Genomic DNA, 72089 nt, shown 5'->3' on the forward strand with positions numbered 1-72089 from the left:
TTTCCCGCCTAATCTGCCCCACGAACACCGAAAGAAGCTGTGAAAGTGACTCTAGATCGGACTCGGATTGAATGGACTCCAATGCAGTCGACGGAAAACCTACGATGTGTTGAAGCTTTGATTGTCGGGCTGCGTAATCTATCAAGAGATAATCGTAAGGTGACGGAATATGCATTTAAGAAGAGGCCTTTTTTTTTTTTTTACGGAGGCCACCTGAGCTTAGACGAGTTCATGTGGTCCTGTCTGGTCTTCACGCGTGCCCTCAGTCACGTTAGCACAGACGGCGTTAGCATTTAGCCTCTCCTCCTCTATAGCTACGAAACAGGTGAAGATAGAAGCTAGAATAACACCAGGAGTACTTCGACATCTGCGCAGTAATAGATACAGACGGCATCTCGAAAAAATAGAATCTTTTGGGAAACACAATTTTTCACTCTTTTTAGCCATTTTCTGGTGGAATATGAACTTATTTATATAAAACTATTAAAAATGGTAATTAAATTCAATTTCCTTTTCCATTTGTATCATTTGTTTGGAGGTGAAACAACCAAGAAACTTACTTTAACTACAAAAGGGCAGAACTTTTTTCACAATTTCTTCCCCAATTTTTACATATTTTTTTTTCCAATTTTGCCCCAAATTTTTCCCTTGGTTTTTTTCCCCCAATTGTATTTCCCAATTTTTTTTAATTTGTTTTTTTTCAATTTTGCCCCAAATTTTCCCCCATTTTTTACTTTTTTTTTTTTTTTTTTTTTAATTTTGCCCCAAATTTTCCCTTTTTTTTCACATACAAATACAGTCCATTGTAAATCGGGCCCATCTGGATATTTTCTCACAGCAGATTGTTCTGTAGAAGTGAAAAAACGTCTGTTAGCTAACCGTTAGCATTAGCCCGATGCTAACATGTAGCATCAAGTTAGCATTCTCTGTTATTCATGTATTTTTGGGCTGTTGAACCACTTTGCTCCTCCCCATGTCTTTGTATCTTTATTTAGTAGAAAACTATATTCATAATTCAGCATTTGTTAAAGTAGTTTTTGAGTAATTAGAGAAAGTTTACATTTTCTCAAAATAGTTTTCCTCCTTAACTGTTTTCAAACATGACCATATATGGGCGATTCCAGAGATGCCGTCTGTATCTATCTTCACTTAACTGCGCGGCTGTGGAACTACTCCTGGTATTATTACGCCTTATAATATAGTTCCCCTTTTTATCCACTTAGAAAATCCACATTGTTTATTTTAGCTTCTATCTTCACCTGGTTTGGAGCTATAGTAATGAACTAGATCAGTATAAACATCTCAATTAGAGCACAATAATCCAAATCTTAGTTGTTTTGACTAGTTAAGAAGTTCTTGGGCATTTGTCCGAGATTATTTCACTTGTTCTGAGATGTTTCTGACTCGTTTCAATACACTTTGTCCTTATTTCAGGTAAATTTCTTTGCCAATGGTGTAAGAAAATTGATCTTATCTCATTGGCAGTTTTACTTTCTTATTTCAAGCGAGATTTACCCTAGAACTGGTCTGAAATGTCCTCAAACAAGCAACTTGGTCCGATCAGGAAAAGTGTCTAAATGAGTGAAAACCGCTCAAAACGAGATACATTTCCTCGATTCAAGTCATTTAAGCCGATGCTTAATAACGGCGTCTGTGCTGTGTTGACGTGACTGAGGTAAGAACATATCTCAGTATGGAAAAACGGTGGCCTGTTCCTTTAAGAAAGTTCAGTTTTAGTCATAATCATCCAAAAGTTAGTTCCGTTTCAGCTTAGTTTTTGGTGCCGAAACCCGTAACTAGGGCGTAACTTGATCTACGATACCTACACTCAAAGATTTGTCTAGAACAACAGAATAATGTCAACCTATTCCATAAAAGACTTATTCCTTTCACATTTGTGTCATTTATTTGAGTAGAACAAGCAGGTAACTTCCTTTAGTGATGTCACCGAACCCGACAGTTTGTTGTAACCCAGGTTCTGTGAGTGCAGAGATCTGTTTTTTTAAATCCTCGATAACAAAAGCCACGACGGTGTTGTAACAATAATAACTACGCCAACTTCAATAAATAACAGCAAAACGATTCAATTCGGGGCTTCATCTTCTGTACATGTAAACAGGGAAAACATGAGCAATAAATTGGGTAGAAAATGGTTTAAAAAAAATTAAAAAAAAGGCAAAAATCCGTGGAAAAAAATTGGGAAAATTAGGAAAAATTGGGGGGAAAATGAGAAAATATTTGAGTAAAAAAAATTAGGAAAAATGAGGGAGGAAAAAAACATTTCTTAGAACAACCAGGTGACTTACTTTAACGCCGACCCTGGACAAACAGCATCAAAACTTGGATCTAAAGGTATATTTTTTTTGTTTAGTACTTGCTTTTGATACCAGTAATGAATACACTTTTTTCCTGCCACCTTTAATCTACCCTCACTTTGTTTGTTTTCGTTTCCCGTGCATTGGAATCCATTCAAACGGGTCGATTTAACGATTTAACGGCGGCGACGGAGCGGAGCAGGAGGTGAAGAGGAGAAGCCACTGTTTACAGATGAAGTTTAGGTTATTTATTTTTTTCCGTCTTTTCCGTTTCTTCCTAGTATATTTGGTACAGTTTCTTCTTTTTCTTTTTCATTGTCGTTCTCAATGTAACCGTTTTAAGTGCTTCACCGCCGCGTCGTACGAACAGTTCTGATGACGGCGAGTCCTCGGAGGGTCTCGCGGCGGCGGGGGAGGGTTCGCGGCGGCGGATTGTGGATTTCAAACGTCTGGATGTTATGATTTCATGTCCAGATTATTTATTTTAAGTGCACTATATCGTGGTGACGCCATTTTGTCCGTGTTAAATGAAACTGGACTTATATTAATCCTCAAATACAAAACTATCTCGGTGTTTATTTACATCACTGATCGATTAATTGGTAACTTCACGATTATCCATTAACTGTTAACCATCGGTTTAATGTCAATACGATTGTAAACATGATTCTTTCTCCCAGTTATCGAGAAACATTGTTAAAAAGTTGAATTATTAACAAATATACAAGTAACAGCTTCAGCAGATGCTTTGATGAGACGAGGGCTGAGTATTCGACACCGATACCTAAACGATTTGTCAGATAAAACCATTAAAACCGTTAATAATGGTAAATAAATTCAATTTCCTTCCTTATAAATTACTTTGCATTTGTATCATTTGTTTGGAGGTGAAACAACTAAGAAACTTACTTCAACTACAAAAGGGCACAACTTTTTTTCACAATTTCTCCCCCAATTTGTATTTTTTTTTCTTCCAATTTTGCCCCAAATTTTCCCTTGGTTTTTTTCCCATTTTTATTTTTTTCAATTTTGCCCAAAATTTTCCCCAAAATTTTTTTTTTTTTTTTTCAATTTTGCCCCAAATTTCCCCCTATTTTCCCCCCCAAAATTTTACATTTTTTTTCTCCAATTTTGCCCCAAATTTTTCCCTTGTTTTTTTTACCCAATTTTTACATTTTATTCCAATTTTGCCCCACATTTTTCCCTTGTGTTTTTTCCCATTTTAATTTTTTATTTTTTTCAATTTTGCCCCAAATTTTCCCCCCAATATTTTTTTTTATTTTTTATTTTGCCCTAATTTTTTCCTTGTTTTCCCCCCCCAAATTTTACTTTTTTTTCCAATTTTTCCCCAAATTGTTCCCTTGTTTTTTTTTCTTTTTTACAATTTTTCCCCCAAATATTCCATACTTTCCCCCCCAAAAAAAGTTCCCCCAATTTTCCCTTCTTTTTCAACTAGTGTTATACTTCTCTTCTCCTTTTAAATTTTGACCAACAAGCATTAAAACTTGAATATAAAGAACTTACATCTATTTCAGTTCCTGCTTTCGATACTTTCATGTTTTCGACACCAGTGGAACCGCAACCTGTGACCAGACTCTTATCGTGTAACGGTACTCGGGGCTGCAACTAACGATTATTTTAACGATTAATCGATTAGCAGAACATCCCAAGCAGAAATCCATTATTACTGAAGTTTAACGAAGAGACTAGATGCAAGTTGGTCATTTTATACTCACTACTGCCACCTCAGGTCTTATGCGTAACTGCAGTCTCTGTATAAAGCTCATGCGTGACGGCACTTTGGACCCGAATTAACACCTTTTTGAGCGACGGTGCAGGATTTTAGAGGCAGTTGTGGCTCATTCTACACATCGGAACATGTAGGGTGAGGAAAATATGTAATTCTAACATTTTTAAACTCCGTATAGTCCCTTTAAAGTAGAATAGTAATCCCTCTCTGCTCAGCGTAGGTCATGTGACTGGACACCACGATACAGTGCACTGAATAGGGAACATAGTGGATATTCAGGGGCAAAAACATTCACAAACATCGTCAGTGTTGAGAATAAAAGCCAGACATTACAAACTCACAATCCACCGACGCCAATCCTCCGTCATGAACTCGCTTGGCGTCGTTCGGCTTCCGAAAAAGTCCCTAAAAACGTCCAGAAATGACCCTTTTTTGACCGTTTCTCCCCCCCCCCCCCCCTCTGCTAAGTTACGAGTTATACTGAGGCAGCGACACCAACTCCCCGTCCACCTCGAACTCCTCGGCGCCGTCCGGTGAGAACAGGTACGTGGGCGGCTTCCAGGGGGACTCCTCTAAGCAGGACGGGTACAGCTTCCCCACGGCGCAGCGGAAGTCCTTGCCCAGGTCCCAGAGCACGCGCTCGGACACCGGCTGCCACAGGAACCAGCGGTCCAGCTCGGCGTTGTACTGGTAGATGGCGTACTTGGCGCGCTCGTTCATGTGCGTCTCCCTCATGAAGATGCACAGCGAGTTCAGCAGCACCACGGCGCGCACGCACGGGTCGGAGTAGCGCTTGGCCGGGATGTTGGCCGCCGGGCGCCACTCGTTCTTGCCGATGTCGTAGATCTCCACGGTGACCGAGGAGCCGTCGATGGTGCTGGTGGGGAGGCGGATGCCCGAGTTGCTGACCACGTGCAGCCCGCCGATGTAGAAGATCAGGTCCCCGAACGCCGCCGCCGACGCGAAGCAGCGGCTGGTCTTGCGCATCGCCATCTCCACCCACTTGTCGGCGCGCGGGAAGTAGCAGTACATGAGGTCGTGGGTCATGACGTAGATGCAGCCGTTGGCCACGACCGAGGTGCTCCAGTTCCAGGCGAACGGCAGCGGGTTCACCATGGTCCAGTCCTCCTTCTCACAGTCGTACCTGCGCCAAACATTACATTGTGATCGGAACCAGGAGTGTGACAAGATATCGATTTTCCGAAATGACGAGACACAATACCGATAGATACTTTTGATGAAATCATGAATATTAATGAGGCAGCAGTGCTCCACTGTCAATAGTAGGGGCGGGAACCTCTGAGTATCTCACGATGCGATACGTGTCACACGGCTTACGATAGCGATTATCTCACGATACGCCGATACTGCGATAATCGATATATTGCACAAAAATAATCTGATACATCACGATAAAAAAAACATGCTACTTTTAACCTTTATTTTAACATACTACATAATCACATATTAGTGATTATATTATTATTATACTTTTATAAATGATCCCCGACTCATTCACTGAAAATTGACTAGTCAGTGACTTCATTTAAAATTAAATAAACAAGAAACCCCAGCCCTACCAAAAAGTAATAAATCAACTCCAAACTAATCATATTTAAAAATATAGAAACTATTAGTGATGCACCGATACCGATACCAGCATCGGGCCGATACCACATACTCGTACTCATTCATGAGGTCCCGATACCAGAAACCGATACCATTTGACGTGCGACCAGCGCACCTACGAGGCGCAGCTCTCAGCTGAGGAGAGAAGAAGCAACAGACTGCGCTCTCTAAACCAGAGTCTGAGCTGGATTTAACCAGAGCTTAATGTTGTTCGTGCTGCAGCGTCTGCAGTGTTTACAACATACAGGCTAACGATGCTAACTCGCGGCTAGCAGTTTTGGCCATTCTGACGCCGTTTTAAGCCCAGGGGTTTATTCATCTGAAAAACTAGCCCAACTAAAAAGTCCTCAGAAAATCCAAATTAAAGACATACAGCATGTTTATATTGAGCCAAAATGAGCTGCAGCAGAATAATGAAAACGCTGTAGCTACTCGCTACGTTACTACAAACACACGAGAAAATCTACAGGAGCTGAAGTAACGACGAAGAGAGACCATTTAAGTAACATCTCAATACTATTGTTAAATAAAAATACATAAATGAATAAAGCTCAGGCATTGGGAGCTTTAGGACATGGACTTTTCTGTCTATGATGGACAGAGCAATAAAAATAAAATATTATATTGAATGAAAATAAAATAAATAAATGGCATCAGCACAATTCTAATATAACTGCTCTTAAATGTGTCGCCTACTTTACTTAAGGAAATGTAAATGAGTAAATTAACTAATTACAAACCGATCTGCTGTGAAAAAAGTAAGAACGTTGAAGAAAATGCCTTGTACTCGTATCGGTATTCGGTATCGGCGAGTACTTAAATCCAAGTACTCGTATCGGTGCATCCCTAAAAACTATCATTAAAAGTAAATCATTTGTGTGACAGTGTTTGGTCCATGTGCTAAACACTGCAGTGCTGCTGTCCCGACTGACTTCTTGATCATCGTTGGCCTCTATTGACTGAAAACATTGGAGCGCTGCTGCCTCATTAATATGCATGACATCATTAAATCGATATCAGAAATAAAGATATCGGCATCGTCCCGCAAAATATCTCGATATATTGTCACACTCCTAGTCAATAGAGGCCAACGATGATCAAGAATTCAGTCAGGACAGCAGGAGGCAGCACTGCAGTGTTTACTACTTGGACCAAACAATGTCACACAAATCATTTACTTTTAATGATAGTTTATAATTTATAAATAAGATTGGGGTTGATTTATTCCTTTTAATGATAGGACTGTGGTGTCTTATTTATTTAAATGTAAATAAAGTCACTGACAGATATATGACCCATTTTCGGTGAGTAAGTCGGGGATCATTTATAGACACCGAAAAAAGTGGTACGAAGCACATGAAAAGAAATGTAACGATGGATAATATGTGGTATGTTAAAATTTAGGTTACAAGTAGCCTGTTTTTTATCATGATGTATCGTAGGTTATTTTTGTGCAATAAATCGATTATCGCAGTATCGCCGTATGGTGAGATTATCGTTAGCCAGATGATATCATTCAAGTATAAAGATATTTTAATAAAATTTGGATCGTCTACCATTTTGACGCTGGAAAAACCATCAAAATATGCAGTTGAACGAGCTTTGGGCCATACTTTTTATATTTTTCAACAACTTATGGCATAAAAAATCAATACATTTAGTGCCTGGAAGGTGTAAATCTAAACCTATTGAAAAAGTTGGACAGGTGAGGACAGGGTGGGGACAGGTGAGACAGGTGAGACAGGTTGGGGACATGTGGGACAGGTGAGACAGGTGAGGACAGGTGGCCGTACCTCTCCACGGTGCGCTTGTTCAGCTCTCCGCCCACGTTGTCGCCCCCGATGGCGTAGATGCAGCCGTCGCAGTAAACCAGCGACGGCTTTATCCGCGGGCACAGCATCGGCGTCTTGTCCACCCACTTGTTCTGCTGCGCGTCGAACCAGAAGAAGCTGTTGACCGAGTGGAAGATGGCCTGGAGCTTGCTGCCCTTGCCGTGGTTGGCGATGGAGATCTGGCCGCCGGCGATGAAGATGTCGTTGTCGGGCGTGACCACGGTGCCCACCTTCTGCAGGTCGCCCGGCGGGTTGCAGAGCTTGTAGACCTTCTCGGCCTGCGGGCTGTAGCACACCACCGTCGGGGAGAGGCACATCATGACCGTGGGCACGCTGGGCATCTCGGGCAAGGCCTCCATGAAGATCAGCATCTCCTCTTTGGTCATGCCCAGGCGCGGCTTGAAGAACTTGGGCATGGATTTGTACAGACCCTGCACCACCACCGACTTGTCGTTGGGAGGGAGACCTGCGGAAGCAATGTTTTTGGGTTTAAAGCTCGATAAACCAGGCAGGAACAAGACATTAAAAAAAAAAACTAGAGTCTGTGGAAGCTAGAGCCACACGGTTAACCTTTATGCCATCGAAATTGGGGTTTTAGTTTCGTTTTGTGTATTTGAGCAGCAGATGCAAACAGGTATAGTATACGTATAATTGACAGAAAGCATTAGTGCTGCTCAAAGGGAGAAGGAAGAAGTTAATCACTTATAAGACCCTTCCCCGCCTTTCACTAGACTTACACAACTTAACCCCTTAACTCCCGCCTGAACCGAGAGGATCTTTTTCCTCACGTTTTTTTTCCATCATTGTTTTGTTGGGTGTTCAACTCATTTTTGTCATTTTTTCGTACATTTTTTAAATCACATTTTGTCATATTTTTGTCAAATTTTGTCTTTTTTTTTTGTCACATTTCTGTCATTTTTTCGTCTTTTTTTGTCAATTTTTTGTCAATTTCTTGTGACATTTTTGCCACTTTTTCATCAATTTTTCTTCACTTTTTTGTCACATTTTGTCATTTGTCAAATTTTTTATCAAATTTTTGTCATTATTTTTGTCATTTTTTGTCAAATTTTTAATCAAATTTTTGTCATTATTTTTTGTCAAATTTTTATTATATTTTTGTAACATTTTGTCATATTTTTGTCATTTTTTGTCACATTTTTTCATCAATTTTTTAATCATTTTTGGTCATTTTTTTGTCTTTTTTGCCACTTTTTCATCAATGTTTTCGTCTCAGTTTTGTTGCTATTTTCACAGCTTTTTTCCAGAAGCTTTTGGTCTGGGGTAAAGCCAAACTGGAGAAAATGTGCTCGGTTCAGGTGGGAGTTAAGGGGTTAAACTACAGCTCATGGCAAAATCATTATCTAATGCAGATCATTTAGATAAAATATACATATTTTCATTAGCATATCATGTAATGCTTTATTGTAGCATGTATTTGCTATTTTACCAGAGTGCCATTATTTGTTCTTAGTTTGTTTTTTAAGAATTATGTAGGCTAATGTTCCTATTTCTCACAGTGTGACCCGGGTAGGGGGTCACGAACCCCTATACCAGTTATATGGGGGTCGCGGCTCCAAAAGGTTGAGAACCTCTGATCTAATGTATATTTAGGCTTTTAACATGAGATCTATGATAGCAAATAAAAACAAACTCCTCCTCTTAGCAATCCAAAAATAGTGACTTGGTTCATAACATTCTGGTGTGTGCACATGCTGAACATCACATAATTAGTCCAAATTCATTATATACTTTTCACAATCGGATCAGAGCTACAGCTTTTTAACATAAATATGGGCAGTGTTTTGCAGCCTGTGACTGAGAGAAAGCTTTTCTGTAGCTGAAAGAGTGAAGGCGTCGCGGTTATTTAAGAAAGATTAAAACTAAGGATGTTTCTTGTTGATCTGCATCTTGTAGCTGCATGAATTAAAGCAGTACCAAGTAACTCTTGTCCCTAGTGGCCATAAGCGCAACTGCAGGTGTCGTAGCACTTACTGTGAGAGTAAATACTACACTGACAGAAAAGACAAGGGGACAGAGGGATATTGTACATCCAATTACACAATGGAGATCATTTTTTTCACTCAAACTTGGCTGTAAATACTGTTTAAGTGGTGCTAGCCCGCAGTTAGCTTTGCCCGTTAGCCTGTTAGCTTCTTCTTCGTGATTCTATTAGTGTGTATTGGTGACTCCGGTCCGGGGCAGTCAAGTTGCAATGGTGGTTTTCTGGCCAGAGACACCAGGGGGAGATGAAAGACCCCCCAATCATCCCATTAACACTTGTATTATCCCCAGAGGGACTACGGAAAGAATTTATTACTTAGCACTGCTTTAAATAAATGAGTGCGATGACGACAATCTTGGAAGTGTATATGCAGCTCAATGCTCAGTAACATGAAAAATAAAACATAGGCGATATGTAAAATATTAAAACCGCAAATCAAATCGCAATATCAGAAAAATAACCATTAGATTTTTTGCAAATTCGTGCAGTGGGAGCTACTAAAGTGGAATTAGAACCTCATTTTGAGAAAACGAGCCTTAAGTTTTCTAACGTCTAAACATCCAGCAGGAGATGACAGTATTTGGATGATGTCGTCTTCTCTGTTGTTATTTGGATACCAAACATGTGTGATGGACGTGTGTAAAGACGAGGGAGCGCCGGGCTGTTCATCCAGCTCAAACGTAACAGACCTTGGAACCAGGCTCGCTGCGTCACTTCCGATAAGGCGTCGATCCGGATCTGACTGAGGACGGAGGACAGGTGCTGCGAGCGCGAGTCCATGTTGTACTCCAGCCACAGCATGGCGGCCTCGCGGACCGTCTCCTCCTTCTCCACGTTCAGGTTGTCGCTGCTGAGGATGTCGATGAGCAGTTCGTGGGACAGCTGGAGGAAGGCGTCCTGGCGGTAAACCAGGGGGAACTTGTATTCCACCATGCGCTTGGCGCTCTGTTTGAGTTCACTGCAGCTGAACAAGTCTCCGAAGCTCAGCATCCGCACGCAGTTCTCAGCATTGATCTTCTTCACCAGGTAGTCCCGACATCGCAGCAGCACGTCCTCCACCTGAGGCACAGACAGAGCAGAGGACCAGCTACAAACACATGTTTTCATCAACGGGGCTGCTGCTCTAGTGGATCAGGGGTGGGAGATATAGAGCTCCACAGTCCCGCCCCTTGCAGTCCTGTTGCTCCGGTCCGGAAGCAAAAAGTCTCTGTCTACACGACCGTCGATTTTCCCAAAATTCAAATGTTAAGAGTTTAATGTCACCGCAAAAGCTAATCAGCGATGTAGCAATTCGTGACCATAAAATGTTTCATTTCAATCCAAAAAGAAGACGACATGTTGAAGAAAAGGCAAAGGTACAAGGCTGTGACATCATTCACTTCCTGGCTATAGAAACTCCGTATCCCAAGAACCATTGCGACATCGCGCCCGCTGGTCAAGGCAACCAGGTTTTCAGCAAACACGGCCAGTTTCTGTTACTTTGCAGACAAAAGTTCTATATTATTTCACCATTAAACAATCTGAATCCTGCTAATTGGAATAAAAATGATGGTGATTAGTTTAATTGGATCATTGGGAACATTTTTTTGATCCATCTGACGTTTTTCTTACTCTCAGTGTTAGATATGGATAAAACGACAACTATCTGCCTGCATTATGTTTTAATACATTGTTTATAATATGTCGTCTACATTACAATAAATAAATATGTGTGGGAACGTGAAGCTCCACCAATCAAAAGCCTCGTAGTAGATCATGGGACTCCCGAGCATCCTGGGTAATGTAGTTCTAGGACGAAGGCTCGCAGTTAAACTAGATCGATCTCATACGTTCTTTTTTCACCTGCGTCTGACTTTGCGGTCGCTTTAGAACCACAGAGCTGGATTCAGCCCAAGAGTTAAAGACTTTATTCCAAATCAATACGGTCTCAAAGCAAAGGGGGGTTTTACTTCCGGACCGGAGAGGAGGCGGGACTGTGGAGCTCTATTGACAAAATTCAGACGATATTTTCCCTGTAATGCTGTATCTGTTACCTGTAGGAAGCAGGCGGTCTCGTACAGCGGCTCCACGGTGTTGTCGGTTATCGCCAGGTGTCCGGTGTAGGCGTAGGCGATGATGATCTGCAGCGTCACGGGGTCCACGTTCCTCAGACGGACGTGAGTCTGTTTGCTCTCGCTCAGGCCGCTCATGAACATCGCCCTGAGGGGAAAGGAAGCACACGAGACTCATCCTCCATGACCGTCATTTCCGGACCATAAGGAGCTACTGTTTACCCAGAGAAGTCACAGAAATGTCCCTCGCTCTGAAACGTGTTCAGTCTCAGTAAAGTGTGCAGGTCATTTACATAAAGAACATGTTGAAATATGTCGGACACGTGCTGTACCTCTGCATTATTGATGGAAACAGGAGGAGGCGCCGACTGACGAGGCTGAAACAGGACGACTTTGTAAATGAGGAAATCGCCGTCTTTAAAAACAATCTCCGACAGCGATAGCATCGAAGAAACAAGGCTCGCCATCAGGAGACTTTCAGTACGTGGAGCCAAAAGCCAGCACTGGCGACTAATTCTCTCACCGCTGAAATATTATGGAGGGACAAAGCGAAGCGTGGGGCCTAATTCATTAAAAGTCAGCCATGGACCCAGCCCGGCGTTGACACCAGGAACTCTCTGCAGACAAACCGAGGAGGGCGGCTCTAAACACGGCCGCACTCCTGAGGCAGCACTTTAGTCTGACTGAACAAAGCCATTTTTACTCAATAAATAAAAATAAATTATACCAGCACTGATCCCCTGCATAAGACATGACTAACGTTACCGGGAGTGGTGACGCCTCCAGCTCGTCTCCATGGAGATGTGAATAAAGTTGCAGAATTTAAGATTTAAAACAGGTTACAGGTGCTCATCCAAATCCATTCTTTGATTACCCACTGCAGTAATAGCATTTTCTGTGTTGAGCAGGTTTCAACAGCACTTTAACAGGTATTTTATGTCTTATTTGCACAATAATATTTCTCAAAATCATCTTGGGGGCCAGAGTTTGTGTGCAGGGGGGCCAGATTTGACCCCCGGGCCTGACGTTGCCTACGCCTGTCCTATACTGTACATGTCAAAAATATTTTTCTTTTAAAATTTAGTTGGTGCCGCTTATATTCAGGTGCACTCACATTAGGGTTGTGCCGATGGACGACATCATCGTTTATTGTGATGGACGATGATGTCGTCCATCACGATGGAGAGCCACCATCGTGATGCCACGCCCCCTCCTGTCAGAAACACGCACTGGTCTTCTGTAGGCCTTGTAAACCTACAAACTTTGCAGGGATATAAATCAGGGATATAACTAGTATGCGCGCTAGTTTCAGTCGCCTGCCAGAAGCCATGATGTGGCTCTCTCTCTCTCTGTAGCTACGACGCAAACGTGTACATATTGTCCTGTTTTTGTCCAATTGTCCTGTTTCTTAAACATTACGTTAAAACTGAGCAAATGCAAATAATAAGCTCCGATTTACATTTGTATTAGTGTGATAAGAGCCTTGGTATTGAGGAGGAGTTGACTCTGAATAAGTCGTTCTCCTCTCAGACTTTACGCACGAGTTTTGACACATTTCTTTTGCAAAAGTCGTGTTCCATGACTGTGTTCAAATCATGTTTAGTTTAGATCCATTTATCCTGCAATCTCACATTTTCCTAACATAAATAGTAATATGCAGCATATATATAGGCTATGTAAATGTCTTTAAAAAATGCTTATAATGAGAAATGGACGATATCATTGTCCATCACGATGGTTCACTGTAAACATCGTTAACGGCCAATTAAGGGAACGTCGCCCAACCCGAACTCACATAGACCGAAAATTACAATAGAAGAATGTTGTTATGATCGGCTGTGGAGGTGAAGACGAGGCTGTTGCTAAACGATCTCTCTGCATCTGAGGAGCAAAATACAGTTTGTGCAGCAGAGCCTAAAGATGCGGGACACGACTTCAATCGAGGTGATGTGAGATTTGAGTTGAAATGAGGATGCTTGACATCTCGTCTCCCTCGATCTCGTTCAGATAAAATAATATAGCATCACCTAATACTGTAATATGATGTTTTGTGATACATCGTGCAATAGTTACCGTGATATCCAAGACATTTTCTGATATCTTTGGTTACTCGCAGCCCTCGCGCTCACCTGAAGTAGGCGCTGCACGTGGCCAGCACCATCTTGTGACAGGGGAACTCCTTCTCCTCCACCAGCAGCACCACGTCCGTGAGGAGCTTCTGCTCGTAGAAGAACTTGAGCTGCTCCAGGAGCGAAACCGCGTAGTCCGAGTTGACCGGGCGCCGCTCTACCGCCTCCGACATGGTTGCATCCCACGAGTCGCGCCCCAGTTTTGACCCCGATTCGAGCCGAAAACCGGACTCAGAGCTTCGGGCGGGCTGCGGGAGGGAGGGAGGGGAGCGTGCGGCCCCTGCCCCGTGCGAGGCGGAGGCGCGGCGGCCGGAGAGGCGACGTCAGCGGGCGCTACAGCGGCGTAGCGAGGGGAGGGGAGGGCAGAGGGGCGGAGGTCGTCTGAGGTCATGCAGCGCAGAGGCACCGGGGAACGGGAGGTAGAGCGGTGAGGCCAGACATCAGCCACAGTCTGCAACACAGAGAAGCAGAGGTTAGAGAAGGACGACGACATAATAAACTTACTCAAGTACTGGACAAGTTTACGAGGAGCTGGACTTTACTGGAGCAGTGTTTGTGGTACTTTTACTACACTACATTTCTATAAAAAGGGTCGAAAGTAAAAAAGTAAATTCATCCATGTGTTTGGTTCATTTGAAAAGACTAATAATGCACACTCCAGAACAGTAGGTGGCGCTGTGGACATGTACCATCAATGCCACTGACTCACAACAAGGAAGAGGGTTTGTCCCCGTCGTGTTGCCGTAAAGAGTGAAATTGAAGCTCAGGTTTCACATTTGTAAAGCTGCTAAATTATTATCGATATTGCTTATTCAAATGGATGTGTACTTTTTTTAAAAGGGGCTATTTCTAAGCTCAAATTACATTGAATCGGCGGCGCCGCCCCGCACGTCCTGCAGCCCGGAGCTGCTGCAGACTCAGGACAGTACATTTACAGCAGCAGATACACGCTCTCCACAGCCGACTTTTGCACGGTTTTAGCTGAAAAATACGAGAGAAGAGAAACAGCTGTGCAGGCGCTCTCCGTGAAGGAAGAGTTTTTCGACTTTTTACATCGAAGTAACTTCAACATTAGCACCGCAACAAAATGAGAAAAAGACGAGGAAATGCGAACCGCGGATCCGCTCACGTAAGTTACTGGAACAGAGCGGGGCCTAAAAACACATGTATTATCTTCGTATTTCTGATCAAATAAACACGACAGCCCCGAGATTGAAGCGCTATGAACGAGAGAAGTTTTACATTGATGAAATGAGCCACGCTGCACGAGTTTTTTTACCACACGAGGCACAAATGCATAAATGAGCCCAATGCAGGAGAGAGTCTTGTTTTTGTGCTGTAGTATCGTATTATTAGTCACACTTCTCTCTCATGTCAGAGACGCCTCTAGACTCAGCAAAACACTATCATACTGTCTATATTCCAGTATTGTAAATAAGAATTCATTAGCATGATGTCAACAAAAAGAAAAATATTAGGAAGGAAGTAGTAGTAATCTTATTTCTTTTCTTTTTTTAATAAGATGTGGCACAGATGAACAGAGACAGACCTGCTCAGATGATGGAACTGTAAAAACCCAGAGCTTTAGAAAAAGGTGGAGACCCAAACCCAAAGTAAAACTCATTATTTGATTTATATTTATACACTTGTATATTCTTGGTAGAGTTAATACATTTTGGGCAGAACTGTGAACTGTTACATTGAGTTCTTGTCACAAAATAAAGTGCAAATATATACACATAATTATTGGTGTCATTATCGGTTATCGGTATCGGGACCTGCGGAATTATCGGTTCAAATTGGCATTATCGTGCATCACTAAAAACTATCATTAAAAACATTGTTATTGCGATATTGCACAGCGGTATCGCATATCACACGTTCCTTCACTATTGTTCAGCCCTACTTTATGGAAAATCAGACAAACTTTTATCTGCTGAGCCTGAGATCTCAAGGCTCCAGGGCACTGATTGGTGAAGCCTGTCACTGAAATGCCAGAGACAGAAGACGACAAACATCTCAGCATCTTGAGGTTTGGTTATCGCGGTCGTCAAAACCTCCATTGCAATTCGATATCGATAAACTTTGCAGCCCTATCCAAGAATCAAACCCGGACCTTCCCCTTCTGCACCATAAAACCCGTTCCTTTAACATTTATTTGCATGAACTTCTCTGAAACGCTTGCTCCTCCTGACTCGGGACGGGCCCGGCTCAGACCTGTCAGCTGTGTCCGGTGTGCGATAATCCGCCGTCCACTCGGGTCACTCGATACCTGAACACGAGAGTATTTATAAACTCTTTTACAACCGACTTTACGCGGCGCTGAATGAGACGTTCACGGAGGAGCCCACCTGAAACCCAAGCCCCAGGGTCCGGTGTCCTCTCCGAGCGACCGCCCCGGACCACAGAGTCTGACGGGGGAGAGGGAGAGGGGGTGAGGTCGCTAACAAGTGGAACGAGACGATGGAAAAGGGGGGTAGAACGACCACATCGACAGCAGTTACTTGGGCTTTCGATGCACCTGCAGTGATGATTTCTAATGAAACAACAACTGGGGGTTCATGTGTAAAAAGCAGCTAACCTGGTAGTTCACAGCTCTACAAACGTGCTCTGAAATGATTCTGTGTTGCAGTCCACTTTTCAGTCTTCTCTCCAAACGTTCATGCTCCTGGGCTTGTTTAGAATGTGCTCTGTGAACCAGAGTTGAAAACGCTCCATTAAGGTGTTGAAATATAGAGCTGAAAGTTTGAAGTTGAAAATGACAACAACTGCACTATGTTTACAAAAACACACGAGAATACAGGATTGAATGTTTGCAGAGACAGCCGCCATTTTAGGGCGAACCAGCAAATATCACCTGAAAATGGTATGAAAAGGATAGATACAGACGGCATCTCTGGAATCGCCCATATTATTATTATATATGGTCATGTTTGAAAACAGTTAAAGGAATAGGCCACCGTTTTTATATACTAAGATATGTTCTTACCTCACTTTAGTCGAGTTAATATATCCCCGTCTGGTCTTTGTCCGCGCGCTCTGTCACGCAAACGGAGCACATACGCAGCCTCTCCCATATGTCACATAGCTCCGAAAAAGCTCACGATAGAAGCTACCAAGCTCTTCCACGTGTTCCCTATTTAAATAAAGTTACGTGAAGTGTTTTCATGCGAAGTATATTTACACAGAAATGTAGCATGTCGATTTTATAAGCAGATAAAAAGGGGTACTATATTGTGAGGCGTAATGATACGAGGAGTAAAACGTCCGCGCAGTAACTCCTAAAGGTTATTGACGGAAGTGAGCGGGGGAAGTCTTTAGGAGTTACTACGCGGACGTTTTGCTCCTCGTATCATTACGCCTCACAATATAGTCCCCCTTTTTATTTGCTTATAAAATCGACATGTTACATTTCTGTGTAAATATACTTCGCATGAAAACACTTCACGTAACTTTATTTAAATAGGGACCACGTGGAAGAGCTTGGTAGCTTCTATCGTGAGCTTTTTTGGAGCTATGTGACATGTGGGAGAGGCTGCGTATGTGCTCAGTTTGCCTGGCAGAGCGCACGGACAAAGACCAGACAGGGATATATTAACACGTCTAAAGTGAGGTAAGAACATATCTTAGTATGTAAAAACGGTGGCCTATTCCTTTAAGGGGGAAAACAATTTGGAGAAAAATCTGAACTTTCTCTAATTATTCAAAAACGACTTTAACAAACGCTGAATTATGAATATCATTTTCTACTAAATAAAGAAACAAAGACATGGGGAGGAGCAAAGTGGTTCAACAGCCCATAAATACATAAATAAGAAAATGCTAACTTGATGCTTCATGTTAGCATCGGGCTAATTCTAACGGTTAGCTAGCGCTAGCTACAACTGCCGTTTTTTTTTCACTTCTACTGAACAATCTGCTGTGAGAAAATATCCATAGGCTTTATTTGTATGTGATAAATACGTTCATATTCCACCAGAAAATGGCTAAAAAGAGTGAAAAATTGTGTTTCCCAAAAGATTGTATTTTCCCCCTCTGCGAAGCCACGCCCCCTTCAATGACGAGACGCCGTCTGTATCTATAGGTCTGGGCAATTAATAGTTTTTAATCGAATCGAGATTTTAATAAAAGGTCAATCACGATAATCGTGTGGTGCGTTTTATTGGAGGAGAATTGGCCAGGCCTGCCTAGAAATAAATATGGACGGCGTAATGCTGCAGCGCCTGGCAGGTCAATCCCAGGGAAACACTCGGCCCAAACAAACAGGAAGCACAGGATGGCACATACGGCAGCATGAGGAGAGGACTTAGGGCTGTGCAATTAATCGAAATTCGATTACGATTTCAATTATTACACTAGACGATCACAAAAATAGCGTAATCGAGAAACAAACAATTATAAAGGATGCCCTCCCGTCCTGCGCGGTTTGTGTGACGCGTCTGATCGGCTGAAACACCAGCGCAGCGACAGAACTGTAAATAATATCAGTATGATATGTTTTAAACCAAACTCTTGAGATAACGCCACTGTTAAGAGCTCACCTTGTGCTGAAAGGAGAACAGCTGTTTTAGAAGCCTCGACATCCTTTACTCAGGCACTGGTTTTGTTTAGTAGAAAAGTCTAAAACTCTTCTTCAGGAGCAGATCAACGGAGCTCAAACAAACTCTTATTACTTCATTCCGCTGAGATGATTGTTTCTGTTCCCTTCACATTTCACAAGCTAAAGGCTCAGGCTTTGGTCTGACATAAAAACATTAGCGCTGTGTGATGATGTCATCAGGCTGCGCGGCTCTGTTGTACAGGTGTGAGGGCTGGCCAGCAGGGGGCAGGTGTCCCTATAGGATTAGTTTAGAAACGTGAGCATATAAAAAAAAATGCTTTTATTGTCCAAAGAAAGTGTAGTCCATAGTTGTTTTTTAAAATAATAATAAAAAATAAATAAAGGCAATTAAGGCAACAAATAATCGTTTGAATAATCGTGATTTTAATTATTACTAAAATAATCGTGATTATTTTTTTTTCTATAATCGAGCAGCCCTAAGAAAACCTGGTGATTTTATGTGTAAAATAATCTACAAAGTTGTGTTAACTCGTCTAAAGGGCAAAACAGAAACACACGGAGCCTCAGAGACCAGGCGCTCACGGGGATGAAGAGTTTAAACCTTTGAAGAGGAAAACTATCATCGCTATTTGGACCATGTGGATTTGTTTTGAGGAGCCGCCGTGGAGTAGCTGGACTTCAAACAGTGAATTGTAAGTTTGGTCGTCTTTTTTACTAATAAACGAGCGGTTCACTCATGTCTTTATGTCCATAATACGTTGTTAGAGCTTCACTCAGTGACGTCGTGGGCTTTTAAAACAAACAAACATGTGCCCGTTGTTCTGCTTCGGACATTACACTTTTGTGCGTCTCCTTTGCAGATGTTTGTGTGTTGCAGATGTTTGTGTGTTGCTTGTCCAGGTGAAGGGCTGACATGGGGATGTTGTTCTGTATGTAAAGTTTGTTTTTGCTGCTGAGTTGATACATTTACTGTTTTTTTCTTTTAAAACAAAAAAAATAATAACCAAAGAACGATCGATATGAGGAAAATAATCGGGATTATTTTTTTCCATAATCGCCCAGCTCTATGAGAACAACAAGTTTTAAATATTTTGTCACATTTTTCTAAATTTTTAAGGGTTTTTTGGTCACATTTTCATCGCTCTTTTGTGGCTTTCTTGTTGCTTTTTCATCACTCTTTAGTCGTGTTTTTGTCGCTCTTTTCTCACATTGCAGAAGTGTTTATGTTGCGTTTCCCCCTTTTAACTCCTGCCTGAACCGAGAGGATCTTTTTCCTCACGATAGATTTTTTTTTTCCATCATTTTTTTTGTTGGGTATTAAACTAATTTTTTGGTCACATTTTTATCACATTTTTGTCACATTTTCGTCCATTTTTTTGTCAATTTCTTGTGACATTTTTGCCACTTTTTCATCAATTTTTTGTCACTTTTTTGTCAATGTCTTCTCACTTTTTCGTCACATTTCCATCATTGTTTTCGTCTCAGTTGTGTTGCTATTTTCTCACCTTTTTTCCAGAAGCTTTTGGACCGGGGTAAAGCCAAACTGGAGAAAATGTGCTCGGTTCAGGTGGGAGTTAAGGGGTTAAATCACTTTTTGTGTCGTTTTTTTCTTGCTTTTTTGTCGTGTTTTTGTCGCTCTTTTGACACTTTTTGCTTTTAGATTTGGGTAATGTCAATGTAAGAGGTTAAAAACTAAATTGGTTCATTATATGGAAGATTAAGATACATTTAATCTTCGAATACTTACACTATTCTGGCGACACAATCCCAAACAACATGTTATATGTAAAGTAAATGTTTGTAACACCCACCCACCACCATAACGATACAGTTACAGCATCAAGTGAAGTGATACTTGTACCTATCGAGTTTCACGTCAGTTTTGCACTTTCAAAACAGTCAAAACATATTCGGCCCTTGAACGTCAACATTTTCACGCCGCTGAAATGATTTTGCTTTGCGGGATTCAGCGTTATTATGTCACCTCAAGGACTCCAGGGAAAAAATACAGATTACGAAGACAACGCGTATTCAAAACCATTTTACCATCGTCTTGGGCCAAAACACACCTTTAACAGAGCGTTACTATATCACCCAGCAACACAACACAATAGCGAAATACAGACACGCGCTGTTCTGCTTGTAACAATAAAAGGTATTGACGCTTGACACGAACAAAACACGTTGATGCCACATTTTGTAAGACGGTGATCTGTTGCTTTAGCATCACTCCGGGTGAACCAAAGTGGCATTTCTTAACACTGACTTACGGTTTAAACATTATATTCAGGTTTTAGGAAGCTGTGTGTGGGTGTGCAATTCGGAAAAGCCCAGAAATACGGCGTGTTTTGGCCAATAATCGATACAAACATATCGGTTACACAGCGGGGCAACGGTTGTTAGCCGCGTCGTTAGCATCTTTAGCTCAAAACAAATCCGGCGTATCGGGCATTATCATGACAAAATCAACCCTTGTGGGCGTAGATTAACTTTTGGTGCTTCGTTCTAGTGTAAAAACCAAGGATAATGTGGTTTCATGCGGTGACAAACGGCTACGATCTAAAGCTAACACCAAAATAGAGCGGTCATGCCGATAGCTTTCAATGCTAATGCTACACGCTAGGCAGAGAAGCTTCTCGAGTAAAAGACCCGATTTGACCCACAATCCTGGCTTTTTTAGGTTAGGTTTGAGGGTGAAATCCACACTCACGTGTCGTGGCGGGTTTTCCAGAGAGAATAAAGTGTCCAGTGGGTTCCTCCGGTGGGGTTTTCGGGGGTAAAGTAGCGGCAGAAGAGCGAAGCAGCGGCAGACAACCTTCCAGCGCCCGAAAAGACTAGAGGCCGAGGCAGCAGACTGCGCATGCGCCGGGAGAAAAAAAAAGCGCAGGGGAGAACAGTGCCCCCAGCTGGACACAATGAGACACTACAAAAATAACAGGATTTTATGAATGAAAGGCGCTTTTACGAGGCGGTGAATCCCTCAGATTATTTTTCAGGATAGTAATTTGTGTTTTATCAACTTTTATTATTACATATGAGCAGAAAAGTGTCAAATTTACGAGATTTTGAAACTTTGAAAGAACAAAGTAGCAAATTGGCATGAAAAGTCGCCAATTTTCAAGAAAGAAATTGTATGTTTGCCAGAAAAAATGAGAAAAATTAGCAAATTTGCCAGAAAAAGGTAAAACATTGATTGAAAAAAATAATAAATAAACGAATAAATATTTAAATGTGCATATTTTTTGGAGTGCAATTATATGAAAAAAAAGTAAAAAAAAACAAAACAAAAAAAAGGCGCAAATTTACCAGAAAAAAGTAAAACATTGATTGAAAATAAATAAATAAATATTTAAATTTGCATATTTTTGGAGCGCAAATATATTAAAAATAAATAAATAAATAAAAAAAGTCGCAAATTTACCAGAAAAAAAGTCGCAAATTTGCACCAAAATAGTCACAAATGTTCTGTCACTAGATGGGCCTCGTAATACAACAAATGTAACGTAAATGCCACTCACTATTGTTGTGTTTTGCTATTTAGATTTATTATGTTGGCTCTCTTTAACCTCTTAACTCCCGCCTGAACCGAGAGTGTGGTGTGTATGTTAGAGAGGTGTCTCTCACCCAGTGGGTTTTGGGTTTGGGGGCGTGTCATAGCCCTTATGTTGTGTTTGTCCTGATTTTCGGCCATTCTGTTTTTGGCTGAGAAAGAATAAAATTGACTCACTTGCAGCTCGCTTGTGTCCTCTTCTTTATCGCCACATTGGTGATCCTCTTCTCGCCACAAGAGGATCTTTTTCCTCACGTCATCAGATTTTTTTCCCCCATCATTCCATCATCATTTTTGTTACATTTTTGTCTTTTTTTGTCAAATTTTTGTCAAATTTTTGTCACATTTTGTCACATTTTTGTCACATTTTTGTCACATTTTGTCACATTTTTGTCACATTTTTGTCACATTTTTGTCACATTTTGTCACATTTTGTCACATTTTTGTCACATTTTTTTTCTATTTTTTTTGTCAATTTCTTGTGACATTTTTTGTCAAATTTTTGTCATTTTTTGGTCAAATTTTGGTCAAATTTTTGTCAAATTTTTGTCAAATTTTTGTCACATTTTTGTCACATTTTTGTCACATTTTGTCACATTTTGTCACATTTTTGTCACATTTTTGTCATTTTTTTGTCACATTTTTTTTTTCTATTTTTTGTCAATTTCTTGTGACATTTTTGTGACATTTTTGCCACTTTTTCATCAATTTTTCATCACTTTTTTGTCATTTTTTAAATCAAATTTTTGTCATTTTTTGTCACATTTTTGTCATTTTTTGGTCAATTTTTTGGTCATTTTTTTGTCACATTTTTTTTTTTTTCGTCCCTTTTTTGTCAATGTTTTCTCACTTTTTCATCATTGTTTTCGTCTCAGTTTTGTTGCTATTTTCAAACTCAAACTGCATAAGTTTAAATGCTTTTATTTGACGTTTCCTTTCCCACTCCCCGGTGAGTCCCTGAACGCGGCCTCCTGCAGCCTCAGGTGAGTTGTATTTCACTGATTCCCTCCTTGTTCGCAGACTTTTGGGAGAGACGTCCAACGTGAGCCGCTCAAACACGCGTTCCCCTGGGCTTGTTTTCAGGGAAAGGGACCGGGGAGCCAGCGGAGACATCTTCGAATTTTAATCCTGAAGACAGAACGAGAAAAGCAAGAGACAAACATGGAAGGTAGGACCCGTGGAGAAAGTCAAATCGAGCTTACAGGTTGAATTTTATCATATAACGTGTGAAATAGGAAAGAAATGCATTAGCTTCTTTGTTTAGTTTAGTTTTGGTTGTACTTCGTCGCCTTAGGATGAGTTTAGTGAAATATTGTGGGCTAAAAGTCCGTGTTCCTTTACCAAACGGGTGAGGTAATTGGTTGATTGCCTGTTTGCGGACAACACATGGGTCAAAGTCTTCAATAAACTGACCTTACACTGTACAATAATTCTCAATGAGTGAAAAAAGTGTGATTTTCTTTGGTGTTAAGCAGCGTAAATGTGCAGAATCGTCCACTTACATCATTTTACACTCACTACTGCCACCTCAGGTCTTACGAGTAACTGCACCTTCTTTATTAAGCTCGTGCATGAGGCGCTTCAGACCCGGAGCGACAGTGCAGGATTTTAGAGGCAGTTGCGAACAGGTCTGAGCTCATTCTACACATTAGGACGTGGGGGAGGCAACGTCAGGCCCGGGGGCCAAATCCGGCCCTTCCGCACAGAACCTCTGGCCCTCAGGATGATTTTGGAAAACATTATTACACAAATCAGAGAGTACTTTTAACATTATTAGAGTTAAATGGGAGAGAAAAAAAAGTAGAAATACTGTCAATACACCCAGTTAGGTCATATATTATGTACAACACTGGCATTTGAAAGAAGTGCACAGGAAAAGAGTAATAGTTTTAAGGTAAAAATGACATACATCTACTTGAATTAACAGATTAAATCGAAGGTTTGAGTAGCTAGTAGTAGTAGTTCTCTTAATTCAGATAATTTTTGTGTCATTTCAAGTGAAATACAATTATTTGTCTGATTTCAAGTGGGTTTTGTTCTTGCTCCATTGGCGCTACAGCATTTGTATCTTGGATTAGTTCAAACCGAGTCAAATTCAACAAAAAATAACTTAATTTAATAGGTGGCGTTCACGTGACATCACAACATTCTAAAGAGCCTATAGTTTAACATTGAGGTGGAGCAACTGACGGTAACTATGGTAACGGTGGTAACTGACAAAATGCATATTTTTATGTCTTTGTTTTTTGGCTCATATCTCAGTCATTACTGGAGGAATCCACATGAAACTAAAACTGTCACAAAGTTCATCGTCTCCTCTGTCGGCACATATGAACTAATGTACAATTATTATCTCTGAAAAACGTCAAAAAGTGGTGACAATGTGCGAAAACATGACCATGATCTTGTCCAATAGAAAAGACTTTCAGACATAAAAATAATATCACAGGTTTGAGAATCCAATCACGATCAAATACTGAAGAGGAAAAACATTTGTCAATTTTCGTTTTGGAGATTTCTTACAAAAACTGCATTTCTCCCATAGAGTTGCATTGGCCCCGCCCTCCACCTGACATTATGACATCATCACATTCTAAATCGTGAACGCCACCTATTCAAGCAATTTTAAGTCATTTATCTCATTTAAGATGGTCTTTTTTCCAGTGTTGTGTTTTACTTTGGGCTAATAATCAGCGCCTTTGGCCCTCGGTCTGTTTACATTAAAGAAAGTCGGCCCTCCGCCAAGTAAACTTGCCTACCCCTGCATTAGGACATTACTGGAACATGTAGGGATAGGAAATGCTTTTAACATTTTTAAACTCTGCATAGGCCCTTTAAGCCCCAGTCTTGGGCTTAACGCAAGAAGGTCCCGGGTACGATTCCCACCTGGACGGGGCCTTTCTCTGTGGAGTTTGCATGTTCTCCCCATGTCTGTGTAGGTTTCCTCCGGGTACTCGGGCACTCCGGGCTCCCCTATCACTAAATCTATAATATGTGTAATACTATGTCCTGATCCTGATGTGTGTCTGACCCACAAAGAGCAGAAACGTCACTGAATTTGAGTTAGCCTTTAGCTCTGAGGACACTTTGAGACGCTAATCTGAATCTTTACATTACTGATTTCTAACGAGGCTTTGACCTTAATGTGGTGGATGGATTGACAACAGCTGAAAACATCTGGATCGTTCATAGTTTGTGCTGTTTGATTGCTAATGCTAACAGCTATAGGAAAAATACATGAGCAGGCTAACAGACTCAGACTTAATATAGAAGCTGCAGTTACGTGTAAGACCTGAGGTGGCAGTAGTGAGTCTAAAAAAATCCTGAGACTGGCTGAAGTGCATGTTGTTTTTAATCTGTCCCATAGATGGCAGTAAAGCTCCGCACTCGATGGGCAGCGGCGGGCAGCAGAGGAACCACCCCAGGCCCTTCTTCTACGTCCAGCCTCCGTCTCAGCCTTACTACATGCCGCAGTACCAGCAGTGGCAGATGAACAACCCCTACGGGCACTACGGCATGCCCGGAGGTAACCACGGTAACGCGCCACCACTAAACCTGTTCTGTTTTGTCATGTTTTTTTACCTGTCCTGTTTAGGGCTGGGTACCGTGCGTTATTTTTTTCGATACCACTACTTTAACGATACCTGCTTTTCCGCTGCAGCGTCACCTGTAACTTCATGTTTTGAGCAGAATTCCCACTTAAGCAGTGATTAAAAAGAGAGAAGGGACATTATTCCCTCCTGAGCTGCAGAGACAGTTTCACATCAGGCACCGTTTATTTCAGATACTTTTCTAAACACACTGAGCTGTTCGACAAAGTGAAAGCACGTCAGAGATCTGTTACATAGTGCAAACGCTCACTCTGTCACTAATCACTAACCAAAGCTGTTCCAAAAATGGCTAATGCAGAGTGAGCGCTCACTTTTTCTCATCCTCTGGTGCTGCCATTTGGTCAGGGGCGGTTCTAGAAAACAAATCACGGGGCGGCGAGCAGGGTCAGGAATAATTTCTGGGGTGGCAACACATTTTACAATGTTGAATGTTTAAAGCAGGGGTACGCACGTTTTGCGTCTTGATCGCAAAGGTAATTTTTCCGTTTAGATGCAGGCTGAGCCCCCCAAAAATTAAACAAATAGTAGCATTGTTCATAATATAAGTAGGGGGTTTCTTACTCGGGTAAAATTGAAACTTTTGTAATAGAAAAAATAATAATAATAATCTTTTGGGCCATAGAAGTTGCACCTGGCTCCTTATTTAGCTCTAAAGTTGTTATAATTATTTGTCCTGTCCAAAAAGTAAGAACTGAGAGTGAGCCTCTGTTATCACCCAAGTAGCTTCTAGAGCAGATGTGAGACATTACATGGCAATCTCTAGATCCGCCCCTGCATTTGGTGCAGCTGGAGTTTAGTAACAGCAGTAACTTCAGGTAAAGCCGATGTGCATCTTGTTGCTGCTTTTCTCTTTGTCTAAGAGCTCTAGTTTCTTATTCAGTCCTGGTTTTTAACCAGTTGTCTGTAACTCCTTAGTCCTGGCTCAGACACGGCTCTGCCATCTCTAATAACGACTAAAGTGTTAGTAAGTTATTTCTTTGCTTCGCTTTAAGAAAACATCTGCATTTGTGCTTAAGCTGCTCATGGGTTCAGGTTTTTTTAGACTCACTGCGGATAATTTATTGACATTTGGAGAGAAAAAGTACAGAAAATTAGCGCAGAAAAAAAGTTTTTCGATACTGCTGCTGCCCAATACTGGAGCTTTTCGGTCAGTACCAAGTAGGTATCGTTTAACGGTACCCAGCCCTAGTTCTGTTGCATTTTTGTTGCGTAGTCATAGCTATCTTTTAGAAAATGTGCTCAGTTCATCCACACTGGCTTAATGTTGTATTTACTGTTAAAGTCTACCTTCATTCTTCTATTTTCTGTGGTGGCCTCACAGCGCCACATAGAGGCCTGGCAGATGTTCTACACATTTTGTCTCAGTGTTTTAAATTCCATGCGTGTCTTTGTGTGGATGCAGCTTAAATGATTATCCAAAGACTAAAGCCTAATAGTGCTGGTTTTCCCTCCGCAGGTTTTAATTTCGGGCGGCCGTGCCTGAACCCGTACCAGTACATGCAGTATCCGGGCTTCGTCTACCCCAACGCGCCCCTCTACCCCATGGACGTCCGCCGCATGTTCGAGCCCCGCTTCCCCTCCCCTCACTGGGACACGTCCGGCCGCCACCCGCCCCCTCACCACCTCCACCCTCAGGAGCACCGAGAAACCGCCAGCTCCGGGGCGCAGACCGACCCCAGCGACGCCATCACCAAGCTCATCGAGCGCCTGGACAAGATGCAGACCGGGGGGGCGGACCGCGAGCTGGACTCGGGCGTGGCCTCGCAGTCGTCCGCCATGTTTTCCCCCGCGGAGGAGAGGAAACCGGAGCAGCAGAAGGCGGCGGCGGCGGCTCTGAACGGGGCCCGAGGGGAAAGCTGCGCGGAGACGCCGGCGTCCACGTTCTCCACCATCGCGGTTTACGACGGGGACTCGAGCCAGAGGAGCCTGGAGGAGGGTCTGAGCCCGAGGGAGTGCTGCAGCCCGAAACGTAACCCACAAATAAATAACGCTTTCTACAAATAAGTGTATTCGCCCTCGATCGGGGGAACATGTGTTTATGCTCTTAAATCAAATAAAACAAATCTGGACTAGAAAATATCTCTGTTTACTTGAAATAATAACGTATTTTAAGGTGAGACGCTGCAGGTGAAAACGCTGATTTCTCATGTAGTGGATGATGGTGAGATTTAACCTCTGAACTCCCGCCTGAACCGAGAGGATCTTGTTCCTCACGTCATCAGATTTTTCTTCCATTTTTTTGTTGGGTGTTCAACTCATTTTTGTAATTTTTTGTCATTTTTAATCAATATTTTGTCATTTTTTGTCACATTTTGTCAGATTTTTGTCATTTTTTGTGAAATTTTTATCACATTGTCAATTTTTTGTCAATTTCTTTTTGACTGACATTTTTACCACTTTTTCATAAATTTTTTTTGTCAATGTCTTTTTGCACATTTTTGGAATTTGTCAAATTTTTATCACTTTTTCATTTTTTTTTTCATTTTTCGTCCATTTTTTTTGTCAATTTCTTTTATACATTTTTTTTTTTCATTTTTCGTCCATTTTTTTTGTCAATTTCTTTTATACATTTTTGTCATTTTTTTTATCACATATTTGTCATTTTTTGTCAAATTTCTGTAATTTTTTTGTCAAATTTTTATCACATTTTCATTTTTCGGTCATTTTTTGTCAACTTTGTCCATTTCTTTGACATTTTTGTGACATTTTTGCCACTTTTTCGTCAATTTTTTTATCAATATTTAGAATTTTTTTTGTCACATTTTGTCAGATTTTTGTCATTTTTTGTCATTTTTTTTTTACATTTTTGTCAATTTTTTTGCCAATTTCTTTTTTACACTGTCATTTTTACCACTTCATAATTTTTTTTTGTCGGTCTTTTTTCACATTTTTGGAATTTTTTTGTCCATTTTTCGTCATTTTTTGTCAATGTCTTTTATACATTTTTGTCAATTTTTTATCACATTTGTGACATTTTTTTGTCATTTTTTCTGAATTTTTTATCCAATTTTTCTTTTTTTTGTAATTTTTAGCACATTTTTGTCTTTTTTTTTGTTATTTTTCGTCAACTTTTTTGTCAATGTCTTTTTGAAATTTTTGTGACATTTTTGCCACTTTTCCATCAATTTTTCGTCACTTTTTTGTCAATTTCTTTGACATTTTTGTGACATTTTTGCCACTTTTTCGTCAATTTTTTATCAATATTTAGACATTTTTTTGTCCCATTTTGTCATTTTTGTCATTTTCTGTCATTTTTATCACATTTTTGTCAATTTTTTGGCCAATTTTTTACACTGTCATTTTTACCACTTCATAATTTTTTTTGTCAATGTCTTTATTCACATTTTTGGAATTTTTTTGTCAATTTTTCGTCAATTTTTTTGTCAATGTCTTTTGTACATTTTTGTCAATTTTTTATCACATATTTGTCATTTTTTCTGAATTTTTTTATCAAATTTTTGTCATTTTTTTGTCATTTTTAGCACATTTGTCTTTTTTTTGTGTTATTTTTCATCAACTTTTTTGTCAATGTCTTTTTGACATTTTTGTGACATTTTTGCCACTTTTGCATCAATTTTTCGTCACTTTTTTTGTCAATGTTTTCTCACTTTTTGTCACATTTCCATCATTGTTTTCGTCTCAGTTTTGTTGCTATTTTCACAGCTTTTTTCCAGAAGCTTTTGGACTGGGGTAAAGCCAAACTGGAGAAAATGTGCTCGGTTCAGGTGGGAGTTAAGGGGTGAAGCTGCTTGTCGTAAAAAACAGACCAAACTCACCCTTGCTTATTTCATCATTGTTGGCTTGTGCTTCGAGCAACATGTCTGTGTCCCTCCCTGGTCTTTCCCACGCTTATTCATTCACAAATACTGACAAGTTTGGTATCCACGTGTAGCACAAAAGCCGACCTGCATGACACTGTAATCCAAATATGGTCATTTCCTTTGTGAGAGACGGCACATTCCACATCTCCGCTTTAGTCGCTCCTACAGACACTTACCAGTCTTAGATGTATCAAGACTTTTCTGTACGAGTGGCCTTTACTTTCCATCACAGTGGTCTCTACGACGCTCCAGGATCGATTGTTTTGTAGATTTTCTGGCGAGAGGCTTCGTCTGTAGTGAAAACCTTCCAAACAGTTGATCCTGGAGCGTTGTAGAGACCACTGTGATGGAAAGTAAAGGCACCATGCTGACCACTCAAACAGCTGCTCGGTCACTATAAGGTCATATACGCAATAATTGCATATTGCTTAAGCTAAAAATCAAGGAGAATTATTTTAGTTTTTTCATCTATAACTAGCTTATTCAAAAACAAGTTCAATTTTGGCCGTTTTATGCAAAAAATGCCTTTTTATTTTTACACGAAATCAGAAAACTTGTATGTATCATCCTTTAATGTCAGTAATCAACAGCAAAAGTTGAATTTGTCCCCTATTCCCCAACAGTGTCTCGTCTGAAATGCAAAAATACTTAACTGGCTTATTTTTGCTAAAGTCAAAACTACTCAAATTAAGCTCAAATATCATTGTAACTGTTGTTTTTTGCAGTCTGGGCTGAAGGTGCGGAGGACGAGGAGCCGCCGCTTGACAGTTCGTCCGTGCTGGAAGCCGAGGAACAAGTCGTGCCCATCGAAACTCAGACTCAAAACGACGCCGATATTCAAGCAGATATCGACGCGACGGATCAGAACGTCCCGCCCTCCGACGAGCTACAAGAGCGCACGGCGAAAAGTAACGTAAAATTAGGAAGTTTGTTGAAATAAGTGCATTTGCACTTGAGTTAAAGCAGTACTAAGTAACTCGTGCCCCTAGAGGCCATAAGCGCCACTGCAGGTGTCATAGCAAGTTGCAATTTTTTAATTTTTTTAAATAAATACTACGCTGACAGAAAAGACAAAGGAACAGAGGGAAATTGTTCATCCAATTACACAATGGAGATCTTTTATTCACTCAAACTTGGCTGTAAATACTGTTTAAGTGGTGCTAGCCCACAGTTGGCTTTACCCGTTAGCTTCTTCTTCGCAATTCCATTAGTGTGTATTGCACCTCCATCCCGGTGGCAGTCAAGTTGCAATTGTGTTTTTCTAGCCAGAGACACCGGGGGAGATGAAAGACCCTCCAGTCATCCCATTAACACTTGTTTTACCCCCAGAGGGACTACGGGAATGAAATAAACAACTTACATAGTGCTGCTTTGAGAAACAAAAATACTTATTCATTTTAGTGAAAGTAATATTTTTGCAAGACAAAGTTATTTAATGAAAGCAAAACTATGACTAAAATCTCCAGATGCATTTACTTAAATGTTGACTAATTAAAAACTAAAAGTAAAAAGGACAAAAAAATGCTGTGAATGATTCAATATTTTCGAATACATTAATAATGTGAAGTTGGCTAAATTGATTTGATTTAGTCGACTAAACTTACAATAATTTGTTTTATTAAACCAAGACTAAAAATAATTGTTAGACTAATTTATGTCAAGACTAAAGTTAAATTTAAATGTATTGTCCAAGTTTGGACTATACGGAGTTTAAAAATGTTAAAATGAAGTATTTTCCTCCCCCTACATGTTCCAGCCATGTCCTAATGTGTAGAATGAGCTCAGACCTGTTCAGAACTGCCTCTATAATCCTGCACTGTCACTCAAAAAGGTGATACTTACGAGCTTAAAGGGGGGGTATTATGCAAAATCGACTTTTTCAAGGTTTACATCATGTTATTATGTCATTCCCTCATTAAAAACATGCCTGAAGTGTTGCCTTGGCACATTCACGTATTTTTGAGTCATCTGTAAAAACTCTGATGGCGGCCATTTTAGGGATAGGTTTGCCTGAGTCCTCCTAGGAACGCCCCCACCTCCTGGAGACGCCTCCGAGCTTTCGTCACCAGCCGAGTAACCAACCTCCTCAGCAGAACCCCCTCCCCACTAATGCCACAGACAGCGTGTGGAGGGGGCGTGTCGGAAAGAGTCAGAGGTTCTTAAAGAGACAGAGGCCTATTTCAAGACATTCACTACAGCCATTTTGAGAGAGACATTTTATACAAGGCAGTTATTCTAATTTGCTGCATTTACAGACCAACAGAAGGTTTGGTCATCATTGTAGTGTGATATAGACTGGTGCTGTGTGACTGAAAAAAGCAGAATACCCCCTCTTTAATATAGAAGGTGCAGTTACACGTATGACCTGAGGTGGCAGTAGTGGGTATAAAATGGCTAACTTGCATCTAGCCCCTTTTAAGGTCAAATATTTTTATTAACTTATTTTTTTGCAGTACAAGACGACCTGAAAAGCAGAGAAGCTCCTCTTGAAGAGAAGGCGATGGACATTTTCCAAGATGACGCGAGTTTCCAGATCCTAAAGCTGCCGTTCGAGTTGTCGTCGGAGGCGAAAGGCCTGAGTCCTCTGACCCGCTCGCCGTATTACTACAACTACCTCCAGACGCCGTCCACCCACGAGCGCATGAGCGTGCTGAGCCCCTCCCTGGACGAGCTCTCCTCCAGAGACGAGATGTTCTCCACAGACCTGGAGGAGGTGGAGCTGTTCCCGCGGCGCGTGTACGGGGGCGGCCGGCGCCTGGCGGGCGTCGTGTGCGGCGGCGGCAGCGACGTGGACGAGATCTGGACGATCGGGTCCAAGAGGTTCGTGTGCGCCTGCTGTGGGAAGAGTCTGCCCCGAGGAGCCGCCACGAGGAGCAAAGTCCACTGCAGCAAAGTTTACCTGGACGAGGGCGGAGACTCGGACGACGAGGGCAGGTAAGAGAAGCTCCCGGGGTCTGAGGAGGATCTGTTGGTGTCTATTTCACAGATGGAGAAGCAGCATTTTTCTGGATCTGTTTCCTTATAGATGGGTTTCTGTTTCTCAAATCCTCCACATAATGTGTCAATGGTCAATATGTAACGCTCATATGCACATAATGTATATCAGGGGTAGGCAACGTCAGGCCCGGGGGCCAAATCCGGCCTTTCAGCACAGAACCTCTGGCCCTCAAGATGATTTTGAGAAACCTTATTACACAAATCAGAGAGTACTTTTAACATAAATAGAGTTAAATGGGTAGAAATACTGTCAATACACCCAATGAGGTCATATATTATGGATAACAATGGCATTTGAAAGAAGTGCACTGGAAAAAGCATAATAGTTTTAAGGAAGAAATGACATAAATCTACTTCAATTAAGAGATCAAATCGAAGGTTTGAGTAGATTTGGTCTGGTCTTAGATGAGATAAAACCTCTAGTAGTAGTTCTCTTAATTCAGATGATTTTGTGTCATATTGGACACTCTTGAAAAAGAGATTTCTGATCTCAATGAGTTTTATCCTGGATAAAGGACAAATAAAAAAATCAAGTGAAAAACAATTATTTTTCTGATTTCAAGTGGGTTTTATTGTTCCATTGGCGCTAGAATTTGTATCTTGGATTATTTCAAACCGACTCAAATTCAACATAGAAGAACTTTTATTCAAGCAATTTTAAGTCATTTATCTCATTTAAGATTTGGGCTGATAATCAACACCTTCGGCCCTCGGTCTATTTACAATAAAGAAAATCGGCCCTTCCCCTGATGTATATGATCCTGTCTATTCTAGGCGTACTCTCACTATTGAGGTTTCTCACTAACGAGGAGCCACGGCAAGAGTCAGATTGATATTCCAGTGCCAATAACATTTGCACCGACATGAATCTGGGACGGCTCCGGAATCGGGGAGAGGTCACACATTGGATCAGAACTCCCCAAATCCACTCGAGGTTTAGTTTTGAAAAAAGTTGTGTGTGTTATGTGTTGCAGCATACTTAGTGTTTTATTTGCTGTCGCCACATTTTTTTTAGTATCTGTTTTGCCAGGTTCAAGATTCTCATGTGTTTGTAAACTCACAAATACTGTGAGAATTCAGCTTGCTGGCAAGGTAAAGCCATGTGATTGATGGGTGGCTCCCGGTGAGCTTCAGGATAGATTTTAAGATTATTTTATTGGTTTGTAAAGCTCTCCCCTCCTGGAGCCGCCACCTTAACGTGGTGGAGGGGTTTGAGCACCCAAATGATCCTGGAGCTCTGTTGTCGGGGGCTTGGTGCCCCACTTTGTCACATTTTTGTCATTTTTTGTCTTGTCTTTTTTGTCTTTTTTGTCAGTTTTCTAACATTTTTGTATTTTTTTTTGTGACATTTTTTGTGACATTTTTTCGTCATTTTTTTTGTTTATCAAATTTTTGTAATTTTTTCTCACTTTTTTGTCACATTTCCATCATTGTTTTCGTCTCAGTTCTGTTGCTATTTTCTCACCTTTTTTCCAGAAGCTTTTGGATTGGGATAAAGCCAAACTGGAGAAAATGTGCTTGCTTCAGGTGGGAGTTAAGGGGTCAAGTTTGTTTCGTATGTCAAGCGACTGTTTTTTTGTATTGTATTTTGTATTTTTTGTATTTTTGACGGGAACAACCTCAATTTTTTTTTTTTTCAGCTTGCACCCACTATGTAGCACCTGTCTTGATAATTGACCCCCATAGAATTAAAGGAAATAAGTGGTTTATCAATTTACCTGTGATAAAAGACTGGGAGCAGACGAGTGTCTTGGATCAAGATCGAAGCCAAAGCCTTTCCGTCTCTGTTCCTTGGCGTTAAATTACTTTTGGGATATTAATTTTGTCGTGTTGGGATCAGCCCCTCACAACACGGGTATGAACTATTGCTTCAGGATGTTTTCAATGATCCGTAACGCAAACAATTAGACTCTTGACACGTATGGTGGCGCCGAATGGAGAAATGTGACATCGTAAATCTATCTATAGTTCTAGTGAGCAGTTCTATTCTTGTGTTCGTGCTGCACCAACGACCAAAAGCTAATTCTTGTGATAAGTTGTCTCACGTGTCATGCCGTGGTCCTCAGGTTCGGACGCGGGTGTGAGCCGCCCATTCGAGTGGTCGTCCGGAAGCACTCGGGGCCCAGGAAGACTCAGCCTTTACCCCCGAGACTCGCAAAGTCCTGGTACAGACGAGGACCGACCCGGGACCAGCCCAGAGACCTCCAGCCCGACCCCACGGACCAGGACCCCGAGAGGAGGGACACCCAGGAGGAGGAGGAGAGCAGGGAGGAGAAGGAGCAGCGCCACAGGACCTGCCAGGGTAAAAACTCACACTTCATCCATGTCTGGGATTGGATGTAAATGTTGGGCTTGTGTCGTCAGAGCGTCTCAGCAGGGAGGAGTCGGCCTCGGAGCACGGCCGCTGGACTGAAAGAGCTGTTCGGAGGAGGAGCGCCGTCCCACAGCAGCGACAAGGTTTGGCCCCACACAGAAAAGGAGGATCATGGAAAGTGCTTAGAAAGACCTGTAGTATAGAACACAAAAACATTGGCTGTCGTCCCAATGTCTCCAAAAATCTTTCCATTTTCGCCTCTAAAAAGACTCTACAGTAAAAATGTACCGGCTTTTCTTTAGTTTCAACATGATTTACTTTGTGTGATTCTCATTGAAGACATTAGACTATGAATGAACATGTTGAATTATAGGAAACAAAAAAGGGTGAAAGAGCAATGTTTTTTTATTTAAAATTCTTCAAAATTCTTGGCGTTTTCTCCATGATTTTCAAAAAGTCGTCCCTGAAATGGTTTAACAGTCTGTGAAGTGAAAACCAGTTCTGTGACGACATCCTGAAGCTCATTGAGAAAATATCAAAAGCTCAAAGCAAAAGGCGGCTATTTAAGAATCTATTTTCACCTTTTCTTTATTTCACCTTTCCTCGGCACAAAGGTGATTCTAAACTTGTCAACTCTTTCAGTTTTAGTTTTGCCAGTCGGGGCTGGACTGGCAGAAAAAATCGGCCCGGGACTTTTGGGTCAAGACCGGCCCTCTAAAAAAAAAAAAAAAAAAAACAGTCATGTTCAATACAATAGTCGAGGTGATGAGCAAAACAATAAGCCCTTGGCTTAAACTAAAACAGTATAAGCTACAAATTGAGGACAATAGTTGCATTTTGTTTGTCGAATTCAAGCTAACACCTCAGAGACTCAACACTTTAATCTTGTCATTTATAACTTGAAGGAACTTTTGTAAAACTTCTAAACAATTTTAAAATGTGAGTTCCGTTAGTGAAGTTCCACTCGCGACTGCAACACAAATAAACTTCTCAAAACCAACCAAATGATCCCACTGTAGATGAAGATGAAACGGTAAAACTCACCACAGAGTTATGGAGGTGAGGAGTGAGAATAGAAGTCCCAAAAAGGCCAAACATTGTAAATCCTTTCAATGGAAACTAGAAAATTTCCAAACTGCACTGACGACGAGGGGCAAGAGTCACCTGACAACTCCCAGCATGCACTTCTCTGCAAACATTTGTCTAAAATGTACAAAAAATAGAGGTCTGAGGTTCTGTGGGTCCTGGAGGGAGTTACAATAAACTATTTCCTCTTATATTCACAATGTGAGGGGCATGAGTGTTATGTCCCAGAGGCCCATAGCTCATTACATCTGGGAACCATGACTCAAGAAATCGCCACCAGAGGAGTATATCTATTGGAGGAATTGTGTAATTGCATCTCTGTAAAGATAGATACTCTAATGGCTTTTCCCGCTAATTGTGGGCCGGTGTTAAGGTATAACGGGCCTTATCTCGGTCTGACTGGCCCAACCGGCCCAAAAGTACGTCGGCCCACCGGGAAAACTCCCGAATCTCCCGATGGCCAGTCCAGCCCTGTTGCCAGTGGATGTCTTACAATGATAGATATTAATGAGGTTTTGTGTGGGTTGTGTTGATTGTGGAAGAGTCTTTTTCCCTTCAGTATACTGCGACAGTAAACAATAACTTTCAGATCCAGTATAAAGTATTAAAGTACAGATGATTACTTAACCCCTTAACTCCCACCTGAACCGAGCACATTTTCTCCAGTTTGGCTTTACCCCAATCCAAAAGCTTCTGGAAAAAGGTGTGAAAATAGCGACAGAACTGAGACGAAAACAATGATGAAGATGTGACAAAAAAGTGAGAAAACATTGACAAAAAAGTGACAAAAAAGTGACGAAAAATTGATGAAAAATTGTCGAAAAAATGACAAAAAAGTGACAAATGTGACAAAAAAAATTGACAAATTTGACAAAAAAAGACTAAAAAAAGACAAATGTGACAAAAAATGACAAATGTGATAAAGATTTGACACAAAATTTGACACAAAATTTGACCAAAAAAGTGACAAAAAATGAGTTGAATACCCAACAAAAAAATTATGGAAAAAAAATCTGAGGTGAGGAAAAAGATCCCCTCGGTTCAGGCGGGAGTTAAGAGGTTAAAAGCCTGTGTAACTCTGCTCACAAACATAACCATTGTCTTGCCTCTGTTTGACCCGTTTCCCTCAGAGCTGCCCCAGAGGAAGGTGATCTACCACCGTCCCAGAGACGAGGACGACGAGCCCCCGCCGCCGCTCTGGGACCGAGGTCTGAGTCCACAGAACATTCATGACATTAACTCTGTTTTTACACGCCCGCCGTGTCTTCCGCAGGCGCCGTGTCCCGGGAGCCTCCATGCTGACGTCCCGGATGTGAACTGTTAAACTGTGGGTCGACTTCACTCCTTTTGTCTGTCCTCGTCCAACATTTGAACCTTTTGTCTGGTTTGGTTGCAGGTCCCCAAAGCAGTGCCTGTTGGATGTAATGAGGGCACGAGGTGAAACGCACGGAGCACGGAGGAAATTAAATATAATATTAAATATGAATACAGGAGTGATGATGTCGCAGTGACGCTGCCTTGGCACGATTCCTATGAACTCACGGAGCGGAGGTCACGGGTGTGAAGCCACTGTTTGGGGCCAGTTCAATAAAAGATCTGCTGAACACTTTGGAGTGGATTTATTTCTTATGACAAACATATTTAAGTTGAGGAAGAAAATTAATAATAATGCACTGGTTTTATTTAGCACTTTTCTGGACACACAAGACGTTTTTACATTGCATTATTCATTCCTTCTTTGCAAAACGTGTTGTCTCATTCATTTTTTGTTAGAGAAATAAATAAAAAAAGCTAATTTACCCACCCAATACCTACTTACACTTGCCTTCCAAAGCAATACACAAAAGGAAGCTTGTGAATTCAGTCTCTACACATATCTGCAAGATGTACAGTGAATTCAAGGGCCAGACCAGAATGTGAATCATGAGCCATATGGCATTATACTAAGCCTCCATTTTGCTTAAAAAACTTTATAAATATGTAGAGAGAATGTGATTCTTTCATAGAATTATCAATCTCATTCCAGATCTCCGAGCCTCTTTAGGCTACACGAGAGCTGAGACACTTCAGATGATTTTCCCCTCTTAGTAATGGTTTCCTTCTAATTTAGTGTTCTGTTCATGAGTAGCGCTCACTGGAATGAGCTGCCAGTCTAGAATTTAATGTAGTAGTAGATTGTCCCTGTGGGGGAATTAGTTTGCAGTGAGTAAAAATACACCACGACCACAGCAGACAGATCCAAACATGGACAACCTCAGTTTAAATTATGCTAAAATCATTACCTACATTCTTTAAAACCTTCTCTGACAGACCGGCTGTACAGAAAAGAAAAAACATTGTGAAATGGCTTGTGGCACAAATGACTCTCTAAACAGAGGATGTTTTGAGTCCGATAATATTGTGTCTGTACCTGTTTTTCTTTTGCGCCTCAGTCATGGCCCCGTAACCAGGGGCGTAGCACCAAATTCTGGGCCCTGGGTACAAACTATCTTTTTGGACCCCCCTCATATTTCTTGTTCTTTGACCACATAACAGTGGTTTGACAGTGCAGTTGATTTATTTTCTATTATAACTTTATTATACACAGCGACCTAAAAATCTAGATTAATCCCGGATACTTAGTTCATTGTTTTGTTTTTGTTTGTTGTGAACTCGATGTTTGACTTGAAATTTCATCTGGATCGGCTTCAGTTACAGAAATTGAACAACCTTCAATCCCGGTAGTGATATAGATATTTAAATTGGTGGTGGAACATTCTGCAGCATAATGATTATTAGCAGACCACATTAAACAGGACGACTGCACCAGGGGCATGGGATATTTGTGCTGGGAATAACAAATGTGTGACTTTAAAGTAGGCATTAAAATGCTATTTTGCAAAAAATAAATATACTATATGTTGTCTCATGAACAAAAAAGCTCAAGGGCTTCAGCCTCATTTAGTCTCGCACAGGGCTGGACTGGCCATCGGGAGATTCGGGAGTTTTCCCGGTGGGCCGACGTACTTTTGGGCCAGTCAGATCGAGATAAGGCCCGTTATACCTGACACCGGCCCACAATTAGCGAGAGAAGCCATTAGAATCTTTATCATTACATAGATGCAATTACACAATTGCTCCACTAGAGGAATATAAGAGGAAATGGTTTATTGTAACTCCCTCCAGGACCCACAAAACCTCAGCCCTCTATTTTTTATACTTTTTAGACAAATGTTTGCAAAGAAGTGCATGCTGGGAGTTGTCAGGTGACAAAGGATTTACAATGTTTGGCCTTTTTGGGATTTCTATTTTCACCACACACCTCTGTAACTCTGTGGTAAGTTTTACCATTTCATCTTCATCTACAGTTGATCATTTGGTTGGTTTTGAGAAGTTTATTTGTGTTGCAGTCGCAAGAGGAACTTCATTAACGGAACGCACATTTTAAGATTGTTCAGTAATTTTACAAAAGTTCCTTCAAGTTATAAATGACAAGATTAAAGTGTTGAGTCTCTGAGGCGTTAGTTTGAATTCGGCAGAAACAAAATGCAACTATTGTCCTCGATTCGTAGCTAATACTGTTTTAGTTCAAGCCAAGGGTTTATTGTTTTGCTCATCACCTCGACTATTGCATTGAATATGACTGAATATGATGATTGCATTGAATTTTTTTAGAGGGCCGGTCTTGACCCAAAAGTCCCGGGCTGATTTTTTCTGCCAGTCCAGCCTTGGTCTCGCACCATATTTGAAGCCAGTTGAACCATTTGGCACATTTTTAAATTCATCCATCATTATTGTTTGTGCAAAATTCTGTCTAGCAACTGTTGTATTTCAGCCCGGTTGTGTTCAATTCTTATAGTATCAATTATGAGGAAACTTAGAAAGTACAAAACAGAACGCTTTTTGCAGCACTTTTTAGGGCCCCCACCCTGCTCTGGGCCCTGGGTACACAGCACCCTTTACCCCCCCCAGTCCGACGCCCCTGCCCGTAACAACAGACCTTTCACCTTTTGTGATTCCTTGGAGTTTTACATACTTTACTGTTTGGACATAATTTACTGGTGTCCAACTGAGGCCTGTTTTGCACCTTTTTAAACTGTGTCTAGTCTTGTTTTCATCTGGATGGAGGCCGGTTGATACCTGGACGGTCAAATACTTCATAACTTCGGTAGGCCTATTTGGTGGGAAATAATTGTACTTCAGATAAACAATGAAAACATGGACAGCTACAGAAACAAAGTCTATAAAAATCATAAAAGAATTCATAAATAATCATCAGTTCATTCAGAAGTGAGCGCCTTTTCTATCCGCCTTTACCTGACGTTGATTTGACGCCTCTCACCTGCGTCACCAACCGCAGCCAATCAGAGCCGCTTTAAGGCCGCACGAGGCTGCAGCGCTGTCCTAATCTACAAACACACGGCAGACAGAGTCCTGTTTGTTTGCCAGCGAAAACTCTGAGAAATATTACCAGTTTCCTGAATATTATCATCACTTCTCGCTTTCCGACATGGCCGCGGGGACCTCGACGCTGCACCGGCCGTTTCACTCCGGTCCGGGCGCAGCGCACGGTCCGTCCGGCGGCGGCGGCGGCGGCGGCGGCGGCGGCGGCGGCGGCGGCGGCGGCGGCGGCGGCGGCGGCGGCGGCTCGACTCCCGGGATGCCCGAGGAACAGACCCACCACAAGCCGTTCTTCTACGTGCAGCCGCAGCAGCCGTTCGTCCCGGTGCAGAGCCTGCAGTGGCCGATGCCTCTGGCCATGCCGCTCAACTACAACCCGTACTACGGAGCGGGATACCCGGGATATGGTGAGACCTCAGCCGGATTTATGTTTACGGTTTTGGCAACGAGGCGCGTGTAGCCATCTTTTTCAACCCCTTAACTCCCACCTGAACTGAGCACATTTTCTCCAGTTTGGCTTTACCCCAGACCAAAAGCTTCTGGGAAAAGCTGAGGAAATGGCAACAAAACTGAGACGAAAACTATTATAGAAATGTGAGACAAAAGTGAGAAAACATTGATAAAAAAGTGACGAAATATTGATGTAAAAGTGGCAAAAATGTCACAAAAATGTCACAAGAAATTGACCAAAAAATGACAAAAATGTGCCAAAAAATGACAAAAATGTGACAAAAAGAATTACAAAAAAGTGATCAAAATGTGATAAAAATTGATAAAAAAGTGACCAAAAAGTGACAAAAATTTGACAAATGTGACAAAAAAATGACAAAAATGTGATACAAATTTCACACCAAAAAAACAAAAATTTGACAAAAAATGTGAGAAAAAGCTACAAAAATGAGATGAATACCCAACAAAAAAATTATGGAAAAAAAATCTAATGATGTGAGGAAAAGGATCCTCTCGGTTCAGGCGGGAGTTAAGAGGTTAAACTATTTTGTTTTGAGTAATGACTGTTTTGTCGCACAGTAATGGTATGTTGAGAAAAAAAAGTTTAGGTTTCACTGGTATCGAAAAATATTAGGAACCGAAAAAAAAAAAATAGATCTAAGCTTTGTTGCTGTTGGTGCAGGGACAGCCTTATCTCTTGTTGACCCTGCCTTTAACCCCTTAACTCCCACCTGAACCGAGCACATTTTCTCCTGTTTGGCTTTACCCCAATCCAAAAGCTTCTGGAAAAAAACTGTGAAAATAGCAACAAAACTGACACGAAAACAATGATGATGATGTGACAAAAAAGTGAGAAAACTTTGACAAAAAAAATGACATAAAATGGACCAAAAAAATTACAAAAAATTACAAAAAAATGACCAAAATTTGATACAAATGTGACACAAATGGGACCAAAAAATGACAAAAATGGGACAAAGAAATGACAAAAAAAAATTACAAAAAAATTTGATGACGTGAGGAAAAAGATCCATTTAAATGACTTTTGTAGGTCTTAGCTTTCAGTTGAGGTGTTACACTGGCCTACAGGATTTGGGTAAAGCTGAACTGGAGAAAATGCTCTCGGTTCAGGCGGGAGTTAAGAGGTTAACCCAGTGCCTTTTCTCCAGTTCAGCTTTACCCAAATCTAAAACAGCCTAATAAGCCAGTGTAACGCCTCAGACCTACAAAACTAATCTCGTCACTTTTTTGTTGGGTTTTCATCACATTTTTGCCACATTGTGAAATGTGTAGTTGTGCTCTAACACCAGGTGTCTGCTTTGTTCAATGCTGTTTTATCCACATACAATAAACCAATAACATTTTCATCACTTTCTGTCACTTTTTGTCACTTTTTTGCTTTTGTTTTGCATTTTCTTTCTCGTTTTTTGTTGGTATTTTGACACTTTTTCAAGAAGCTTTTAGATTTGGGTAAAGCCAAAATGGAGAGAATGTGCTTATTCAGGTGGGGGTCGTCGACTGGACTGTTTAGCTGCTTGACATTTTGTGCCCCCATGATTCTTTTAGGTATATCTTATTTACTCAAAATCCAAAATGGGTGTTCAGCGTAAATTGTATATTGTTATTTCTCCTTTAACACATTTGTTTTTTTTAAATTATTATTTTATAAAATGTTATTAGATTTAAGCACATGCCTAGATTTTCTCATGTCCCCAGGGGCATTTATTACTAAACAACTTGGATTATAACAATTAAAACTACAAAAAATACATATACCGGTATGTTGATATCCTTGTAAAGGTCTATGTATGGTTTTTAGTTGGTTGTGGTATTTGTTAGGAAAAAATAAAATATTAAAATAACAAAATGTAGTAGTGTCCCTGGGTCAGCCCTCAACCCGTTACACAAACCCTATTGTTTTTTTTGTAACATTTTGTCACATTTTTGTAATTTTTTGTAACATTTTTGTAATTTTTCGTCTATTTTTTGTCAATTTCTTGTCACTTTTTCGTCACATTTCCATCATTGTTTTCGTCTCAGTTTTGTTGCTATTTTCACACCTTTTTTCCAGAAGCTTTTGGACTGGGGTAAAGCCAAACTGGAGAAAACGGGCTCGGTTCAGGTGGGAGTTAAGGGGTTAATTTAGAAGCCGCAGTTACACGTATGACCTGAGGTGGCAGTAGTGAATATAAAATGGCTAACTTTCATCTCGCCCCTTTAATCATTCCTCTTGTCCGTTTCCCCTGTAGGATACGGCTTGCCCATGATGCCGCACTACCCGCCCTCCCCGTTCATGGAGGCTCCGGGCTTCGTCCTGCCCCACACTCACCTCCACCTCATGGACTACCGCCGCCTGCTCAACCCCCAGTACTACCAGTCCATGGCCTACCACGCCCGAAGACTGCGCTACCAGCACAACGTCCCGCAGCGAGACGTCACCAGCTCCGAGGTCCAGACCGAGCCCTTCCCCGCCTCCCAGGGGAGTCCGAACCAATCAGCGAGCTCCAACCCGTCGACGAGTCTCTCCGCAGCCACGTCGATCCAAAGCGAGGACCGCACCATGGCGCTGAACGAGCTGGCGCCCTCGCCGGCCGCCGCGACGCCTCCGAAAGGAAGCTTCGTGATCGAGACGGAGGAGGTGAGGATCGAGTGCTGCGCGACGCCGAGGGGTCTGCGGGTCATGCACTCGAACGACACTTCGGAAATGTTCGCTCAAGACGTCGTCCACTGCAGCTCGATCGTCCAGAACAGTTTGCTGCAGGAAGAGAACTCGCAGATCGTAGAGGGAAATCCTCATCGCCAAGCTCGTCCGGACGTACTCATCGCGCCGACTCCAAGCGGCATCGCGGAAACACCGTCGAGAATCAAAATGGCCGCCAACGTTGATGACTTCAAAGTTGTCCGTCTTCCTTTCGATGCTGAATACCTGGACGAATTGCGAAAGATGGAGTCAACGGTTTGGTCCACGGAGGACACCTTGGTGCCGTCGCCCGATTTCCTCATCGAATCGTGCGACGACACCTTGCTCGCCGAAGTCCCCTCAGCGGAAACGCTCGCGACGAACGAGGAAGCGGCGCAAGAGGAGGTCGTACCGGTTGTTCACGTGCCGAAATCGATCGGAGAAGACTTGGAAGACGTCGTCCCGGTGGTGGAGAACCAAGAGGAAGTGGAGAGTGAAGTCCCGAAGCAAGCTGGGAAAGTGGAGGCGAAATGTTTGAGGAATCTCCTGCTTTCTGATGATTCGCAAATGGACGGCGCCCTCCCAGACACGTCGTTCGAGTCCTTACCGGCGTATTTACCGTCGACGAGCTGGTTGGCCGACTTTGACAATCCTAGCTACTCCAAGATGCCCGTGACGCCGCTAAAGCTCGGCAAAGAACTGGGCAACAGAAGTCTGGACGTCCCGGAGAGACGGAGGAAGCTGGACGCCGAGTTCAAGGAAGCGAACGCGATCCACAAGCCGAAGGAGAGATACAAACCGATGGGGAAGGCGGACCGGAGGAGCTTCTCTGACCACGAATGCTGCGTGAGCCGGAGCTACAACGAGAACGCCTTCGTTTCGTACGGGACGAAGGCGCAGCGGCTCTGCATGAGGTGTTCGAGCAAGCAAAGGGGCTACAAGCCGCCGGCGAGTCCGGCCCAAGTCCCGAAACGCAAACTCCCGCCTTTCCAGCAGCGGAACGACGGGGTTTTGCCGACGTGCGACGCTTGCAAGGGCCACGCGGGGAAGCGGTTCCCGAGGAAAGGTTCCGGGCCGGACGTGAGGATGGAAAACGAAGGGGAGTCGTCGGAGAACGGCGGCAGGAGGCAGAAGCTGATGGAGGAGATGAAGAGACCGCTGGCCGTGAAGCAGAACGTGGAAGAGTGTCCGGCGACGTATTCGAAGCTCAGGGAGAGGAACTGCCTGTGTGGAGAGCTTCACCAGCAGCAGCTCCAGTCCAAGGTGAGGAGAGTCGGCCAAATATTTACCTAGATCCCCTGTAAAAAGTGACATTATTATTTCAGGATTTTTGACATAGGGCCTCATTTCCTAGTTGTCCAGAGTGTTGTTGATACCTGGAGATATTTTTTTTGTAGTTTATGCAGTTCTTATATTTGAAGAGTTTCGTGGCGCTAGGCTAGTGTATTTCTATGGTATCAGCTAGCCTGCATTAAACACAGTCTGACCCACTCCACAGAGCACCTGAGGCAAATCACTTCTAACACCAGACTAACCATATAAATGTCTCTGTCCATAGAGTAATTTTAACCATTTTGCATTTAAAATAACTTGTATTTGAGCAGCATCAGCTTCGTGTTTGTATAGGCTTCGCAGCGGTGGAGTGATCTGCTAGAAAATAGTCCCTCAAAATGCGATCATTCATGTGATGCAGGTCAGTTATATTCCAAAAAATACTATTATAAGATAAGATAAACCTTTATTGATCTCACAAAGGAGAAATTCACTTGTTACAGTCGGCGTTTAAGAAGAAGAGTTACTAAAGTGCAGCTGATACAGAGATTATTGCACATGTTACTTTACAGTCTAATTGCACAGTCTGACAGCAGTGGGGATGAAGGCTTTGCGGTAGCGCTCCGTCCTGTACTGAGGGTGTCTCAGTCTGCCACTGAGAGAGCTGCTCAGCTCCTCTACAGTCCCGTGCAGTGAGTGGGAGGTGTTGTCCATGATGGAGGTGAGCTTGGCTAACACCCTCCTGTCCCTCACCTCCTCCACAGAGTCCAGGGGGCAGCCCAGGACGGAGCTGGCCCTCCTGACCAGCTTGTTCAGTCTGTTCTTGTCCCACTCTGTGCTGCCCGGGGCCCAGCACACGGCAGCGTAGTGGAGAGCAGAGGCCACCACAGAGTCATAAAAAGTCCTGAGCAGAGGCCTATTCACTCCGAACGACCTCAGTCTCCTCAGAAGGTGGAGGCGACTTTGGCCCTTCTTGTACAGGGCGTTGGTGTTGTGGGACCAGTCCAGTTTATTGTTGAGGTGATCACCCAGGTACTTGAAACTGTCCACCTCCTCAATGTCCTCGCCCTGGATGTTCACAGGTGTGTGCGGTAGTGGCTTCCTCGTGAAGTCGATCACCATCTCCTTCTCCTTACTGGTGTTCAAGCACATTACATACATACATATTACAGACATTTATATGGTTAGTCTGGTGTTATAAGTGATTTGCCTCAGGTGCTCTGTGGAGCGGGTCACACTGTTTTTAATGCAGGCTAGCTGATATCATAGACATGCGCTAACCTTGCATTAGCCTAGCGCCACGAAACTCTTCAAACACAAGAACTGCATGAACTACAAAAAAAATATCTCCAGGTACCAGCAACACTCTGGATAACTAGGAAATGAGGCCCTATGTCAAAAATCCTGAAATATCCCTTTAAGAGACTGCAGTTACACGTTAGACCTGAGGTGGCAGTAGTGAGCATGAAATGACCAACATGCATCTAGCCCTTTTTAAGTTGAAAGGCAACGTTTTACAAAGAAAAAATGCGGGGAGAAATGCTAATAAATGAACAGACGATAAATATCGAGCCCAAAATGTATAATTATCTGTTTCTGTATCAGCCCTTTGGTCCACTTGTGTTACTGTATCTGATTACTGTCCTCTTGTTGTTGCAGTGGCAGAGGATTTACCACTGTCCCCATGGAAACGCCATCAGGGAGAAGGATGAAAACCACGTGAGGCTGAGCCCGGAGCCGTGGAGGAGGAAGGACCAGCTGTACCTCGCCCACAGGTGGCAGACGGGTGAGTCAAACCAAACCCTGTGTCTGTGTGGGTGTCGGGGGCGGACTGGGACCGAAAACCAGCCCTGGACTCTGGTCGGCCTGGCCCAAATTAACGTAAATGTGACACTTCCACAAATACATATGTGAACCTCTTACCCCCCGCCTTAACCGAGGGCATTTTCTCCAGTAAAAGCTTCTTGACTGGAGAGCAACACTGTAACGCCTCATTTGAAAGCTCAAATCTAGAAAAGTGATGGTAACTTTTTGTCACGTTGTCGCTGCATTTTTGTCATGTTTTTGTAGCTTTTTCATTACTTTTTTGTGGCTTTTTGGCGTGTTTTCGTCACTTTTTCGTTGTGTTTTCGTCTCTTCTTTCGTTTTTTTTTTTCATGTTATTGTTTTTTCATCGCTTTTTTCATTGCTTTGTCGTCACTTTTTTGTCACTTTTTTGTAGCTTTTCCAGCGCATTTTTGTTTTTGGATGCTTTTCTTTTAACCCCTTAATTCCCACCTGAACCGAGCACATTTTTTCCCGGTTTGGCTTTACCCCAGTCCAAAAGCTTCTGGAAAAAAGCTGTGAAAATAGCAACAAAACTGAGACGAAAAAAAGTGAGAAAAGTTTGACAAAAAAGTGACGAAAAATTTATGAAAAAGTGGCAAAAATGTCACAAGAAATGGACAAAAAATTGAAGAAAAAATGACAAAATGTTATTATTATTGACCTTTATTTAACCAGGATAGTCCCACTGAGATCAAGAATCTCTTTTTCAGTGGAGTCCTGGCCCCAGAGGGGAATCTATTGCACATGTTTTTAGTGGTAGGGGAAACCCGAGTACCCGGAGGAAACCTACGCAGACACGGGGAGAACATGCAAACTCCACACAGGAAGGCCCCGTCCAGGTGGGAATCAAACCCGGGACCTTCTAGCTGTGAGGCGTGAGCGCTAACCGCTGCGCCACCGTGCTGCCAAAAAAATGTGACACAAAAGTGAGAAAAGTTTGACAACAAAGTGACGAAAAATGGATGAAAAAGTGGCAAAAATGTCACAAAAAACAAAAACAAAAATTTGACCAAAAAGTGACAAAAAAAATAGTGACAAAAAATGGAAAAATTTTTTTTACCAAAAATGTACAAAAATTTGATTAAAAAATGACCAAAAAAATGAAAAAAAAAGTCACAAAAAAATGAAGAAAAAAAATTACAAAAATGTGACAAAAAATGACAAAAAAGTGACAAAAATGAGTTGAATACCCAACAAAAAAATGATGGAAAAAAAAATCTGATGTGAGGAAAAGGATCCTCTCGGTTCAGGCGGGAGTTAGAGGTTAAGCTTTTAGATTTGGGTAAAGCTCGGTTACGCCCGGGGGTAAGGGTAAGGTAAAGTCAGAGCCAGTGGCCCTAGAGCCAGTGGCCCCTCTGTGCTCTTCCAGAATGGACACATGGCCAGTCCGCCCCTGGTGGGTGTCACTGGTCCGCACGGCACCTTTACTCCATCACAGCCTCTACGATGCTCCAGGATTCTGCAGATCTGAGAATGATTATTGATTTTGCTCGTCCCGCAGAGAACTCCTGGAGAACGCTGCCCGGACACAACACGGAGAGTTTAAAGAACGATTTAATACGAGCACAACACACACACCTGCACAACAGATCACTTCCACCACCACAGGGTAAGACGTCTGTGAAACCTGAAAACCCGGAGCCTTTAATGACCTGTTTCTTTTTCAGGGATACACAGGAAGGACACGCGGTGCTGATTTTACACACGACACAACATTTGAGTGAACAACGCACTTTTTAAACATGCTACACATACATTTATTTATTGCCACTTTGGAAAATGTGCACAATGTTCACTATTTATTACCAAACAAATAAACACTACTTTATAAACAACGTCTTGCTCGTTCTTATGTGGAGGCAGTGCTTGTTTTAGCCACTAGATGGGGTCATTTCTCCGCCTTCGTAGCCGGTGCAGGGCTGGTGTTGATGAGTTGGTGGTTTACAAACTTTAGAGGTAGAGGAGGCGGAGTAAACTGAACCTATACAGTAAATATAGAGTTGTAGCATTAAAAAAAAGGGAAATGGATAGAATTATTCTTTGATGAAACATGTTTTCCACTACATATGCTTGGTTTAGGTATATTTTGTCTTAAGCAACAATTTAGATTTTTCCATTGTCGTTGACTGTGGGGTTAAGTGAACTCTCCATAAGGAATCTGTTGTTCAAATACAGCACAGAAACACTTTCGTACTTATTTCAAGACTATTCATAGATTCTCACTGAAGGCGTTCGCTTATGAATGAACACATTATTCAACCATTTCAGGGACCGTATGTGGCATCACACACAAAGCTACTCCCGGGTCCAAACTGAAAAATAATTGGATAATTAATGTCAGAAAAGCATTACTAAAGAAACTATACGGAGTTTAAATTAAGTATTTTCATCCCCCTACATGTTCCAGCCATGTCCTAATGTTTCGTTTCATTTATCAGGACAATGTAGTTACATTATGCTCATGAGCAAAGACGCTCGTACCAGACTGTGTAGAATGAGCCCAGACCTGTTCACCACAACTGCCTCTAAAATCCTGCACTGTCACTAAAGGTGTTACTTCGGGTCTGAAGTGCCGTCATGCACGAGCTTAATATAGAAGCTGCAGTTACACGTAAAACCTAAGGGGGCAGTAGTGAGTATAAAGTGGTCAACTTGCATCTAGCCCAGGGGGGGCAATTAATTTTCATCAGGGGCCACATGAGGAGCCTGAATTGAGTTGGAGCCGCACCAACAATAACTCAACTAACTTGTATCGGAATATAAGTTTAATATATGGGGAGTTTATCGCCGGGTCCATGAACAAAAGCTCCAAAATAAAATAAAAATGTTTTGATTTGGGAAAATACATTGAGGAGTTTTTTCAATAAATGAATAATAATGAGCCTGTCAGGACTGTGGCCTCATAAAAACATCTTACACTTATTGCACTTTACAAGCCTGTGTCACAAGTCGCGTTGTCAATATTCATTCACTCCACACTCCGTGGTAGAAAGCTACTATTGTAGCCACAGCTGCCTAGGGGCAGACTGTCCATTTCCAACTTGCAAGTCACACAATGTGTTGTTTATATCCTGATTTCTTATGTCAGTGCCCTCTGCTGGACACCTGTGTTTATTCTTATTTAATCTGCCCCCTAGTGGCTGAAGTGAGCATTCTGGTCATTTAAAAAAAATCATAACTCCGCACAGGAATGGGTTAGAGACTTACTTTTTTTTTTGACATACTTATGAATTTATGCTCTACAAGTTGAGGGCCAGAGTGAATCATCTCGCGGGCCGGATGTGGCCCAGGTCTGATCCAGCCCCTTTAAGAACATCTGAAACAGAAGTAATATTTCTGTGTGATCAGATGTTTATGAAGAGCCCTGTAGTCGGCGCTACAGCAGGTTCAAATCTGCTAAATCCCATTAAAGTGAATAAGGCTAAAGCTCTGCAGGATCCGGAGTCTGAGCGATGACGTCACTGCACATTTGGGCCATTTTGAAGAATTTACAATGAACACATTTAGTTATTTCACTTAAACTAGTGGCACTGAAGTAAAAAACAGTGTAGGTGTCTGAAGTCCAGTTGAATGTATTATACCAAAACTGATGATCAAACTTTATTCATGAAGTACTTTTCATACACACGTGCATCACAAGGTTCACAAACTAGGATTTCTGTTTCAATCATGCAACATGTTACATTAAAAAAAAAACATATTTTACATATTCTCACCCAGAACCGGTGTTAATTTTGACAACATATTTTATTTTAGCTTTAGTCTTTAGTCTTTTGACTAAAATGTATTTTTTTAACCTCTTAACTCCCACCTGAACTGAGAGGATCTTTTTCCTCACGTCAGATTTTTTTTCCGTCATTTTTTTGTTGGATATTCAACTAATTTTTGTAACTTTTTTGTCATTTTATTGTAATTTTTTGTCACATTTTTGTAATTTTTTCGTCAATTTTTTTAAATCACATTTTTGTCATTTTGTGTCATTTTTTGTGACATTTTTGCCACTTTTTCAATCAATTTTTCATCACTTTTTGTCAATGTTTTCTCACCTTTTTGTCACATTTCCATCATTGTTTTCGGGTAAAGCCAAACTGGAGAAAATGTGCTCGGTTCAGGTGGGAGTTAAGGGGTTAATATTAGTCAAGATTTCGATTTTAAAAACTTTTACATTTTAGTCCAGTTTTAGTCGACTGAAATTGCATGTCAATTTAGTCGACTAAAATTAAGACTAATTTAGTCGACTTATATTTATAATATTCATTATAATCATATTTAATCATGGTCCTCGACTTCATGGAGCTGCTCCACAGTGAATTTAAATGATCTGAGGCTCTTTCAGACGGACAGTAGAAGTTTGGATGATTTTAGTCTCTCCTTTTCATTTTTATTCAGTCTTATTTTAGTCGACTAAAACATCTGGACATTTTAGTCTCATGAAAAACTTTTAATTTAGTTTTAGTCCAATTTTAGTCACAACAACATCACTTTGACTAAAATTAAGACTAAATATGTTAGTTGACGAAATTAACACTGCCCAGAACCTCCAATATGTACAGATATCACAATGATCACATTCACACACACCTACACACACACAACAGAATCAAAATGAAGGACTTGAGTCCGGGTACAGGTGAGGAAACACCGTCTGCACCGGGAGCAGCAGACCAGCCGCAAGGCCTCGACACGGGGGCCCAGAGAGGAGGCCGAGACACCACACCTCCAGCCAGCCACCACTCTCGAGCAGGGGGCTCCTTCAGGGGAAGCACTGGAGATTCTAAACAATCTAAAAACATGAATAAAAGCATAAAAGATAAATGGTCTCAGCTTATATAGGGATCAAACCTGGACCTTCTACATCAAGCTGGCTATACGCCGCTGTGCCGCCTGAAATGCAAAGGAACCCAACGAGATAGATTCAGGTTCATCCACCAGGGGGAGCTGTGCCTTCACATCCACCAGAGAAAACGAAGACTCTGGTGTAAGAACTCCAAACCCTGCATACAAACGCTCTGAGAAGGTGCTTTGGAACGAGTAGATGTGCATTAATCCATTATTACATATCTGATAGAAGGAGAGGGAGCCGGCAGGACAGTCCAGGTACACGGCCACTCTCCCGGACAAGGGGCCCTCAGACGGGGCGAAGCTGTAGGCTCTGGGCTTGGTTTTGTTGTGACGCACTGAGTAACCCGTCCTGTTCACCCGCAGGCACCAGGACTGATCGGTCCGCCCGAAAATAGACTCCTTGTTTAGGTCTTGTTTGGTGCTCACAGCGATGTCCACAGCTCCACCACTACCGACCCCCAAACTCCAGTCCACCTCCCAGTAACAGCGTCCAGACAGAGCAGGACGGCAGACCACACGCCGGCCGCCGGACCACACGGTCCTGCTCGGATCCAAAGTGAGCTCACGGAAATCTAAAACAAACAAAGGGAAGTGTATTATCATTGATTGACTGCGTAATTCTTCCGCAGTCAATTATTGGTTTTCATGTTCTTTATTATTATTCCTCTTCCATCTTTTTCCCGATTTTCTCCAGCTTTCAGCACCTTCATGCTTTGTGCAATTTATGCAAGTTATGCATCAAAATGTTCCGCATGTTGAGGAGAAGGTGCTATTACTTTTGGGACTTCTGCAATTTACGGTTTTTCCGCAATCGGCCGAAATGTCGGAGATTTTCCCCATTGACTTTTAATGGGGCTGCCGCAAATCCATGCTTTTCTGCACTTTTTTCTGCATTTTCTGCAATTTCTGCACTTTGTGCATGTTCAGCTTCTGCAACTTGTGGGTTTTGAGAAAAAATTGGCCTTCTGCAGTTTTCCAGTTTTTTTATACAAGAGTTTGAAATTGTTGCATTGGTGTGTATGTGGGAATCCAGCCAATCGGGAGACTCCAGGCCTTTCAGCCATTTGTGCAGCTTCTGCCAATCAAGCACTGAGGCCATTTCAACAGTTTGACCAGTTTATGGAAAATAAAAGTTTATGCAATATTAATAATTTATGCAAATTAACCACTTTATGGGATTTAACCAGTTAATGCATTTTAAAGCGTTTATGCAACTTAAGAGTTTATGCCATTTAGGATTTATTAATTTTAAAGAGTTTATGCAATTTACATAATTTATGCAAATGAACCCATTCATGCATTTTACCACTTTATGCAGTTTATACAGTTTATGCAACATGACATTTTATGCATTTTACCAGTTTATGCAAATGTGATCATGCAATTTGAAGAGTTTATGCAATTTCTGCATTCGCTTTCTGCATTTCCGCAGTCAATCGCAATGGCGCAGCCATTGCATTTCTAGTTATTATTCCTCTTCCATCTTTTTCCCGATTTTCTAGAGCTTTCAGCACCTTCATGCTTTGTGCAATTTATGCAATTTATGCATCAAAACGTTCCGCATGTTGAGGAGAAGGTGCTATTACTTTTGGCACTTCTGCAACTTACGGTTTTTCCGCAATCGGCCAAAATGTCTGAGATTTTTCCCATTGACTTATAATGGGGCTGCCGCAAATCCATGCTTTTCTGCACTTTTTTCTGCATTTTATGCAATTTCTGCACTTTGTGCATGTTCAGCTTCTGCAACTTGTGGGTTTTGAGAAAAAAATGGCCGTCCGCAGTTTTCCAGTTTTTTTATACGGGAGTTTGAAATTTTTGCATTGGTGTGTATGTGGGAATCCAGCCAATGGGGAGACTCCAGGACTTTCAGCCATTTGTGCTTCTGCCAATCAAGCACTGAGGCCATTTCAACAGTTTGACCAGTTTATGGAATATAAAAGTTTATGCAACATTAATAATTTATGCAAAGTAACTACTTTATGGGATTTAACCAGTTAATGCATTTTAAAGCGTTTATGCAACTGACGAGTTTATGCCATTTAGGATTTATGAATTTTAAAGCGTTAATGCAATGTACATAATTTATGCGAATTATCCCATTCATGCATTTTACCACTTTATGCAGTTTATGCAGTTTATGCAACATGACATTTTATGCATTTTACCAGTTTATGCAAATTTGATTATGCAATTTGAAGAGTTTATGCAATTTCTGCATTCGCTTCCCGCAGTCAATCGCAATGGCACAGCCATTGCATTTCTAGTTGTTATTATTATTCAAAGGAAAACCCACAAATAATATCCTGCTACTCAGGTATGTCGGGTTTTTTGTCTTTTTTTTGTCACATTTTTGTAATTTTTTTTGTAATTTTTTTGTAATTTTTTTGTAATTTTTTTGTAATTTTTTTGTAATTTTTTTGTAATTTTTTTGTCACTTTTTTGTCAGTTTTTTGGTCATTTTTTGTTCATTTTTTGTCACATTTTTGTCCAATTTTTGTAATTTTAGTAATTTTTTTGTAATTTTTTTGTAATTTTTTTGTCACTTTTTTGTCATTTTTTGTCACATTTTTGTCACAATTTTGTTATTTTTGTCATTAATTTGTTATTTTTTGTCACGTTTTTTTAATTTGACATTTTTTTGTTAATTTTTGCCTTTTTTGTCATTTTGTGTCACATTTTTGTAATTTTTTTGTCACATTTTAGTCATTTTTTGTCACATTTTTTGTCACATTTTTGTCAATTTTTTTGCTTTTTTTGTCATTTTTGTCACATTTTTGTAATTTTTTTGTCAATTTTTTTGGCACATTTTTGGTCATTTGTGTTTTTAATTTTAAATTTTTTTGTTAATTTTTTGTCTTTTTTGTAATTTTTTTGTAATTTTTTTGTAATTTTTTTTGTAATTTTTTGTAATTTTTTGTAATTTTTTGTCACATTTTTGTCTTTTTTTGTCACATTTTTGTCTTTTTTTGTCACATTTTTGTCTTTTTTTGTCACTTTTTTGTCACTTTTTTGTCACATTTTTGTCATTAATTTGTTAATTTTTTGTCTTTTTTGTCATTTTTGTCACATTTTTTTTCTTTTTTTTTCTTTTTTGTCATTTTTTTGTCATTTTTTGTCAGGAATATGCAGTAGCAGGTATATTTATCCTTTATTTATCCAAGCACAAAATCTGCTGTTTATTATTATACTTTGACCGATCTCACACAGGAGCTACTTACACTTTTTTAGACCTGGATTCATCCATCGCCGTCCTACAGGCTCCAATCTGCAAATAGCAAAGCATTAGGAAAAATTATTCCAACTATTTCATCTGGAAAACTTCCTGATCATGGCCTTTCTGGCTTTGATTGGAGTTTACTCAGTGAATTAGTGTTTTAAGCACTGGTTAAAGGGACTATACGGAGTTTAAACATGAACAAAAGCCGTCATGCACAAGCTTGATATAGAAGCTGCAGTTACGCGTATGACCAGAGGTGGCAGTAGGGAGTATAAAATGGCCAACCTGCAACCAGTCCCTTTAACCCCTTAACTCCCACCTGAACCGAGCACATTTTCTCCAGTTTGGCTTTACCTCAATCCAAAAGCTTCTGGAAAAAAGGTGAGAAAATAGCGACAGAACTGAAGCGAAAACAAGGATGGAAATGTGAGAAAAAAGTGAGAAAAATTTATGAAAAAGTGGCAAAAATGTCACAAGAAATTGACAAAAAATGACTGATTTAAAAAATTGACGAAAAAATGATAAAAATGTGACAAAATGTGACAAAATTGTGATAAAAATTTGACAAAAAAAATTACTAAAAATTGTCAAAAATGACAAAAAAAATGACAAAAATGTGACAAAAAATGACAAAAATTTGATTAAAAAAATGATGAAAAAATGATAAAAATGTGACAGAAAATGAAAAAAAAATGACAAAAATGTGACAAAAATGTGATAAAAAATGGACAAAAAAAAATACAAAAAATTGTCAAAAAATGACCAAAAAAATGACCAAAATGTGACAAAAAAGTAACAAAAATGAGTTGAACACCCAACAAAAAAATGATGGAGAAAAAAAAATCTGATCACGTGAGGAATAAGATCCTCTCGGTTCAGGCGGGAGTTAAGAGGTTAAGTCAATCTTGCCTTTCGGTTTACTTTGAGATCTAGGCAGATTTTCCTCACCTGAGAGTATCCAGAGCCGACTGAGGGTCTGCATGTAGTGCTTTAAGCTGCTTCACTGTGGAGGATCCTGGGTAATTGTAGCTGAGGTCCAACTCTCTCAGGCGGGAGGTGGTGGGCTTCAGGGCTGCAGTGATCAGAGCTCCTCCTTTCTCTGAGATCATACACCCAGAGAGCCTACACACAGAAAAACAACAGCAGAAAGAAAGTGCAGACATGTGCTTCTGTGTGTCTCACCTCAGGGCCTCCAGTCTGCAGGGGGCGCTCTGGAGCCCCTCACACAGCAGCTTTACTCCCGTATCCTGGAGGTGATTGTTGCTGAGATCCAGGAGCTTCAGGCTGGACTGAGACCTGAGGACTGAAGCCAGAGCCGAACAGCTCTTCTCTGTCAGGTCACATATGCACAGACTGCAAAACAGCAATGAGCCAAACTGTAGTCACAGTCAGGAAAGGCAACATGGGAGGCTTTTTTAACCTCTTAACTCCCGCCTGAACCGAGAGCATTTTCTCCAGTTCAGCTTTACCCAAACCCTGTAGGCCAGTGTAACACCTCATTTGAAAGCTAAGATCTACAAAACTCATCTAAATGGATCTTTTCCCTCACATCGTCACCTTTTTTTTCCATCTTTTTTGGGGGGGTTATTCAACTCATTTTTGTAACTTTTTTTTGTCAATTTATTGTCATTTTTTGTCACATTTTTGTCTTTTTTTGGTCACATTTTTTGTCATTTTTTTGTCATTTTTTTGTCATTTTTTTGGTCATTTTTTTGGTCGTTTTTTTGTCGTTTTTTTGTCGTTTTTTTGTCGTTTTTTTGTCGTTTTTTGTCACATTTTTGTCACATTTTTCGTCACATTTTTGTCAATGTTTTCTCACTTTTTTGTCACATCTTCATCATTGTTTTCGTCTCACAACTGAGACTATAACAATGATGGAAATGTGACAAAAAAGTGAGAAAACATTGACAAAAAAGTGACAAGAAATTGACGAAAAAATGACAAAAATGTGACAAAAAAAAAGGCTAAAATGTGACAAATGTGATAAAAATTTGACCAAAAAATTACAAAAAATGTATTAAAAAATGTGACAAATGTGACAAAAATGTGATAAAAATTTGACAAAAAAGACAAAAATTTGATTCAAAAATGTGACAAAAATGTGACAAAAAAATGACAAAAAAGTTACAAAAATGAGTTGAATACCCATCCAAAAAAATGATGGGGAAAAAAATCTGATGACGTGAGGAAAAAGATCCTCTCGGTTCAGGCGGGAGGTAAGAGGTTAAAGTAAACTATGGGAAAATATTTAGTTCCACAGACATTTTAAACAATTCATCAGCACAAAGCCAATGGAGTCTGCGGTCCATAAGAAGGTAGTTACCACTTTAACTTGTGTCATCACCTGTAGGCACTGAGGTAGAAATGGCCGATGTATTCAAGACTGATGACGAGGACGGTTTTTAGCAGTTTTGGAGAACTATAAGCAGAAATGTTTGGTGGTGCAATAACCCCTGGACCATAGTCTGAATCCGATGGAGATGTCCCTTACCTCAGAGCCTCTAATCTGCAGTCCGGACTCCGCAGCCCAGAGCACAGTAGCTCCACTCCTGAGTCATGGAGTGGGTTATGATCCAGGACTAACTCCTTCAGACTCGAGGAAGAGGAGCCAAGGGTTGAAGCCAGCAGTAAAGAACTGTTCCTCGACAAGTCACAGCCACTGAGACTGAGAAGACATAGAGATATTTAAGTTCATCTGAAATATCTGAAAACTGTTCCTGTTTTCTGCACTTACATGATTGTGTTGGAGGCTTTCACGAGCGGCAGGAGTCCCTGGAGGGCGGTCTCTGTGATGGTTTTGTTTGCCAGATTAAAACCCTTCTTGGAGGACAACAAGAGGAAGGCCACGGCCGACCACTCAGCAGGAGACAGATGAGCTTCTAAAAGTTTTCGTGAGTTAAACGACTGTTCGATCTCCTTCATGATAGAGTCTTCGTTGAGTTCATGCAGACAGTGGAACAGGTTGATGCATCGCTCGGCCTGACACTCTTCACTGATCTTCTTCACAATGTAACGCACTGTTTTCCCGTTTGTCTTGGAGTTATCAGTTTGATCCAGAAGACCATGTAGGAGGCTCTGATTGGCCGGCAGTGAAAGCCCAACGAGGAAGCGCAGGAAAAGGTCGAGGTGGCCGTTGGGACTCTGTAAGGCCTGGTCCACAGCAGACTGGTGGAGGTGTTTCAAGTTGGGGGTTTTCCTGAGGATGCTTGTGTTGCGTAGGGTCGAGAATGACGACTGTTTGTCTGACAGAAGGTTGACTCCAGTTTTGACGAAGGTCTGATGGACGTGAAGAGCTGCCAGAAACTCCTGCACACCCAGATGGATGAAGCAGTAGACCTTGTCCTGGTACAGACCGGTCTCCTCTCTAAAGACCTGTGTGAAGACCCCGGAGCAACGAGCGATCTCTGCAGCGTCCAGCCCACACTCGCTCAGGTCACTCTCGTAGAAGATCAGGTTTCCTTTCAGCAGCTGCTCAAAGGCCAGTTTTCCCAGGGACTGCACCATCTCCCTGGTCTCTGGAGTCCAGTGAAGGTCCGCTCCTGTTCCCTCATGATACTTGACGTTCTTGACTTTGGCCTGCACTACCAGGAAGTGGATGTACATCTGGGTTAGCGTGTGAGGCAGCTGGTCAGTGGATTCAGTCTTTATGAGATAGTCCAGGACTGTGGAGAGGATCCAGCAGAAGAGCGGGATGAAGCTCATGATGTCAAGGCTTCTGGTTGCCTTGATGTGGGAGATGATGTCTGTGGCCTGCTGCTCGTCTCTGAACCTCTTCCTGAAGTACTGCTCCTTCTGTGGGTCAGTGAAGCCTCGCACCTCTGTCACCATGGAGACGCACTCAGCAGGGATCTGATTGGCCGCCGCGGGGCGTGTGGTTATCCAGAGTCGAGCAGAGGGAAACAGGCTCCCCCTGATGAGGTTCACCAGCAGCTCCTCCACTGAGGCGTTCTCTGTGGGCTCCGTCAGGACCCGGGTCCGGCTAAAGTCCAGAGGAAGTCTGCACTCGTCCAGACCGTCAAAGATGAAGAGCACCTGGAGCTCCTGAAAGCTGCAGAGACCTTTGGTTTGACTGAAGAAGTGGTGCAGCAGCTCCACCAGGCTGTACTTTGACTCTCTGAGCACATTGAGCTCTCTGAAAGTGAAGGGGAACAGCAGCTGGACGTCCTGGTGGGCTCTGCCTTCAGCCCAGTCCAGACTCACCTTCTGAGTGAGCACAGTTTTCCCCACGCCGGCCACGCCCACAGTCAGCACCGTCCTGATTGGCCCCTGTATGTGTCTGGGGCGATGTTTGAACAGGTCTTCACATGTGATGCTGGTCTCTGTCGCATCAGGTTTCCTGGACACAGCCTCGATGTATCTGACCTCGTGTTCCTGGGTGACCTCTGAGAATCCTCCCTCTGTGATGTAGAGCTCTGTGTAGATCTGGTTCAGGAGAGAAGTGTTTCCTGCTTTGGCCACTCCTTCACAGACGCTGCTGAACTTCTGCTGCAGGTGGTTCTTCAGTTTACCTTCACAAGCTGCAGAACTACTTCCTGAAAATAAAACTGGATCAGTCTTAACTCCCGCCTGAACCGAGAGGATCTTTTTCCTCATGTCATCAGATTTTTTTTCCATCATTTTTTTGTTGGGTATTCAACTCATTTTTGTAACTTTTTGTCACATTTTTGTCACATTTTTGTCACATTGTTTATCAAATTTTTGTCATTTTTTTTGGTCATTTTTTGTAATTTTTTTTGTAATTTCTTTTGTCAAATTTTTATCACATTTTTGTCACATTTGTGTAAATTTTTTGTAATTTCTTTTGTCAAATTTTTATCACATTTTTTTTCACATTTTTTTCACATTTTTTTCACATTTTTTAGTCATTTTTTCGTAAATTTTTTTGTCAAATTTTTGTAATTTTTTTGTCAATTTTTTAATCACATTTTTTGTCATTGGTTTTTTATCACATTTTTGTAATTTTTTTGTCATTTTTTTGTCCATTTCTTCTGACATTTTTGCCACTTTTTCATCACTTTTTCGTCACTTTTTTGTCAGTGTTTTCTCACTTTTTTGTCACATTTCCATCATTGCTTTCGTCTCAGTTTTGTTGCTATTTTCACATCTTTTTTCCAGAAGCTTTTGGACTGGGGTAAAGCCGAACTGGAGAAAATGTGCTCGTTTCAGGTGGGAGTTAAGGGGTTAAATTCCTCTTTTACTCTGACACCCACCATAATACCATAACGTGATCTGAATACTGTTGTCTTTGCTTCCATTTTTCATCAAAGACATGAAGATTTCCATATAAACAAAATATCTAATTCTCTCAAATATTGCTAACAATTCCGTCTAAATCTGTGTTAGAATTAGCTATATTTTCAGTGGACGAGTATCAGATGAATTATTTTACTGTTCTGTAGACGCTCGGCCAGTTCTCTCTGCTGCATCTTCTTCAGGAAGGCCAGGGTTATGTTCCGAAAAGCCTCGCTGCTTTCCTGCTCCTCATCACTTCCATTCGCCAAGCATTCTGGGAAGTCTAGGGCCAGGACCCGGTGGAACTTCGTCAGCTGATCATTGACGAAATCCATCATCAGTTCACGAAGATGCTAGAAAAGACATAGTCCATTCAAAGACCTGAGGAGACAGATGGAGCAGAGAGAATGCACATCGCACACAGACCGTGAAGACGGAGTCCAGTTCTGGACCTCTGGGACCCTCTGAAGGCCTCCGACTGTGGATATAAGGAAGACTTACGTTTGTGTAGGGTCTCAGTCGTCTGGGACATTAGTTAGGACTATTATTCAGTAAAACAAGGCTGAAGGTTAAAGTGCATTGACACATTCTTCGATACAACTATAGAGTGGAATCTTATGTTTTGGTCTGACCTGGGCTGGGGAGGACCTCCATGTTCTAACTCATCCTCAGAAGAATCCGAGCTGGAAAGACACTCCATCTTCTCTCTGATGAAAAACACATAGGAACACTGACAGGTTTAAAGTGGTATGTTTAATCCAAGGTTCTTGAAATAGTTTGGAGTCACAGTAAAGAAGGCAATGTTGCTCAGGGAATATTGCTTTAATTTCTTTTTACCTTGGGTCACCAGAAGGACGCCCCTCTTGGAAGTTGATGACATGTTCTTTAGACGCGTCACTGGCCACGGACGCACAGCCTGGACAGTCCCTGTTCATCACACACCTGAATTACAACAAACCACTCACTCAACAAAAGCAAGAATCTGGACCTCTTAGACTTAAACCCTCTTCTTTGAAAGCCAAGTCAGACCTGAATGACCAATCCCACCACAATGTGTTGAGAGTTCATGTCTCCGAGTCCCGCACGGATGGTAAATAAACTTCCCCTGTGTCAGACATCCAGCGTCTCCTGCTGAGGTCACATGAGGACTTCTTTGGAGAACATCAAATATCTACAACAGCTACGGCCTCGGGCTTTGGAAGGTCAAATAAAAAGTAAACTTCTGGAGGGTTGGAGCCTTTAAAGCTGGAGAGTTGACGACTAAGGTGAAGGACAGAAAGAACCTTTGTGTGTCTTGTTCTTTCAGTTTCATTCACTATATTCAGCGTCATGTTTTGATATTTTTTGTCACATTTTTTGTCACATTTTTTGTCACATTTTGGTCACATTTTGGTCACTTTTTGGTCACTTTTTGGTCACTTTTTTGTCACATTTTTTGTCATTTTTTTGTCACTTTTTTGTAAATGTTTTGTCTTTTTTTGTCTTTAAAGCTCGGGTCACGGGGTTGACAACTGGGGTGAAGGACAGAAAGAACCTTAGTGTGGAAACATACAGTGTCAAGTCTTGTACTTTCACTTTTATTCACCATATTCAGCTTCGTCATGTTTGATATGGCGTCAGCCCCTATGATTCTCCATTTATCAAAAACATACTGTGTTTAGCCAACACTTCTAATTCCAGCACATGAGGCATTGATAGGAATCACAAAGGACAAGGTCAAGGTAACTTTATTTGTACCAAAGGTAATTTTTTGTACTGTTAACTGTTCGTGTAAGAGACTGAGGCTCTGTTTGGAATGAAAATGCTCTACTGGCTCTCAGGTGTAAGAAAACTGTGGCAGGTTTAACTCAGAAATAAATTCACCGTAGCAGGAGTCAGCAGAAACATTCAGTTTTGGTGATAGTCAAGTTTTAGTCGTTCTCACCTGTTTCCCGGTGAGGCTCCTCGGTGTGAGAAGTTCAGTGGACGATCCTTTGACCTGACACTGACCTCTGAAGGACAAGACGCCCCTGGGCGATCACAGTCCAAACACGGCCACACCATCTTCTGTCAGTCTGGAAGACAAATAAACAAAGTGCAGTTATGGAGGTAATCACATGTCCTAAAGAGAGACCTGCATGTCTCTGAGCAGATGTAGAAAGTACCAGAGAAGTGAAAGTAAAAAGGACAAAGTCAATTTTGTGATTCATACTTTTTACTTTAAGAGCCGGGATTTTTACTTTCTGCAGCGTGACCTGGTCTGACATCATCATACAGCAGCAATAATGTCTGAAAACACATTCTGTCTCTTCTGTGTAACAGCAGCACTTTTCTTTATGAAAAATAACACTTGACTCATTGAAAAGTAGAAATTCTGTGATGAGACTTTTATTATTTACTTAAAAAGTGTGACAGGCAGCAGCAGAATTTAAGCACCATGGTCTTACCCCACCTCAAAATTAAAGAATGAAAAAAAAATAAAAAAATAAAAATAATAATAATAATAATAAATAAATAAAGAGAATTAATGACTAATGTAGAGGTGGATATTAGCCAGGTAAAAACACTTCTCAATCAAGTGAGCAGACGCTCTCCTCATCTGGTCAGTGGGTTGCTCTGAGGGGATGGAGTAGTCCTTGCTCTGCGAGCTGCCTCCCCAGGGTCGGGCAGCAGCAGAGTTTAAGCCCCTGGTCTTACATCCACTTCAAAAAGGGTATTGAACTTATATAAGTAAAAATGATTAATAAATAAATAAAATAATATTATAAGCATTGTATAATTGAAGAGAAATGTCTATTTGATTGATTTTACTATTATATATTCTAGTTGTATGACTATTACTATTATTATTAGTAGTAGTATTTTTCTGCTCCTTTCTATACTGCCAAAACTCTCCTTCTCTTGTGTTTCCCCTATAAACATATCCAAGTCGCACTTAGCATTTCATACAGGCACGCACACACATGCACACACGCACACACGCGCACACACACACACACACACACACACACACACACACACACACACACACACACACACACACACACACACACACACACACACACACGCGCATACACATGTAAATAGAATTTAAGGTAGCACTTCTAACTTGTGCCTTCTTTTGTTGTTGTATAGAATTTATGGTTATTACACGTCAGTGGACTTGTCTACTGTTTTTGTATTGTTTGCACTACCTTAAATAAAAAAAAAATTAAAAAAAGTAAGTGTGGGCTCTTATAGAGTAAACCCCTGAGTCTTGTGCCGCTGACTGTGTAGGCAGACCGTGTAGAGACGCCTGTGCTGAGCTGTTTGTTTTTCAAACCCAGATGCCTCTGGAACAGTTTGAGATATAAAATCCTGTAAAGATTAAAGACGTTTAGAGAGACTTACCTTGGCCTCAGTGAGTCGACAGAAAACCTTTTATTTTCCTTCAAACGTCTTATATATATCAGGACTTAAGCCACGCCCACTGTTTATATAAAAATATGTTTATGCCCACGTCTGCTGACTCTGAGGAGGCTGTGACGGCGAAACTGTCAGCTCTTCTTACTGCTGGATGATCTGCCAAAAAGATACTTTATTTTTCTCATCAATCTCAATTTTCAATAACATCTTCTTTGTGATAAAAGTAAATGCTGATTCATGAACTTAGACATCTCTTTTATACAAACCTCAGCTCAAACAAAAACTTTCCCAGTTTCATTTAACACAAAGATCTTCCATCGTCTCATCCAAACTCCAAAACACGGAGCAGTTTTGCCAAAGAAATGGCTGAAAACCTGGGAGTCATAAAGTCCAAACACGATTACTGAACTTGACTAGAGATTGTGCTTTTGATTAAATTTTGATTCATTGGCATTAATGACACATTGGGGAGATTCCTGCTGCACGACATTACATCATGTGTAAACAGTGTTTCTTTTCCGAGCTCAGTCTGTCGTCCTAAAAGTGTGAGACGGCGACAGGAGGAGAGAGAGAACCGGAGAGAGCGGCACAACTCTCCAAGTGTGAAAGAGAAAACACAAACATGCAGCCAAGACTGATCCTAATGTATTTCAGAAAACTCCAGAGCGGACAGGAGGCTCGTTGTGGCGGCCATCTTGTGACTAACCTCTATAACAGGGGTCCCCAACGAAATCAACTCAAACTTTTATAACTTTCGGCGTCTGTCCATGGTCCGGACACATGCGGTCATTCAGCCTTAGAAATGAAGTATATTGCATTCAGCCTTAGAAATGAAGTATATTGAGAGAATGAAAAGGCTTTGGTGTCCGGACTAAAGCTCTGGAGGTTCGGATCTGGACCCCTGCCCTAGTAACCAATGAAAACCAGGGGCAACATTTTCATTGAATCACCAGCAGAATGTGAGACTCACTCAACTGCCTCTAAAATCCTGCACTGTCACTTCGGGTCTGAAGTGCCGTCATGGACGAGTTTAATATAGAAGCTGCAGTTGCACGTATGACCTGAGGTGGCAGTAGTGAGTATAAAATGGCCAACTTGAATCTAGTCCCTTTAACCTCTTAACTCCCGCCTGAACCGAGAGGATCTTTTTCCTCACGTCAGATTTTTTTTTCCATCATTTTTTTGTTGGGTTTTCAACTCATTTTTGTAACTGTCATTTTTTGTCACATTGTCATTTTTTGTTTTGTTTTTTTGTCAATTTTTTATCACATTTTTGTCACATGTCATTTTTTCATCATTTTTTAAATAAAATTTTCGTCATTTTTTTAAAATAAAATTTTTGTCATTTTTTTGTGAAATTTTTATCACATTTTTGTCACTTTTTGGTCATTTTTTTGTCACATTTTTGTCACTTTTTGGTCATTTTTTTGTCATTTTTTTGTCACATTTTTGACATTTTTTTGTCACATTTTTGACATTTTTTTGTCAATTTTTTGTCAATTTCTTGTGACATTTTTGTGACATTTTTGCCACTTTTTCATCAATTTTTCATCAGTTTTTTGTCACATTTCCATCATTGTTTTCGTCTCAGTTTTGTTGCCATTTTCACACCTTTTTTCCAGAAGCTTTTGGATTAGGGTAAAGCCAAACTGGAGAAAATGTGCTCGGTTCAGGCGGGAGTTAAGGGGTTAAAGTAGGAAGCAAATGTTATATTTGATATAAATAGAAGTGAATGGTCGAAAGGAGCAGCTGAGGTGGCTATAGGGCATCTGTTCTGGATACCTCCTGGTCGCCTCCCTCAGGAGGTACTCTAGGTATGTCCTATTGGGAGGAGGCCTCGTGTGAGACCCAGGACACGCTGGTGGGACTATGTCTCTGAGCTGGCCTGGTGTCGCCTCGGGGCGAACAGCTGGAGGTGGTGTGTGTGGATCAGGAAATCTGGGCATCTCTGCTGAGACGCTGCCCCCGGATAAAGAGAAAGAAAATGGATGGATGGAAGTGAATGATTTGAAGAATTTGGCAGAGGAAAAACCATGAACAAATGGAGCTAAAGTCTGTGCCTCCTGTAAAAACTGGAATAACATTTGAAAAACTGCAAAAACATCATTTTCTTCAAAGGGTCATGAAATAACTCAACATAGATCCAAACAGTATAGAGGAAGTAAGTGGCGTTTCCATTTGTTGACATTGCACTGGATCAGAAGTCACAAGATGGCCGCCAGAACTGCCATTCATTCCAACGCATCACTGTGGCCATGTCCGATCTAGAGTTTTCTTAAAGATACTTGGTTAGAGGATTCATCTGCAGATCCAAAACGTTAGCGGTTCAAAAGGAGTCTGCTTTGAGGGTTTAGAATGAAAACAGACCCTGTGGTGGAAAATGCCCGGTTAAGTCGATGTTTAACCTCTTAACTCCCACCTGAACCGAGAGGATCTTTTTCCTCACGTCAGATTTTTTTTCCATCATTTTTTTGTTGGATATTCAACTCTTTTTTGTCACATTTATGTCATTTTTTTGTCACTTTATCACATTTTTATCATTTTTTTGTCACATTTTTATCATTTTTTTGTCACATTTGTGTCATTTTTTGGTCAAATTTTTATCACATTTGTAATTTTTTTGTCATTTTTTGTAAATTTTTTATCACATTTTTGTCCTTTTTTTTGTCAATTTCTTGTGACATTTTTGCCACTTTTTCATCAATTTTTCTTCACTTTTTGTCAATGTTTTCTCGCTTTTTTGTCACATTTCCATCATTGTTTTCGTCTGTTTTGTTGCCATTTTCACAGCTTTTTTCCAGAAGCTTTTGGACTGTGGTATGGGCAAACTGGAGAAAATGTGCTCGGTTCAGGTGGGAGTTAAGGGGTTAAAATGACTTTATTCGGCTTCAGCCTCGACCAATAACTCAAGTCTGATGTATTAAACTGGATCCGATACCGAGGAGTGCATCAAACCCCGCGCGGCCTCATCCGTCTGCGGCTGATGAGATCTGTCTGTTTATAAACGGATCAGATCAACTTCTCAAAGAGCGAAAATCCAAACACAATCGAGTTTGAGCGGCTGACCCTCTGCTCGGGGCGGACTGACCTTCAGCCGCCGCACGGGCCGCACCATTCAAGGAAATCTAATCACCGGCGCCGCCTCCCTCGCCTCATCTCGCCTCATCTCGCCTCATCTCGCCTCATCTCGCTCTGCTGCAGGTAATGAAGTCTCAGCAGCCGAGGAAGCGTCGACTCCAGAGGAACGAGATGATGAGCAGCTGACGGGGCAGGTCTGCAGCACACGGTGAAGAAGATCTTTATTTATATAGCTTTTATATAGGATGAACCACACGGTGATGGAGGAGGTGAGGATGGACACCACCATTTTGTGTTGTCAAATCACATTGTCAAATTTTTATCACATTTGTTATTTTTTCAATTTGTCATTTTCTTTAATCAAATTTTTGTCTCATTTTTTGTCACATCTTTTGTAATTTTTTTGTCACATTTTTGTCATTTTTTCGTCAATTTTTTGTCAATTTTTTTCAATTTCTTCATTTTTGCCACATTTTCATCACCTCAGATGAGGAAGGAGGTGAGGATGGACACCAAAAACATGGACAAAAAGTTGACGAAAAAATTACAAAAAATTACAAAAAATTACAAAAAATGGATTAAAAAATTACGAAAAAATGACAAAAATGTGACAAAAAATGAAAAAAAAAAATTGATTAAAAAAACACAAAAATGTGATAAAAATTTGACAAAAAAATTACAACAAATTGACAAAAAAAATGAAAAAAATGTGATAAAAAAATACAAAAACGTGACAAAAAAAAGGAAAAATGTGATAAATTAAAAATGCGATCAAAATTTGACCAAAAAATGACGAAAAATGACAAAAATTTGATAAAAAATTGACGAAAAAATGACAAAAATGTGACAAATTAAAAAAATGTGATTAAAAAAATACAAAATTTTGATTAAAATTTGTCCAAAAAATTACAACAAATTCACAAAAAAATTTAACAAAAAATTAGACGAAAAAATAACAAAAATGTGACGAAAATAGAATAAAAAATGTGATTAAATAAAAAAGCGAGAAAAATAAAATAAAAATGTGATCAAAATTTGACAAAAAAATGACAAAAAAGTTACAAAAATGAGTTGAATACCCAACAAAAAAATTATGGAAAAAAAATCTGATGACGTGAGGAAAAAGATCCTCTCGGTTCAGGCGGGAGATAAGAGATTAAAAGGCACTGTCCAAATAAATACCTTCTCTGGCCCCCGAGACCAGGAAGCCCATAAACACCTCCACTAAAGACACAAGGAAACAGAAACAGGGCCCGAAAAGAGAAGGAAAAGCTGTGGTTTCTGGTGCTGCTCTCTCAAACCACTCATGATGAAATAAAATCCGGGGAAGGCAGGAGGGAAAGTGGGTTGTGTTAAGTGTCAGAGAAAAAGTATAAAACTATTCCACTGTCACCAAAACACAAGCAAAGAATCAGGAAACTATTGACAAGAATGTATACCTAAAACAAGAGGATATCCAGCTTCAGCACAGGCAACTTATCTGCTCAAAAGGCGTCGAAAATACAATCTTTAAGTGAGATCACAACTATTTATTCCACCGCTCCAGTGCATCTTTCTCAGAGGCACAAACCATTAGTATCAAAATCACATCTTCTCGAGTTCCGATCTGAATATTTGCCGTGTTGGGAGCTTGTGCAGGTGCGCTCAGTAGACACAGATGATAGCGGCTCGTATAATCTCCTTTACGGGGGTCTGAGGGGGAGAAAAATGGCGGAGATGAGAGGGATTAACGGAGCGAGGGGAGAGGAGGCAGTATCTGAGGTTAACAGGCAAAAGAACCCAGGCAGGAGACGGGATTAACGCGCCCGCGGTTCCACAATCCTGAGAAATACAAAACCTAAGGAGAAATACAGATTAGACCAGAGAGAGGAGAGAGGGAGATGTTTGATAAAGAAATGGAAGCAGCAGCACGAGGTATAAGACATTACTGCCCATACTCTGATGTACACCTTATCTGCAGATCACAACTCATGCATGGGAAGAGAAAACATTTAACCTCTTCACTCCCGCCTGAACCGAGAGGATCTTTTTCCTCACATCATCAGAATCATTTTTTTTGTTGGATATTCAACTCATTTTTGTAACTTTTTTGTAATTTTTGGTCAAATTTTGATCACATTTTTGTCACATTTCGGTCATTTTTTGTCCAATTTTTATCACATTTTTGTAATTTTTTTGTCACATTTTTGTAATTTTTTTGTCACATTTTTGTAATTTTTTTGTCACATTTTTGTAATTTTTTTGTCACATTTTTGTAATTTTTTTGTCACATTTTTGTAATTTTTTTGTCACATTTTTGTAATTTTTTTGTCACATTTTGGTAATTTTTTGTCACATTTTGGTCATTTTTCTGTGCATTTTTTGTCATTTGTCGTATTTTTGTCACATTTTAGTCATTTTTTTAGTCATTTTTTATTTATTTTTTGTCACATTTTAGTCATTTTTTTGGTCAAATTTTTATCATATTTTGTCATTTTTTCGTCCAATTTTTGTCATTTTTTTGTCAAATTTTTGTCATTTTTTCGTCCAATTTTTGTCATTTTTTGTCAATTTTTTATCACATTTTTGTCATTTTTTTGGTCAAATTTTTATCATATTTTTGTCAATTTTTCGTCACTTTTTTGTCAGTGTTTTCTCACTTTTTTGTCACATTTCCATCATTGTTTTCGTCTCAGTTTTGTTGCTATTTTCACAGCTTGTTTCCAGAAGCTTTTGGACTGGGGTAAAGCCAACCTGGAGAAAATGTGCTCAGTTCAGGTGGGAGTTAAGGGGTTATAATCCGATATATGCTCAACCTCAGACTGGGCTGCAACCAAAGATTATTTTAAAAAGTGTCTTTCCTTCAAACATCTTCCAAACTAAAGCTAAAGCGGCGCCGCTCGAGGACGAGTCGATGGAGTCAAGTTTAAGTGAATGTTTGTAGGAGGAAAAAAAGAAGCTGAACTTGGTTTGCTCAAAGCTGAACAGAAGCACGAGGCCGTTCCTCATTTGAAAGCCCAGATCCTCCAGAGTTTAACGACTGGAGGCTGCACTGGCACCGACAGAGACTTCACCAGGGGCTGAGGAAGTTCACTTAAAATGGTTTAAACTATAGGAGGAGGAGCTCATTCTTGATTGGATAATAGCACTTTAATTTACAATGCACAAAACACTGAACAGAGTCTCATTCAAAAAAAAACATATCAAAATTACTAAATGTTTCTTTTGTGTTTCATTTTTGTGTATCCAAGAAAACATTCATGTTTTCATTAATGACCCGTCTTACCTAAAAGAGTTTTGAAGTCTACGTTTTTCCAACCATAATCTCCGACACACTGAACATGTTTTTAACCCCTTAACTCCCACCTGAACTGAGCACATTTTCTCCAGTTTGGCTTTACCCCAATCCAAAAGCTTCTGGATAAAAGGTGAGAAAATAGCGACAGAACTGTAACGAAAACAATGATGGAAATGTGACAAATAAGTAAGAAAACATTGGCAAAAATGTCACAAGAAATTGACAAGAAATGGACAAAAAACGGACGAAAAAATGTGACACAATGTGACAAAAACATGACAAACAGTTGATTAAAAAATGACGAAAAAATGACAAAAATGTGACAAAAAAATGACAAAAATTTGATAAAAAATTGACAAATTACAAAAATTGGACAAAAAAATGACCAGAAAAATGACAAATTTGATAAAAATTTGACAAAAAATGACAAAAATGTGACAAAAAAATGACAAAAATGTTACAAACATGAGTTGAACACCCAACAAAAAAATGATGGAAAAAAAATCTGATGACGTGAGGAAAAAGATCCTCTCGGTTCAGGCGGGAGTTAAGAGGTTAATATAGAAGGTGCAGTTACAAGTATGACCTGAGGTGGCAGTAGTGAGTGGCCAACTTGCGTCTAGCCCCTTTAAGTATAAATGGCTTTATACAATTGATTAAAAAACCTACGAGAATATGTCAAAAACAGGACGGAACCATTACCGCAACATGTATTGATCACATCTTCACGAATACTCCTGAACTTTGTACAAAAGCACTATCTATTCAAGTTGGATGCAGTGACCATAACCTAATTCTTACAGTAAGGAAAGCCAAAATAGAAAAGTGTGGTCCAAGCATTTTGAACAAAAGATCTTATAAAAAGTTCATAAAAGAAGATTTTATTAAGGAAATCCAAAGCGCTAATTGGGCAGCTGTAATAAGTCAAGAGAATGTTGACGAAGCCATACTAAAATTTAATGATACGTTTCTGTCAATAGTAAACAAGCATGCTCCAGTCAAAAGGTTTACAGTAAAGAACAAAGAAACACCCTGGCTGGATAAAGATCTAAAGAAACTAATAAAACAAAGGGAACAAGCAAAAGCAATAGCATCTCTCTCAGGAAAGGCAGAAGATTGGATTTTCTACCGTAAACTGAGAAATCAAACTACAAAATTGAATAGAAACAAGAGGAAACTGCACTATGGAATTAAAATTGACAATATTAAAAATGATAATAAGAAACTATGGAACATAATAAATGATTTAACAGGAAGAAAAAAGAGGCGTGCAATATCATTTATAGAAGTGGATGGAAACTTTATGACGAAACCAATTGAGATCGCAAACTATTTTAATGATTATTTTACGACAAAGGTAGAGAGTCTGAAGATGACAATATCCAACAGTAATGATACTAGAATATCAAATGAACTAATTAAAAATAATATAATGGAACACAAACGTTGTAAATTTCAATTTATGAAAACTGAAACATGCAAAATTAAAAACATTCTGAAAAATCTAAAGAATAAACCGCCTGGCATGGATGAAATTGATTCTCACTTGTTGAAAATGACTGCAGAAATTATTGCTCCAGCAGTGAGTCATGTCATTAACCTAAGTCTCACCAAAAGTAAATGTCCTCAAGAATGGAAGAGGGTAAAAGTCATTCCACTACCTAAAGATAAAAAATCACCATTCTCGGGACAGAATAGTCGTCCAATAAGTTTATTACCAGCCCTGGCTAAAGTAATGGAGCGAGTAGTATATGAACAGGTTTATGATTACTTCCACGCAAATAACCTATTCTCTGCTCATCAACATGCCTATAAACACGGGCACTCCACTGCAACAGCTCTGACTCGAATAACTGACGACTGGCTTGGAGAAATAGAAGAGAAGAAGATAGTTGGAACTGTAATGTTAGATTATTCTGCAGCCTTTGATGTACTCAATCATCAGATGATCTTGACAAAGTTAGAGAGTTATGGCTTTGAGAAGACAGCGACATTATGGTTTAAAAGCTATTTAGAAAAAAGATTTCAGTCAGTTTTCTTTAATGGCTATTACTCAGGAGAAAGAATGGTAACGTGCGGGGTGCCTCAGGGCAGCTGCCTTGGGCCTTTGCTCTTTAATATTTACACAAATGAAATGCCACTGGCTCTTGACAAAACTAAAATAGTAATGTATGCAGACGATTCTACTCTGTATTCATCAGCAAAAGACATAATAGAACTGCGACGAGTATTAGGTGAAGAATTAAAGCAGGTGTTAAAATGGACTCAAGAAAACAAATTGATATTAAACACGTCAAAAACAGTTGCAATGGTAGTTGGGTCTAACAATAACATTAAATCAGATCCAGAACTAAAACTTGAGATAGAAGGAGTTCAAATAAATCAGGTATATGAAACTAAGCTGCTGGGAGTTTTAGTGGACTGTAAATTAAACTGGACCAAACATATAGAAATAATAGGGGTAAAAATGGCACGTGCGATCTCAATGATAAAAAGATACAAGCACTGTCTTACACAGCAATCCACTAAACTAATCACACAAGCGCTGGTACTGTCCTACTTGGACTATTGTCCAACAGTCTGGTCAAATGCAACATCTGAAGGAATAAAAACCTTACAAGTAGTACAGAACCGAGCAGCACGAATGTTGCTAGGCTGTGACTACATGACCAGCACAAAGGAAATGCTGAGTAAACTAAAATGGTTGTCAGTGAAAAACAGACTCTTGTACTCTCTGTTATCCTCAGTAAAAAGTATTATGTCAACTAGATGTCCAAAGATCACTTATGAAAATCTCATGTT

General features: G+C 40.8%; 3 protein-coding genes across 3 annotated transcripts; 2 read left to right on the forward strand and 1 right to left on the reverse strand.

Moving 5' to 3' along the window:
- Nucleotides 1-4300: 4300 nt before the first annotated feature.
- kbtbd2 (kelch repeat and BTB (POZ) domain containing 2) lies at nucleotides 4301-21114 on the reverse strand. The gene is made up of 6 exons (XM_079576114.1): nucleotides 20980-21114; nucleotides 13709-14159; nucleotides 11562-11727; nucleotides 10218-10587; nucleotides 7488-7992; nucleotides 4301-5209 (listed from the first exon to the last, which is right to left on the reverse strand). The coding sequence occupies exons 2-6, from the start codon at nucleotides 13879-13881 to the stop codon at nucleotides 4534-4536; spliced, it is 1890 nt and encodes a 629-aa protein (XP_079432240.1). The 5' UTR covers nucleotides 13882-14159; nucleotides 20980-21114; the 3' UTR covers nucleotides 4301-4533.
- A 4095-nt stretch (nucleotides 21115-25209) lies between these two features.
- Nucleotides 25210-36950, forward strand: LOC306977789 (bucky ball-like; the record flags this gene model as incomplete). The annotated part of the gene is made up of 8 exons (XM_079576231.1): nucleotides 25210-25345; nucleotides 26887-27399; nucleotides 29977-30159; nucleotides 31705-32185; nucleotides 34315-34550; nucleotides 34613-34705; nucleotides 36779-36856; nucleotides 36922-36950. 8 exons carry the CDS (start codon nucleotides 25210-25212, stop codon nucleotides 36948-36950), a joined length of 1749 nt encoding a protein of 582 aa, XP_079432357.1.
- A 3187-nt stretch (nucleotides 36951-40137) lies between these two features.
- LOC306977790 (uncharacterized protein) lies at nucleotides 40138-47953 on the forward strand (the record flags this gene model as incomplete). Its single annotated transcript, XM_079576232.1, has 5 exons — nucleotides 40138-40435; nucleotides 42728-44421; nucleotides 46090-46216; nucleotides 47759-47866; nucleotides 47925-47953. The coding sequence occupies 5 exons, from the start codon at nucleotides 40138-40140 to the stop codon at nucleotides 47951-47953; spliced, it is 2256 nt and encodes a 751-aa protein (XP_079432358.1).
- Nucleotides 47954-72089: the final 24136 nt, after the last annotated feature.

Source organism: Gobius niger (assembly GCF_951799975.1).
Source record: "Gobius niger genome assembly, chromosome: 18".
Lineage (NCBI taxonomy): Eukaryota > Metazoa > Chordata > Actinopteri > Gobiiformes > Gobiidae > Gobius > Gobius niger.

What these genes read in the sequence shown, in the direction of transcription:
- kbtbd2 (XM_079576114.1), bottom strand. Translation starts at nt 13,881, where the DNA reads ATGTCGGAGGCGGTAGAGCGGCGCCCGGTCAACTCGGACTACGCGGTT. An exon ending in AGACCGCCTGCTTCCTACAG is followed by an intron (nt 10,588 to 11,561) that starts GTAACAGATACA and finishes TCTGTGCCTCAG; the next exon opens with GTGGAGGACGTGCTGCTGCG. An exon ending in AACAAGCGCACCGTGGAGAG is followed by an intron (nt 5,210 to 7,487) that starts GTACGGCCACCT and finishes TGTTTGGCGCAG; the next exon opens with GTACGACTGTGAGAAGGAGG.